At 41.4% G+C, this 69870-nt stretch overlaps 1 protein-coding gene across 3 annotated transcripts; it reads left to right on the top strand.

The window, feature by feature from the left end:
• Positions 1 to 35925: 35925 nt before the first annotated feature.
• On the top strand, positions 35926 to 69423 carry LOC103096779 (zinc finger protein 658B-like). Of its 3 annotated transcripts, none has more exons than XM_056821257.1 (4): positions 35926 to 36617; positions 40458 to 40580; positions 44129 to 44255; positions 66558 to 69423. In XM_056821257.1, the coding sequence occupies exons 1-4, from the start codon at positions 36435 to 36437 to the stop codon at positions 68333 to 68335; spliced, it is 2211 nt and encodes a 736-aa protein (XP_056677235.1). In that variant the 5' UTR covers positions 35926 to 36434; the 3' UTR covers positions 68336 to 69423. The 3 variants fall into 3 exon arrangements, with proteins under 3 accessions (XP_056677235.1, XP_056677234.1, XP_016288388.2); XM_056821256.1 differs by having other exon boundaries at positions 66555 to 69423; XM_016432902.2 differs by lacking the exons at positions 35926 to 36617; positions 40458 to 40580; positions 44129 to 44255 and adding an exon at positions 53461 to 57088.
• The last annotated feature ends 447 nt before the right edge of the window (positions 69424 to 69870 follow it).

Here is a 69870-nt window from a genome sequence, read left to right as displayed (position 1 = left end):
GGTGTATAGATGAGTGTGCACAAAGACACTTGTGCGTGAAGGAGATTTAAGTCGAAAAGTCAATGCACAGACACAGTCCCACTCTCTCAGCGTTGGAAGCCTGGGTCCAGTGGCACGAAAAATCGTTACACCTGGAGACTTCCTCAGCTGCTTTGGATGGCCGTGTTGTCCTTTGTGCTCCAACACGCCCTAAGCACTCCACAGTGCTTTGCTGCGTCGCCATCTCAGCCATTGAACCTTCTTATTGGTTTCTTCCGTCTGTTCAGCCGAAGCAGTCTTCACATGCTGGGTGAGCAAAGCCCTGGTTCACCAGGAGTCGACGTTGACCCGATGGCTACCCTCACAAGGTTTAGCCAGCCTGTTGAAGCCATTGCCCAGGGTGTGGCCGCTGCCGCATGCTAGCAGCTACTGGGAGCCACAAGTGAGAGCTGGGTGTCAGGTGAGGGTCAGAGGCTGGAGAGCTGCCCTAAGAGGGCATGACAAGCCCTCCATACCAGAGATACTACCCCTCCCTGAGCACCACATGATTATCTCCATAGATGAAGGAAATGCCTTTGACAAAAAAAGGACAGTGACAGTGACCTAATATTTGATAAACCCAAAGACCCTGGCTTTTGGAACAAAAACTCAGCATTTGACAAAAACTGCTGAGAAATTTGGAAAAAAGTATGGGGAAAATTAAGTTTAGATCAACATCTTACACCCTATATCAAGATAAATTCAAAATATGTAAATGACTTAAGTATTAAGAGTGAAATCAGAAATGTTAGGTTAACATAGATTAGTATACCTGTCATATCTGTGGGAAAGGAAGGAATTTAAGACTAAGCAAGAAATAGAGAACATTGCAAAATGTAAAATAAATGACTTTGATTATATCAAATTAAAAAGGGTTTGTACAAACCAAACTAATGCAACCAAAATTAGAAGGAAAACAACAAACTGGGAGAATATTTTTATAACAAAACTCTCTGGAAAAGATTTAATTTCCAAAATATATCAGGAAATAAAGTCAAATTGACAAAAAAATCAAGCCATTCTGCAAATGACAAATGGTCAAGGGATTTGAATAGGCAGTTTTCACATGATGAAATCAAAACTATCAATAAGTACATGAAAAGATGTTCTAAATCCCTCCTGATTAGAGACATGCAAATTAAAAGAACTCAGAGGTACCACTTCACACCTAACAGATTGGTCAATAGGACAACAAAGTAATATAATAGAGGGGATGCGGCAAAATTGGGACACTAAAACATTGTGGTATACGTTGGTGATGGAATGTTATTGTGCTGAAAGGAATAAAGAAATGGAGGGATTCCATGTGAACTTGAAAGACTTCCAGGAAGTGATGCAGAATGAAAGGAGCAGAACCAGAAGAATGTTGTACACAGAAACTGATAAATTGTAGCAAATCAATAGTAACTGACTTTGCTATTAGTAACAATGCAGTGACCCAGGACACTCCCGAGGGACTTGTGAGAAAGAATGCTATCCACATCCAGAGGAAGAACTGTGGGAGGAGAAATGCAGAAGAAAAACATATGATCAATCATGTAGTACAATGGGGATATGATTAGGGTTTGAAGGTTAAAATCTATGAATAACATACAAATAGTTTTTGAACAATGATACACGTATAACCCAGTGAAACTGCTTGTCGACTTTGGGAGGGGGAAGGAATGAGTGGGGGTGGGGAGAATTATGAATCATGGGAAAAAATTTTAAATTAAAAAAGGAAAAAAACCCTCGTTTCTCCCTTCTTCCCCCAAAAAAGAAAAGTGGAAAGGGATAGGGAGGTAGAGGTATGCCTCTTGGATGAGGGAATGTGATAGTTAAGGGAATCCGAATGGAGAAGAGGATGAGGAAGGGACAAGCAGAGAGTATCACTCACAGAACCATGGACTAGAATTGGAATTACTAGGAAATCTAGAACCCATGGAGATGAGAGAGGGCTGAGGCAGGAGTTTGGGTCTTTTTTTATGGTTATTTATGTTGGGAGAGGGGATAGGAATAGATCAGCTTCTCTCTGTACCATCTAGAGATGAGTTCACAAAGATATCCAAATCATTTCCAAGTTACTGATATAACTTCAAAGTCATAATGCCAAAGTCATGAAGCTCTTCTGTGTTCTACTGTAGGATTTAAGTTAAATGTCTAATACTTCAAGTATTATATTTATAAAATTTACTATCTGACAAAATGGAACTACATAACTAAGTTTTTCTACCTGCTCAAAAAGCCTGCCCCACCAAAGCCTCCACAGAAAGGAAAGAGAGATGGGCCTCCTCCCAATTTATATCCTATCTCCATTAGCTGTAAAGATAGGAAGTTAGTGGGGTTCTGGGAATAGTAGTTTTTCAGGGAATCATAGTTTTGCTGGGAATTGTAGTATTTAGGGTAACAGATTACAATTACACACTACTTGTCTGGAGCAGATTGATGGTTCTTGACTGAATTGCATCTGTAATTTAAAGATCAGAGGATCATAGACCTTGACCAGAGCTGGAGGCCATCATACCCCAACCGCTTGACAAGGTCACGGTCTGAGGAAGGAAGGTCAGCAAACAGACCACAGAATGAGGGCCCCCTGCTTATCCCCCTTTGGGACTTCTTTCCCCAAATTTTCCCCACTAGTGGACTTGTTATGATTATTATTCTCTCCCCAATACAGGAGAAATAACATGAGAGCAAATACTTATAGGATCAATAAATATATACTCTACTTTAAGCCCCCTAGGTTATTACCCCCAAAGGATTGCAATTACAGGATAAAAGCCCAAAGATTACTGCCCATGACCCCTCCTTTCTCAAGCACAAGACACGCTCCAAGGCCCTACAATAAATACTATAATGAATCTTGTCCTACAGTTACCATATTACCATACTCTAATGAATTTGTTAGAACAGAAGCCAAGCAACATTGCTAGGCATTTCAAAATAACACAAGAGGGGGCAACTGGGTGGCTCAGTGGATTGAGAGCCAGGCCTAGAGACAGGAGGTCCTAGGTTCAAATCTGGCCTCAGACACTTCCCAGCTGTGTGACCCTGGGCAAGTCACTTGACCCCCATTATTGCCTTTAAAAAAAAGTAACACAAGGAAAACAGAACTTGTAAATTGAGGAAAACCCCAAAATTGGTCTGCCTAAAGTCCTTACACCTAGATACAAATTTTTTTTGTTCATCTTCCAAGCAATTATGATAGATAGTGAAAGTTGACCAAAAGCAAAATGATCCTCTCAGCATGTCAAGGGGTACTAACCTACAAATGGCTTTATTCACATGAATCATATCTATCACAGAGTATTGTAGAAACCTAGTAAATGATCACAGAATTCTTTGTTGTAGTAACATCACAAGAGTGTGGTGTAGGTGATTTGATAATATCCAATCAAATTGTTGAATGTCACATACTTAGAGAATTGATTATGTGTGTGTACCAAAAACCTATATAATAAACGTACCATGGTACTATGGCAGAGCCCTGTGTGTGATGCCTGTGTACATCGGCTAAATGCATGGTATGTGTCATCTCATTTATCTGATCATAATGTCATACTTGGGCAGACAACCCTGGGTCCTCAGAGAGGCCGCTGGATGGACCTCTGGAACAACATCCCTGAAGTCTCTATGCTAGTGCAACTCCATTGCAAATTGTTGATGGGATTGCAAAATGAATGCTCAAAACAAGATATCACTGTAGCTGATGAACAAGACTGGGATATGGGGAAAATAGAAATACAAGCACCTATGGTCCAAGTATGCCAACAAAATGAGAATACTGAGCCTCGAGTCATGATCAAAGTGGATAATTAAATCTACCAAACACTCACTGATACCAGTGCAATGAGATCTGTCCTAAAAATATCTCCTGAAGACAACAAAATCATAAGTTATGTACAGATCATGGGGGAAACAGAGAAAAAAACAAAGGGTACCCAAATTAAAATAAAAATGGTAACTCTAGGGCCTCTAACAACAGAAGACACATTTTTGTTCATCACAGAATGCCTGTCTAACCTTACTAGGAGAGACTTTTTATGCAAAATTGAAGCAACCATACATTGTGATCAATCGGGGAAGATTTTTCTACATCTCCATCTACATCTACCCAAAAACTCTTTAAAACATTATCCATTGCTTTTCCTGGGGCAAGTGGATGATGCACAAGACCAGAATGCAGGTACAATAATTGAAATCTCAAGTGATGTACCAGAAGGGGTTTGGGCTAAGCATTCTACAGATGTAAGTATTCTAAAATCTGCAACACCAGTAAGAGTAGAAGTCAAAGAAGTAATGCCACCAAAGATACCACAATATAAATTAAGCAAAGAAGCTATAGAAGGAATTACCCCGATTATCCAGAGTCTATTAGAATAGAAAATTCTTATATCAATAATTTCAGAGTACAACCCAACAATTATGCCCATAAAGAAAACAAAATGTGACAGTGAAGGCAGAATACAATGGAGATTTGTTCAGGAGTTGAGGGCAGTAAATAATTTAATAAAAAAGTCCCATCTAGTGATACCAAGCCCATCTAGTATAATTGCAGACATCCCAAGCAACTTGAAACTCTATAATATTGTGGACCTGTGCAGTTCTTATTTTAGTATTCCAATCCCAAAAGAAAGCCAAAAAATCTTTGCATTCACATGGAACAGATCCCAGATAATTTGGCAAAGACTGCTACGAGGTTATTGCAATAGCGCAGTTTCACAAGCCAACCTGTGGGCTGTGAAGCCAAGGGTTCTCCTGACTGAGTGTGGTGACTTAGGCGAAATAATGATGAATGGGAGACAGCTTTCTATTCAACCCACAGCATAGGTTTCACAGGATAAGTCGCTCTGCCTTGACTGAGGCTTGGCTTTATATTATACCCTCATGATCACACATCTACTTGACACACAATTTCATTCTCAATATACATGTTTCCATAGGACTTAACAAGCGACATGAAGCCCAATGAGATAGTCAACAAAACATTGTTGCTAAGTGCAGGGTCAGAGGGTAGAATCAACATGACACAGATTTGCTAAAAATTTTTATACCTAGAAAAGAGAGTCCTATCTAAGTGGGTTTATAAGAATCCTTAAGTTTAATTTTGTAAGTGGGATCTCTTGGTAATATTCTGAGGGGACAGAGTGGGACATCTGTATTAACCCTGCAAGTATGTTGTTCTCATCTATTTTTCCTGGGGCTAAGTAAGAATAATAATCATAGAAAATACAATAATATGGGGATGTTAATAAGGAAAGTCACTTAGGAGGGTTTCTGTGGATGTTTCCATCCTTCCTGGAGGCTGCTTTGCAGTCCCCGGTTTCCACATGTGACTGTGTCAAATAGTGTTGTCTTTGATGGCTCCTAGCAGCACAACAGCCTTTTGCCAAATCCTGAAACAAGATCTAGAGACAATAACATTCAAAGAAAGCAAAATCATGCACTACATGGATGACATTCTGCTAGCATCACCAAGTGCAAAAGTTTCTTGTCAAGACAGTAAAAAACTCCTCATAGAGCTATATAAAAAGGTCATAAAGTATCTAAATCAAAGCCATAATGGGCCATGCCTGAAGTTGAATATCTAGGATTTATCTTGGAAAAGGGGATGAGAAAGATTTCCAAAAAGAGAGTAGATGACATCCAAAAGCTTAGCATGCCAAAGACTAAGAAACCACTGAGAGCCTTTTTAGGAGTGACAGGTTTCTGCATGCAATGGATCCTAGGCTATAGCCAAAAAACAAAATGCCTGACAGACATGAATAGAAATATACTCGCAGAACCTCTGCAACTGAAAAAGATCATCTCTTTTTTGGCACAGCTCAAGGAAACAATAATAACATCTCCAGCCCTAGGTATTCCAGACTACAACAAAGAATTCCATCTCTTTGTACACAAAGCAAGAGGTGTAGCTTCTGGAGTGTTAGTCCGAAATTTAGGACCCATTTTAGGCCAGTGGCAAATTAGAGCACACAGGTAGATATAGTAGAAAAAGGCATGATTCCCTTTCTGAGAGCAGTTGCAGCCACCACAACCATGGTTCAAAAATCAACCAATTTGGTATTGTGATCAAAGCTTAATGTCTACTCTTTACACGAACTAGAGACAATATTGAAGAAATGTCATCTGCCAGCATTCACACAGCAGAGACTTTCTCAATATGAGATTTTGTTACTAAGCAATGAAAATACCACACTAAAACATTGCAATCTTTTGAATCCAGCAACTTTAATTCCTGATTTGCCTTTTGAGGGGGAACCCATACATAATTACCAAGAAACAATATCTTTAGTAGAGAGAACCAGAAATTCTTTTAAAGACACCCTGCTTGAAAAGCCTGATATAGAAATGTTGATAGATGGTTCTAGCATGGTGTATCAAGGAGAAAGGTTCATCAGGGCAGCTGTAGTAACACAAACAGAGACATTATGGTATGCATCCCTACCAAAATATATGAGCACCCAAGGGGCAGAGTTGGTGGGTTTATTAAAAGCTTGTCAAATGAAAAACCCAGTGGAAATGAACTTTGGCTACTGCTTTAGCATCTTCTCAGAGGGCTCAGAGCAGTGAAGTAACTCTCAGCTGAGTGAAAAAGTCCACTGAGGCAAAAATCCTGATTTTTTACTTATGTAAATAGACAGTTTTCCTACAAAATTTCTCCCACCAGATTACAATTGTGGGGCAGTAATGATAGCTTGAAAGTTTGGTAAAAACAGTTGAAGGGTTCTGAACTCTGTCACTAAATTCTGTTTGCTGAAAAAAAAAAAGAGTTAAACATAACTTAAATCTCCACAAGTGTTTTTATTTAAGTTTATAAGAGACTCTGATAGAGAAGGCTAGAGATAATAACCAAGGCTCACTGCATAATCTGTTCTAATCTCATAATAATAATCATAATAATTTTGGTTCAGGGTAAAGAACCCTGGATTTGGAGGCAGAGAATTTGGGGTTAGCATCTGAGCTTTGCAGAGCTCTATAATCTTTACCCCTCTGAGCCTCTATTTCTTTATCTGTAAAATGAATGAGGCTAGACTAGATCACCTCTATGACCAAATTGATGAGATTTTATTATAACTTTTGTGAAGGGTTGGGCATTGGTGAAGATGATTCAAACAGAGATTTTGAAGGTTTTCTACTTTTGTCTTCTCCCCTTCCAATCTTTATTTTACGTGCTTCCCTGTGGTCATCCCTGGTTACTAGATTGGCCAATATTAGCAAACTGGACTCTTGTCAGCCTACAGCTTAAGCTTGTTCTTCCTTTTTTCCTCAGTAAGGACTCATTAATTAGATAAGGTGAGGTATTCTTCAACCAGCTCTGTCCCCCAATAGAATGAACTAAGATTTCATTCTTGGAAAAAAACAAACAAACAGCTGCAAGATACCTTTCATTGGAAAATCCAAGTTTACATGGAACAAGTCTGTCAACTAATTTGATACTTCAAGATGGGCTAGAAATAACCAAACACAAAAAGCAATTCTAGCTAAGTGGGTCTTGGAGGGAAGATGTCTTTACTGTAGTCTGTTGGCAAACCACCCCATTTTTTTTTAAACAGTACTTACCCAGGGTTCTCCCTAATTCCATTAAATAAAAACTTTCTCTAATTTTAAAATTAAATTTCCTGTATTTCCTGTTCAGCTTCCAAGTTCTACCCCTTCTCTCCTTTCCTCTTGGTCCCTTGGCACTTTCTGCAACAAGAGGGGCATTGGGCCTCCAGTCACATATCAGCTCCACTAATTGCCCTCTGTCTCCCTCTGTTGTTGTGGCACTTTCCAGTAGACAAAGGCATTTTCCTCACTTCCTACTTTAAATTAGTGTTCCCTTTATTTTCAGGCTTTGGCCCTGCCTCCTGCTAGAAGATGGAAGAACTTCAAGAAGTCTTCTACCAGAGGGAACCCATAAAGCATCCAAGACCCTTAGGAAGATGGAAGACAAACGCCAATCCTGTCCCAGGCCTCCTCGTGTCACAGGTTTTGCAGGATAAAAGTTAAGTCTGAGGCTAATCTCTTGGAGGGAAATGGCTAAAATCCTGGCTTTCTAAAAGGATCATAGATTTAGAGATGGAAGGAGCCTTAGAGGGCATCATATCCAACTCCCTCCTTCCCATGCAGAAACTGAGACTGTAGCTATCAGTTAAATGAAATGATCACTCAGCTAGGAAAGTCAAAGGCAGGCCATGAGCCCACGTCTTCCAGAATATAAATCCAAAACACTATCCACTATTCCACACTTCCCCTCATTATTATAACCATTTTTTTAGTTGTCTATTGTCTTCTTTGTTTATTATGTGTTCTGTATTAAGCCTAATGATTGCACCATCACTTTTCACTTAGAAAAATTTGCTCTGGAATTGTGCTGTGGAATTGGAATAAAGTGGTGCTTAATAAATGCTTTCATTGAGTTGAAATAAAATGCTGTAATAAAAATAAACATTTACACAAGGTTTATAAAACACTTTATAGACTTTATCTTATTTTAAGCTCACAGCAGCTCCATGATTTTGGTACTAAAGGTGGTATTATTATTATTATCCTATGAATAGCCTTTATAAACAGGGAAACAATCTCAGAGAAACTAAGTGACATCCTCATGGTCAAATGGTAAGTATCAGAGACAGGATTTAAACCCAGTTCTTCCTTATTCCAAATCCAGCACGCTATCCACTCTACCCTTTACAAAGAGGCATCAGATGTCATCTCCATCAGTCCAAATGATCTTTTATAAAAATGGTGCCATGAGTCAACAGACCCCAGTTTTGTTTTGTTTTTCTGTTTGTTACATTAAAATACCCAGTTAACTGCCTCTCTCCCACCATTCCTGGTTGTGTGACCCTGGGCAAGTCATTTAACCCTAATTGCCTAACCCTCTTCTTTCATGGAACCAAAATTCTGTATCAATTCTAAGACAGAAGGTAAGGATTAAAAAAAGAATAAGGAAAAGTATTTAAGGGCAGAGGCTAACTCATTTTTAAATTTTATTACTAGCAAAGGACTTAATATAGTAAGGGCTAAATAAATCCTTTTTTCTGTTCATCCTATATTTCTTTTTAAAGACCTCCTTAGTCTATCAGGTTCCTGTGCTTCAACTTTGGTCTTTTTCATAATTCCCTCTTCATTGGAATTGTTTCTGTTTGTATCTAATAGGTTAATTAAGGTGAACAAGATATTTATTATCTGACTGGGTCAATTGTATACCCATACTGGCAAAATTACCATTGAAGTATCAAACCACTTAACGTTTTCAAAATTGCTTTTTTTACAGAACCCCAAGGGACTTAGTTCATGTATTCCATTTTCTAATCTAATTACTTAAATGAAGTTCATAGGTTAAGTGAGCTTGATAGTTTATACGTGTCAGTCATAGGACTTGAACTTAAATCTTCTGAATATATGACCATCATTCACTGCAGTACACCATTCATTGTATTTCCATGTATTGTCAATCTATCCATTGACAAACATTTATGAAGCCCTTACTATGGACCGGGCTTTGTGGTACACAAATACAGAAACACACACCCATACACAAAAGACAATTACACCGTTCCAACCTCAAGAAGCTCACATTGTAACGAGGGAGACAACACGCAAACAACTATGATTTTACAAAATATGGGAAGTAATCTCAGAGGGAAAATACTACTAGTGTGGAGCCTGGGAAGGGCTGCTTGTAGAAGGTGGAATTTGAGGCGAGTCTTAAAAGAAGCCAAGGACATCCTCTCCATCTCTCAATCTTTTCCACTACAAAAAGAGATGTGACCCGCTAGTGGTACTACCAGATCAAAGGGCATGCACAGTTTTATAGCCCTTTAGGTATAGTTCCAAATTGCCCTTGTGAACCTTAAAAATTCTCAGACCCTACTTCATAAGGTTTGGTTAAGACCATTCCCCATTTAAACAATGAAGGGACTTAGATCAGAAATGTGAAGACACCCCTACTTAAGCCTGCTTTAGGGGAAGAAACTCCTTGCTGAACAATGAAAAATACTTAAACCCATACTTATAGTAAGGCAAAAGCTCTTAAGCTGTGCCTATTTTTAGATCTAATACAAAAGGGTGCTAAGTACCTATAAAGGTCAGGCAACTTGTGAATTTACAAGGAGCAAAGAGGTGAGAAACTTACTTAGAGGTTTTCTCAGGTGTGAATTACTCACAAGTTTAGCCTTCTTAGGTGTGAATTAAGAATGGTCAGTCCTTTGGAAAACATCTACTGTTATTGGTAGATGTGAGAACTTAGAGGAGGTGACAAAGGAGAAAATTCCCTTTAAAAGGAGAGGAGAAACTGAGAGCAGGGGGTCTTGCTGGAACTCCCTCTGAGAAGACAATCTCAGGGACAGAGTCTCAGAGGAACTCTCTCTGGAGATGGCAGCTGGCCAAAGCTGAGTTAGTGTCTCTCTGAACACTAGAATCCTTGCTTGGACAAATCTTGTGGTGAGTGGATAAAAAACTGACTGATCTCTCTCTTAGGACTTGGATCTGGGCTGGCCTATCCTTTTTCTCTATTTTTCCTTCTTTCTCTCTCTCTCCCTTTCTTTAATTCTTCATTTGTATTAATCAAAATCTCTATAAAACCCAGCTGATTTGGGTATATTTCATATTTGGGAATTTTCCCCTGGCGACCTCCTTATATTTGATTTAAAAAACAAGACACTGTCATGAAACCATATTTTCTGCGGTCACAACTTAAGCCAAACACTCTTTATCTGCCACAGTTTATGTCTTCCACTATTTTAATTATTACACCCTCCAGAATGGTTGGATCCCTTCACAACTCCTGAAACAATGCATTAGCATTTCAATTTTGAATTGGTTCTCTTCTTAACTGATCCAGCTCACACTGCTCCTCTCCTGTGGTTCTTGTGCTTCACGGTCTCCATTAAATACTTAAGCAAAATGATGTCTTTATTTGGCTGAGGCAGGGCAGGGCAGGGGAGTTGCCCTGGTGGGCATGTCTACAAAATTCTGATAATCCTCCCCCTCTTCCAACAAGTTTGGGCTGTTGTTAGGCTCTCTCTTATCCCCACTGGTTTTTTAGAGAGTATCACCCGGCTTTTTAAAGTCCACTAGTGTGCCCTTTACTCAGCCAATGACTAGTTACACTATCATTCCATCAAATTTTATAAAATTTCTTTACACGTAGCCTTATAAATAAGTACTAAAACATAAACACTTTTTTATATTTACTTTGAAATCTCAATACCTTTTCCATCTCTTACTTTCTCTTTGTATTTATAATTTCATCAAGTGAGCTTGTGGGGAGTCAGTTTATCTGGGGTCTCCTAATTAATCTCCTCCTCCCTCATGCCAGAGAAAATGATGGGCTTGTACTGTATAACTGATATTTATTATAGTTTGTTACTTTCGTATGTATGGTATCTATATGGCACTCTAAATGTTAAAGGGCTTTACATACGTGTCCACTTTTAACCCTCATCTTAGAGGGAAGGAGCTCGGATTGTTAAGGATCATGTTTTCATTTTATAGGAGACTTTTTTCACGTCATGTTTGCACTGAGTTAGGAATTTCTCCATGTCATTTACACACTTGATAAGTCTCCATTTGAATAGGCATCAATGTATATCTTGATTCTGTAATCGTTATCAGTTGGCTTGAAAGGTCTCAATAATGAATTTACAAAATGTGCATTATTGAATTTTTTAGTTTGCCTTATGTTCCATGTGCTTCGTGGTCTCCACTAAATGCTCAACATTCAGCTTCCAGATGCCCTCAGAGCTATTTCCTAGAAGATCCTGACAGTACTGGTCCCCACCATGTGTGAGGAACGAGCAGCCTCAATAATGTTTAAGGCTATATTGCCCAGAGGCAGAGAGAGAATCTGAAATAGTTCTTCAAGACTAAAATCCATATATTTTCTTTTTTTTTAAAACATTACCTTCTGTATTAGGATCGATATCACTTCCAAAGTAGAAGAGCAGTAAGGGCTAGACAATGGGGGTTAAGTGATTTTGCCCAGGGTCACAAAGCTAGGAAGTATCTAAGGTCAAATTTGAACCCCGGACTTTCCATCTACAGACCTGACTCAATCCACTGAGCCACCCAGCTGCCCCTAAATCCCTTCATTTTTAATTAATAATATTTCTCATTTTCCAGAAGCTTTTTCTATAGTCATGAGATTATATTATTCTATATGAACCCTCAAACTAAATTCAGTTCCCTAACTATAACAGAGAGTGGGTAGAATTTCTAGCAGTGAAGGCTAAATTAATTCAATTAACATTGATAAAGCTAGTATATTCTGTGCACCCAACCAGAGGTGTGAGTATTATTCTTCTTCTAATAGCTAAAAGCTCATGTCAAATAGGAGACAGAGAGAAAAGCAGAAGGATTTCAAATGATGCCATGTGAGAATTAACTGAAGGAATTGGAAGAAGAGACAATGAAAAGAAATAGAAAGATAGATGGATATAGATATGTATTCAAGTTTTTAAAAGGCTCTCTTTTGAAGAGGGAATTGACTTGTTCTACTTGGTCTCCAAGGGGAAACGTAGGAAAAATGTATGGAAGATGCAGGAAGACAAATTTGGAATTGATGTAGGGGGGAATATTTGGGTAATTAGAGATATCTGGAAATAGAATGATATTCGCGTATCCTTGTAGCCCCCCATACTTGCAACTCATGGATCTCATGGATTCAAGACACTCCAATTAGGGAAGGACTGAACCAAATCCCTGACTCAATGATGTCCTGTTTATAGCATCTATAGATAGCATACTTTGGAATCTAGACACTATCTCTAGTGAGCTAAGAATGAAGGCAGAAATTCGCCATCCATGGTGCCATTGTTTGGGTTTGTTTCTTCATGTGTTTGTTTGCCATTTGCCAGTGTTTTAGTCTTTAAACCACGTGACTCTTTATCCAAATTCCCAATGAGCAACAGCTGTATAGATAATGGCCATCTGCGCAGTGAGGTGCCTTCCCAGAATCTGGGAAATGCCCAGATGAAGTGCTTCACAAATGTTCACAGACAAGTCTGGAGATCAGGTCCCCATTTCTACATGATGGCAAACAGCCAATGACTTGGAGGAAATTCATTCGCCTTCCTCTTCATTTTATCCTTCCTTTAGCCATCCCTCTCCAGTCAGTCATAACGAGTTTAGGAACAGAAGCAACAAACGTCCTGCATTATTGCCCCCAATCACTATATCCTCAAAACACACAAAAAAGATGAGATTTAGAATATATAAGGAGGCCCGCTGCTCTATTTCAGAAATTGATCTATGGACTTGGTGCTTGTATGGCACTGACATTTGGCACAAGACCTGAAAGAGGAAATATTCTTCTTTTCATAAGTACCGGAAGAAAAATCCCCAATACCTGTTTTTATCTGAATGGTTAGCTCTTGTTTCTGTTTTTTATCCCAAAAAATCTCAGGATAAGCAATTTTTGCTTACGCGTCATCTTTTATTTTCCATGTGTTGGCAAATCTATCATAATACTCCATTTCTATAATAATCCATTTCAAAGAGCATTTGCTATCAAACTATGGGGAATTGTTAAGAGAGGCGTCATCTTTCAACTGTCCCAAAATCAAAGAACACAACTGAACACTGACCCAAGAAGCACAGGGTATGGCCATTTGTAGGAAAGGGGGCGGAATGATTTTTGGTGCCTCTGAGATTCCTTCTAATTCATAAGCTGTGAATATTCTCTCTTCTCTCAGCAGGTTTACAACCTGGCTCTCAGGATTTTGAGTTAATTGCAAAAATCCAATAATGAAATATTTAGAAGAAAATTATAAAAAGTCGGTCTAATAAGACTGTGTCTTGGTTTATGTCTCCCTGACACTGAAGTAAGATCAATGTATGAGACAGCAAGGTGGTTCAGTGAATAGAGCACTAGACTTAAAGTCAGGAAGACCTGAATTCAAATCCTATCTCAGACATTAGCTGTATGATCCTGGACTAGTCACTCAAGCTCTGTCCCAGTCTCCCCATCTGTAAAGTGGGATAAATTATAGCACCTTCCTCTTGGATTATTGTGAGAATAAAATGAGCTACTTGCAAAGTGCTTTCTAAACCTTAATATATTATATAAGCGCTTTGTTGTTTCCTTGTTTCAGTGGGTTCCAACTCTTTGTAAGCCCATTTGGAGTTTTCTTGGCAAAGATCCTGGAGAAGTTTGCAATTTCCTTCTTCAGCTTATTTTACAGATGAGGAAATTGAGGCAACAGGTGAAATGACTTTCCCAGGGTGACACAACCAGATTTGAACTCTGGAAGGTGAGTCTTCCTGACTCCAAGCCTGACGCTTTAGCCAATGTACCACCTAGATGCCCTAAGGTTCTACTTGCCCATCATCTGCCCTTCCTCCAGCCCAAAACAACTATATACTGTAACAGTTAAAATTTAGGAATATGGGGAGACTGAGGCAGGTAGAAATTAGTTCTCTCTGCAAGGAGTATTATATTTTTTAGAGGTTTATTGAAGATTAAGGATTCAAGAAAATACAGGATAAGAAACACGTGTCCAGGCCATAGGGAGGCCTAGACACACAACCTCACCTACATTACGGAAAGAGCCACGTTTGCCCCAAAACGGAAGTCCAAGAGCCCCAGAAAGACCTTTCCCACCAGCTTAAATCCTTCCTCGATCTCGGCCCACCTCAGAATTCCCGTGAGATTACAAAGCATTCTGGGGAAGTGGAGCAAAGGCCTGTGGGGACTGTAGTCCAGAGTTCAAATCTCAATTTTACAATACTTCAAAACTTCTTCCTATCCCATCTCTTTTTATGAAAAAAGAAATCACTTGTCCTATGGTCCATTTTGATGTCTTGGAACAACTAATCTTGGCTAGTAAGAATGATTAGCTTTTGTGTAGTGCTTTAGAATCTACAAAGCACCTTACACACAGTATATCATTTGACCCTCACAACGTTTCCACGTGGAAGGGGCTGGTTAGCCTCATTATTTTACACATGAGAAAACAGATGCTTGAAAGAAATGACTTGCCCAGCGTCGAGCAGTCAGGAAAAGGCTGCAGGCAGAATTTAAATCAAGGTCTTCCTACTCTATGGCAAGCACTCTCCCCACTCTGCCACCAGGCGAGGACGGATGTTAAGGCAACCTAAGAACCGGTATTTTAACAAAAGTTTTCTGGAAACATCTTAACCTAAAGCAATGCCACTAATCGTGAAGGCTTCCAGGCAAGGAACAAGATTTTTGGAATTAGGTGGACCTTTTCAGTTGTCTCAGATCATACTTACCCGCATGGCTTCCTGATATGCCTCCATGATGACATTAGGAGGATCCTAGAAAGCAAGCCTTCCAGGTTGATGAAACATTGAAAATATTCTACCCTGACCCACCATCAAAAACCCACTCAATTCCAAGAACGTACAGGTATCCACGGGCAGCTAGACGATATGGCGTATAGAGCAGTAGGTCTAGAGTCAGAAAGACCGGAGTTCCAATTTGGCCTCAGACGCTTATGCACTGTATGATCCTGGTTTAGTCATTTAACCATCTTTGCCTCAGCTTCCTCGTCTGTAAAATGGTCTAGAAAAGGAAATAGTAAACCATTCCAGTCTCTTTGGCAAGAAAATGCCAAACAGGGTCACAAAAAGCCAGACCCCACTGAATAACAACAACTGGTGGTTACTCCTAAAATGAAATAGGTTCTAGTTGGGGGCTCCATTTCAAAATAAAATAAAACCTCTGAGCCTACCACCTCAACTCTAGTACTATGGGTCCGGTGCTAAGTCAGCTTCCTACAGAGATGTTGCAGAAGACGATCTCCCTAGCAAAGGTCTAATCATCCTAAGATTCCCCCTAGCAAAAGTCTAATCAATTAAAACCTTCCTTCCTCCATCCTTGCGGCAGCCCTGGGTGGTAGGAACATCATTCTAACATATGCTGCAAGGTGGCATATTCACACACACACACACAAATGCGGCTCACGCCTGCAGGTATATACAATAACTCCTTCAAAGATTAAATAGCCTCTCAGATTAATAGTCAAACACAATCATGGACCCAGTTCCCAGAATGCTCATTAAAGATGTCTGCACAGAGGAAAATAAACAGGAATTCTTTGAATGATTCAGCCCAAATGCCAGGAATTATTTATATTGGGAAGGAAAGTCTTTGCTACTACTGTGCACTTAAGCAATTTATCTTATTCAAGGGAGTTTGGATTCAGAATTGAAGTCGATAGCAATTAGCTTGTGCTTTAATATACACTTTTATTTATTTTTTAAATCATAGGTATCAGTTTTCTAACACTGGTCAACACATCTCCCTATGTGTACAGCTCTATCCAGTTGTTAGAAAGCATTAAAAATTATCTTTATCACAAAATGATAAGACTGTTTTGCTTAGTCCCTTTCATTCATACATCTCAATGGAATTTGCCAATATAGTTAATTAAGTTGTACAGCATCTCTGTGATATAATAAAGAGGAGTGATTAGGAGGGTCTAAAAGTTTTGAAGAAAGTAACCTCAGCCACGTGATTATTCAGTACAATAGCATATAATAAAATGACTATCAGTAGCCTAAGTGAGTCAACCTGGAATATTATTTCAGTGGTCCCTGGGTTAATTGTCACTCCTATGACTATAGATTTTAGAACAGAGCAAGAAGTCTATGGGTTGAGTAAGACAAAGGAGCATAGTCTGGTTGAGAAGAGAGATGAACTTCAGTGGGGGTACTTAAATAAGGTATTATCCCTTTAAGTCACTGTCCTTTTCAAATGGAACAATTTAGAATTATAAAGGGAAGAGTTGTAAGAACACAAATGTTTTTAATGTGTTGATTACATACCTACCCTGCTGATGAGGTATTATTAAAGCAAAACAGAGGGTAACTATTCTGATGTAATATATGGAATGCAATTGAAGATATGTGCATGACTCTGATTCTACACTGGGAATCAGTTTGTTCTCAAATATTGAACTCTTAAGGTGGTTTGGAAACAATTTGATAACAGATTGAGAAACATCAAGAAGACATTAAGCTTAGAAATAATCAGAATTTGATAGAATTTGATAGAATCCTAGCACAATCCACAGATAGTAAAATTCAAAAAATGAGAAAAAATGTAAGTAAAAACATGAGAAATAATATAGGCTAAGTTATGATTAAATAAAGTCTGTTCATTTCACAGGGGAGATTTGGTAAATTGTTACCTCATAAGTGAAAGGAGATTTGTGAGGTACCAGGAAGCTCTGGTTTAAGCCAATAAGGATATAAGAACTTGAGACTGAAAAGCAGTTGCAGAAAAGAAATTAAAGAATAGGCAAAAACAACAACAACAACAACAACAACAACAACATAGTAAGGAATAAAAAACAGTTTTGTCAGAGCTATTTGGAGAGACTGGCAGCAGGAAAAGTTAGCTAACAAGAAGGCTTTGGCTACTAATTCTCAATTGGCTGATTAAAAACAGCAGTTTTTGTCATTACTCTTCAGTATCACTTAGAGCAATGGTCCCATTTAGTGACTCTCAAACACCTTGGGAGTTAACCATGGTCCAAGGTATTTCTGCTAAAAATTCCCTATTGGATCCGTAAGCAGTAAATAAATGCCCAATTAAGTGTTTTTATACAAATGCATATATGCATATGTGTATTTATTCCATGACAATAAATTTGCATTTTGAAGTCATATTATAAATATAATATATTATAAAGCTATAATCTAAAGTTTGTTTCATGATTCTGTGCAAAATTATTTCAGTGATTGTGCTATGATTCTATCAAATTCTGATTATTTCTAAGCTTAATGTCTTCTTGCTGTTTCTCAATCTGTTATCAAATTGTTTCCAAACCACCTCAAGAGTTCAGTATTTGAGAACAAACTGATTCCCAGTGTAGAATCAGAGTCATGCACATATTTTCAATTGCATTCCATATAATACATCAGAATATCTGCCTCATTACCCTCTGTTTTGCATTAATAATACCTCATCAGCAGGGTAGGTATATAATTAACACATTAAAAACATTTGTGTTCTTACAACTCAAATGTCAGGCTATTTGAAAGACTACACATTTTAAGTCATCTTGAAGCCATCATGGACCAACACAAATGTTCTGTGAAAATGAATCTTATATTGCCTCTCAATGTAGTATTAAGACTATTTTCTGATTCAAACTTATTCTCTTTCTATTAAATTTGCAAATAAACTGATTGCAACACTACTCATATGGGCAGCAGAGTTTCCACAAGAATATACCTGGTATGTATGGTTGTGGTAAAAGAGAATAAAGTCATGTCTTAAGAGACTCTTTCCTTACAAAGATTTGCTGGTTTTTAGTCATTCAATCATTTCTGACTCTTCATGATCCCATGAACTATTCAAGTCCCTGGGATTTTCTTCACAAAGATATTGGAGTGGTTTGCCATTTCCTTCTCCAGATTTATGTAGGCAGGGATTAAGTAATTTGTCCAAGATCACACAGCCACTAAGTGTCTGAGGTCACATTTAAATTCTGGCCTTTCTGACTCTAGGCCAAATGCTCTATCCACTATGCCACTTAGGTGCCTCTTTATAAGATTAATTTATATGTAAATATTTCTGATAAATATAGCAAATATGTAATCAAATTTTAAGTACATTTATCATTCAATACAATGCTTGTCATTAGTGAGTAGAAAAGTAAATATTTTATATGTTGTAACTAGCTATTCATGTATACCAATTTTATAACAACTGACCAAAAATAAAAAATAATTAATTTTGATCTCTCAGCAAGATATCTTGTAAAATTCTATTTTCTACCTCATATTTGTGAAAACAAGCCTTTGCACTTTTTATTGTCTTAAGTTAAAATACAGAAATCATTCAATGCAGAAATAGATTTAAGATTGTATATGCCTACTGTTGGAATAAATATTGCAAACCTTTTGTTGAAATGAAAAAGGCTATCATCAAATTAAGTGTGTTGATGATTATTATATGGAATTAAACATTTATCAAGTTGAAATTTATTTCTTTAAAGTATTACATATTCCACAAAATTTGTAAAATAAAGAAATCTAACATGGCATCTTGTAGATAACACTAACATGGAGTCTCGGATTACTTCTTTTAATTTTTTACAGAATCTCCCACAAAAATTTATAATCAGCTTTACAATTTTAGTTTTGGATTTCTTAGAGCTATAGGGAGAATTTATTATATATAATGGTATAATATAGCTTTTAATCTGGAGTTTGGGAAGATAAAAGTTATCACTGTAGTTATTGTAAGCATATAATGAATAAATGTGAATAATATTATGAGTAATGTAACAAATTACCCTGGGGTTGATAACAAATTTTCTTCAAATGGATTTCAAGGAACAAAAAATGTTGGGAACCTGACCTAGAGTTTAAGGGAGACGAAAATCTCTGAAGTCCCTGTTGCTCTTTTCTGTGCCCTCTGGCTTGAGAGGTGTGAATCTTAAAATTTCTCAGACTTGTGAATCTTAAAAACTGCTCAAACTCTACCTTAAAACATTTGGTTAAGGGGGCAGCTGGGTAGCTCAGTGGATTGAGAACCAGACCTAGAGACTGGAGGTCCTAGGTTCAAATCTGGCTTCAGACACTTCCCAGCTGTGTGACCCTGGGCAAGTCACTTGACCCCCATTGCCTAGCCCTTACCACTCTTCTGCCTTGGAGCCAATACATAGTATTGACTCCAAGATAGAAGGTAAGGGTTTAAAAAAAAAAAACATTTGGTTAAGACCATTCCCCATTTTAAACAATGAAGATATTTGATCAGGAATGTGAGAACTCTAACATTACTCTCCATACTTAAGCATACTTTAGGGGAGGTGACATAGGAGAAAATTCTCTTTAAAAGGAGGCCAGAAGGCCTCTGAAAGGAAATTTCAGCTATGGAGCTGAATTGAAGGCTGGTCTCTGTCTCGGTGGCTGAACAGGAATTCAGTTTTGGTAGCTGAGTTGGAGCTTGGACTAGTTGGAGTAGCTGGGTCTCTCTGAACACTAGAATCTTGCTTGGGACAAATCTTGTGGTGAGTGGATTAAAGACTGACTGATCTCTCTCTTAAGGCTTAGGCCTAGGTCCCTTTCCCATTATTTCCTCTTACTCTCTCTCTCCCTTTTTCTTAATTCCTTTATTTGTATTAATTAAAATCTCCATAAAAACCCAGCTGACTTGGGTATATTTAATATTTGGGAATTTTCCCATGGTGACCACTTTATTTTTAATATAAAAATCAAGACACTGTCTTGAAACCACATTTTTCGCGGTCACAGTTTAAGGCAACCACTCTTTTGTCTGTAACAGAGGTAGAAGCCAAAAAAAGGAAGACAGGTTTGCAGCTATTTTGTTATATAAGAAAAGATTTTTAAATTTAATTGGATGTCACAGAATACTGGTAAATGAAAATCTGGATATTCTTCATCTTGTTCAGAAAGTGAAATTATGTTCATTTTTCTGTAAGCTCCATTGGCTATTATTTGATTGAGCAATTTTGTTGTTCAGTCACATCCCTCTTTGTGACCCTATTTGGATTTTCTTTTTTACAAAGATACTGTAGTGGTTGCCATTTCCTTCTCCAGCTCATTTTACAGATGAGAAAATTGAGGTAAACAGGGTTAAGTGACTTGCCCAGGATCACATAGCTAGTGTCTGATGCCAGATTTGAATTTAAGAACATGAGTCCTCCTGACTTCAAGGTTGTCATTCTATCCTTTGCCACCTAGCTTTGATTGAACAATACATCATCTTATTAATTGAATAGCTGACTGGATTTGGCCCCTATTAAGCATCTCCTCATATGAATGTTTTTGTGACCTGATAGACTTGTGATTGGCATCTGCATAGTAGACCCTCTTGTCTTTTACTGGTCCTGCATATCTCAAAAAGTAGTGTTCTCCAAACATCCTGAATCCCCTCCTCAGCTCCTCCAGTCAGTTTAGATATCAGCAGGGGAAGCCTAATCATTCCTCTTCTAATTTCTGACATAATGCTAATTAAATTGCAGGTACTCAATCCATTTCTCATACAGCTGCCAACACTCATATTGCTAAAACACAAATCTGACTGCATAATTTTCCTACTCAAAAATCTTCAATGGTTCCCTGCTCCCTCTAGGAAAGAATAGGAAATCCTTAGCTAGGGATGGAGGAGGAGGGGAAAGAAAGGGAAATACGGATTTTTGTTGTTGTTCAATCCTTTTGGTTGTATCTGACTCTTCGTGATTCCATTCGGTGTTTTCTTGGCAGAGATCTGGGATCGTCTGCCATTTCCTTCTCTAGCTCGTTTTTCAGATGAGGAAATTGAGGCAAAGAAAGTTAAATGACTTACCCAGGCTCACACAGTTGCTTGAATAAGCATTTACATAATATCTACTATGTACTGGGCACTACGCTAAGCACTTTTATGAATATTAATTCTTTTGATCCTCACAACTGCACTGAGAAGTAGGTGCTATTCTTGTCTCCTTTTTAAAGTTGAAGAAACTGAACAGAGATTGCCCAGGGTCTCATAGCTAGTATTTCAATCTGATGTCTCCCTTATTCCAGGCCCAGCATTCTATCCACTATTTCCATTATTTTCCACAACTAACCTAAATGACTAGCGAGCCAAGTTGGCTGCTCCTTTCACATATCTCTGACCCGTTGCCCCATACTTGGAATGGACCCTATCTTCCCCTTCTCTCAGGGCTCCCCTTACATGCCACCTCCTACAAGAAGTCTTTCCTGATCTCCTTGTTGTTGGAACGCTGTCCCTCTTCAAATTACTTTGGATCCTTTTTTATATATTCTGTATTTAACTTACCTACGCTCTTCTTCTGTCCTTCCCAGTGGAATGTAAGCTCCTTGTGGATAGAGACTATTTTGGTTTTGGTTTTGTATCCCTAACACTAAACACACTGCCATATATACCAAGTACAGATGCTTATTAAATGTTTGTCCACTTGGATTTGTCAAATTCTCAATAGTTTGTGAATCATTATTAGCTAAACAGAACCAAAAGGAGAAACTAGGTGGCTCAGTGGATGAGAGCATCCTATGCTCAAATCTGATCTCAAACACTTTGTAGCTGTGCATCTCTGGGCAAGTGACTTAATCCCAGTTCAAGCCTAGCTTTTACTGCTCTTCTGCTTTGGAACCAATGTTTGGTGTCGATTCTAAGAGAGAATGTAAGGATTTTGTTTTTAATAAATAAATAAAAATAAATAGAACAAATAAAAAAGATGCTAGTGCATATAATGTGCCATATGTCTATCACCCTTTGCCACTCTTTCCCCAATGCAAAGTAGGTCCCAAAGTAATTCAAAGGGTTCAAGGCAGAAGGAAATTATGGAACTGGCTTTACTAGCTCTCTGTCAGAGCTGCCCGTGAGGCTGGATTTTCTTTTTTTTTTTACTGTTGTAGGTATTCCACATTTCTCTTGGCTGGAACCCCCACCCCATTCTCTCATCATCCCCCTGAAACTTGGAGAAATGTTTCCATAAAAATATTCCAATAGACTGGCACTAATTTCCCATTGCAATTCCACTGTCTATAATGTATTAGCATTATATCAAAATTATATTTTGAATTTTATGTATATAGAAATCTATATCAATTATGCCAAAAAAGAACCAAAAACCATCTATTCTCCCAAAATAACTATCGTGACCTAAAGCAAAGTTCCCCAAAGTCCTAACATGAACATTTCCCAATGTCCCTACATGAGAAGAATCTTTTCTCATGCCCGTCTTTGTGAGGCACTGGCTTGGTGAAGAGTGCCACTGTCATGGTAGACCACACTCTCTCTCCTTCTGCAGCAGAGTTCTCTAGGCATCTGGAGCCCTTCCCTAGTTCTCTGGGCACCATAAAATTTAGCAAGGGATGTCTAATCAATCCCCTCTTCTTCTTGACAAGGACTGCAGTTCTTTCGAACAGTCCACTGGTCCAGCAAGGAGATTCCAGGATGAGACTTCATCGTTTCTGCTTATTTTACAGCTTAGCTGCCTCCATGCAGAGGGAGACATCAGCCAGGAAGGAGGCAAGCTAGCTTCCTGATTCCTCACAGAATGACGCAGCCTCTCTAACATGCAACTCAACGATGATACTGGGCTACCAGAGAGCAAATATGATTGACTCTAGTTGCAGAGACAGGGACTAAAATCTCATTCTGACTCTAATATCCTTCCCTTTGATCAGAATTAGAGTGAAGTAGCTATCTCCCAAAGAGCTACAATTGGTCCCGGAGCTGGCCAAGCACCCTAATTTTTCCTCTTGGTTGCCCTTAAGGACTTAGGTGGGATTAGTCAAAATGCCAGGATGCTTAGTTACTAAGAGAAGTCACTTCTCTCTATGTTTATAACACTTCTATGTATTTTCATTGAATCTTAAAATATATAAAGCCTTGAAGAATCTATGCACTATTCTTTCTCCATAGAGATAGGGAAGCTTGGACCAGGCATCTTCCTTGTCTGAGACAAGCAGAAGTTACATCTAATTAGTAAAAAATACTACGCTGTTAGCACTTCCTTTCTCTCTTTTGAACCCTAATGGCTCACTTTACCCTCACTTTCTGTAGGCTAATCAGTCCACTTCATCCAGCCACTGAGGTTGCCATTTGTCCCAAGATCTGTATTCCAATGAAGGTTTATTGTTTTTCTCCTCCTCCATACAGAAGTATGACCTGGGGATCTGGGCCACAGAGGATGCCCAGGACCAGCATGAGACTTGTCCAAGGTCAGTAGAAACAGAGGGATCAGGGAAGAGTGACAGTTAGTCAGTTAATAAACATTTATTAAGGACCTACCATGTGTCTTCTTTCCTTAAAGAATTTCAAAGTATTTGAAAGGAAAAATACTGAAGTTGATGCTCAAATACTTTTGTCACATCATAAGAAGACAGGACTCGTTGGAAAAAACCCTGATGTTGGGAAAGATTGAAGGCAAAAGGAGAAGGGGGTGGAAGAGGACAAAATGGAGAGAAAGTATCATGGAAGCAAAGAACATAAGCTTGGCTGGACTTGGGGAGACAGTGCAGGATAGAAGAGTCTGGCATGCTATAGCTCAGAGGGTCATGAAGAGTCAGACACAACAGAATAACAACCATGTGCCAGCCATTGTGGTAAGCACTGGGGATACAATTTGTTTTCCCCACAGTTACATGATTCTTATTGTTTCCCTTCCTTCCTTCCTTCCTTCCTCTTCTCCCCTCCCAGAGCTAACAAGCAATGCCACTGGGTTATCCATATATTAGGAGGTACACATTTTTTAAAGATAGTCCCTGCCCTCAAAGCTCTTACAAGCTAATGGCGGAGGGGGGGCACACTGGAGGAGTCCAAAGGAATGCAACTACATGGGAAGTGAGTTGGCTGGCTTCAGTGCTCTCCTGGAATGCAGGTTCTAGGAGGAATTCTCTGCTCTGCCCTCCAATCAGATCAGATGACACAAAAATCATCACTTCTCCATTTTCCCACAGTAAACCAACCCAGTCATACCCAGGTTCCATCATTTTTTGCCCTCCCTTTCCACTGAATTCTGCCCAACAAATTCTCATTCTTCTTGAGTACTTCCTTTCATGTTCCTTCTAGTCCTTCCCAGTGCTTCAATGAACAGGTGATTTTTCCTGAAGACAGTACATCTCTTGGCAGCCTACCAAGGGATAGCTACACCTTTTCTCTCCTCCCCAACACCTAGGACCAGTAATAGGATTTCGGGTTCTCTTTGTTCTCCACTGGTACTTTTAGACCCCTGCTCTGCGGTCGTCACTCTTCTCCTTCCAGAAAGTTCATTCCATCCTACTCAAATGCTCAGTACTACCATGTGGGACTCTCCAGCCACTTCTCTTCTTGCCAATAAGTCTTTTCCCTGGATTTTTGTCTTCTTCCCCACCGCAATCCCTGATCCTTTAAAATACTGTAATCCCAAATCTTCAACATCTTCAACCCCATGACCTCTGCCTCCACTTTACCTCAGATAACCACAGAAGTGATTTGTATAGTTAGAAATTCTTGAACTAAAACTACATTACCCAACATCCCTTTCTGTTTTACCAAGAATCCTTTTCCCTTTTCCTGTATCCTCACATTTGAGTGATGGTATTTAAGTTTGCTGTGACTCCTCCCACACTCCCTTTTACTTGCGACAAGGCTGAGTTCAGGTAGTTCTTTTACTTTAGCTATTATTAATAAAACTATTAAAATATAATGCTGTTATTGAACATTAATTTTAATCTTTACAGATTATAACTCAAACCCTCCTCACCCCACCATAACCCCCGCCTCACTGAGTTTGACCCTGGTGCCAGCATTATTTGTTATGGTTTAAATTTTGGAGCTAGAAAGGACCTTAGCATTCATCTAGTTCAATTCCCTCACATTATGGATGAGCAAACTGAGGCTGACCAAGGTTAAGTAACATACGCAGAGTTACTGGCAGACCTTGGACTAGAAAGAAGTCGACGTTTAATGTCTCCTCTGGTGCTCGTTACATTTGCTCGCCTGGTCCCTCTAGACATCCTCAATACAGAGCACGAAAAATATGGAAAAAGAAAGAGCCCAAGTCCCATAGGTGGAGGAAAAACCAGGGCAGTGTTGTGACCAGGTGATCGAAGACTTACTATATGTGCTAATTGTTTTACGGAAGGGCTCATTTCAAGGCTGGTGGTTACCGGCCTTGTCCATGTGTGACGGGGGTGCCAAGAAACCTTGTGTCTGCCTCCCTCCTTAGGCCTTACTACAGGGCTGCTGGCATCACTCCAGGCCTGAAGAGCCGGCAGTGTGTAAGGGCTTCTGCTCGTCTGGCAACACACTGGGGTCCTGCGAAATGAGCTCTCTGACCATGCTTGGCTGGGCCCAAGGCAGGGAAAACAATGGTTGGGGATGGGGGAACAAAGGAGAAGAAGAGGCAGAAGAGAATAAACAAGCATTGAAGAAGGCCAGGATGGGAGGGACGTAAGAGTAGCAAAAAACATTTAGGGGCCAAGGAAGAAAGGTCCATGGGCACAGAAGAACCATCTAGGAAATAATGAGGCTAAAACAAAGAAAACAGATTGGGAAGGGAACAAAACTTGTACACTTTGTAAAAGAGGCAATGTGTAAAAAGAACAAGGGGAGGGAAGAGATTTTTTCTTAAAGGCAGTCAAGCAAACTTCCCCAGTAATGTGGCCTGGAAAAACTGTCCCACCTCAAAACCTGAAATAAACTTGGACACCCCACCTTCAGAGAAGAAGGAGTTATTTTTTAAAATTCAGGCTTTTGCTTTGATGCTATTTCAAAAGTCTAAGATATAATTTAGCTTGGGGGGGGAAAACATGGAAGAAAAAGAAGTGAAAATACAAGTTATAAAAGCAAAAGTAAAGTCCTACCATTAAGTTTTGCATAGAGGCCTGTAGGGCCCTCATCAATCACAGCTCTGGATTGTTGTTTCAGTGAAAATATTTTTGAATTATTTTGAATGGTATAATTTTCAGATTCAGATTTTAAAAGAAGTACATACAGACCTGAAAAGAGAGAGAGAGTGATTTCTCCATCCAACCCAGGGCTAGTATAGGAGGGATGCCTAAAGGGAATGTCTCTTCGCATTTTACTCTTCTCAAATGTGCTCTGTAGTTGGGGTTTTTTGTTCTGATAGCTTTGCCTGTTAGCGTACTATCAGACATAACATCAGATCTCAGCTTCAGTCATGAAATCTGTTTTCTGAAACTGAACTCAGCCATAAAAATGTGTTTTATGCTCCAAGTTGACAGATAACATCTCAGGCCAGCAGTTAATTCTATAACACTTTCAGGACAAAAACCTTTTAACTGATTCTTTTCTGATCTGAAAGTCCAAATAAACAGAAGGTCATACATAGGAAATGATCCATACTGTGTTTCAAGAGATGGAGATTCTTACACGTTTCAATCTGGGAAGGCTATAGAGAAGATGACATTTTTTAAGGTGAGTTTTGAAGCGAGAATATGTCTAAATGGAAGAGGGAGGGAAGGAAAACTATTCTAAAAACTCCCCATTCTCTTTTGGGGGCATCAAGAACTAGATAGAAAATTAATTTCTTCTTCATTCCCCCAAAGTTTCTCTAAGATACTCCCTGACTAAGACAATTTGCCATTCCACATTGGTCTGACTTTGAATGCACTGTATTAAGTAACTTCTATTTGCAAGGTACTACATGAGATTCTGGAAGAAATGGATCAAAAAAAAAAAAGAAGAAACAATTCTTATTTACACCGAAGGAACAACAAATACTTAAAGGTAAACAAAGAGCATACAGAAAGGAAATACAAGATAATTTCATTGTGAGGGGTACATATGCTAAAAGCTAGGGAGAATACCAAAAGGCTCATGGGTAGGTGGAAACTGGTCTCAGTTTTGAAGGAAGCAAGGAATTTTTAAGACACAGAGTTAACCACTGAAGAACGGGGGACAGCCAATACAAAAGCATGGAGGTGGGAAATGGGGCTTCATGAGGAACAGCAAGTCGTTCATTTTTAGCTGGGCTGGGAAGCCCATGAAGGAGTTCAATAGGGCTGGAAAGAGTCTGGATCTAAATGCCTTACTACATTTGGATCTTATCCCAGAAGGTAGAGGGAGCCTCTGAAGCCTTGGGAGCAGACTAATGAAAAGCAGAGAAGTTGAAAGACAATATCGTCATCATCAACATCCACCATGGAGGGAAGGTCTCTGGTGAACAGAGCACTTTGCTTCGCACTGGCAAGAGAGAGATAAGGCAGAGCCTCTGCTCTCAAGGGCCCTACAAGGTCATTAAGGAGACAAGCCATCACTAAAATGCTCAACAACTTCAGAAGGTAGCGCATGCTACGATCCAAGAGCAGGACCGACAATAAGAGCCACGTGGCAGAGGCTGGGGTTTTTATTTATGTGGCCCAGAGGATCATTCTAGGATGGAAGTTAAATGTGGTTCCTGGATAAAAGGAGAAGAGGGGGGCAGCTGGGTGGCTTAGTGGATTGAGAGCCAAGTCCTGGGTTCAGATGTGACCTGAGACACTTCCTAGCTGTGTGACCCTGGGCAAGTCACTTAACTCTATTTGCCTGTTTCCTCATCTGGAAAAATAAACTAGAGAAGGAAATTGCAAACCACTCCAATATCTTTGCCAAGAAAACCGCAAATGAAGTCACAAAGAGTTGGACCCAACTGAACAGCAACATGATATTTTAGATGATTAGCACGGCTGTTTTTATATTAGACATCTTAGTGGGGAAATATGCCCATTCTATGCTATATTAATCCATCTGTGGTTCCCTGATGTTGAAGTTGCCTTCACTGAGTTCAATAAGGACCTCTCTTTATCTTCTCATCTTCTTTAAGTCTTGTCCACCGTTTCCCATAAATCCAAGAAAACATTAGACTCCAGGAGTTAAAATGCAATTTTGCAAGCTCAAACTTGGTGCGCTCACACTCAGCATAGCGCCTGGCACATGGGTACTTAATAAATATTTATTGACTCTCACCTCTCCCTACATCGAAATGCTACATGGTGCCATGGCAAAACACTATTCCCAGCATCGCCCTTTATTAAAAAACGAGCCACAGAAATGAACTGAAAATCATGAACATTTTGAAACATACCGAATCCTTCATGGCTGCTGTTCATTTACAACCTGATTTTCAGACACACTTCTCGAGTCAAAAGTGCTTCCTGCTCCACAATTCCTGTAGGGACGCAGGTGGCCGAGGTCTAAGCACACATCGACTGTACATTAAAATGTGTTTCTTACTTAACTGAAACGTTTCCGAAATCTCCAGTTTACGTCTAGATTATTTTAATCCGCTAAATGTCATACTAAGCCATCTGTTGGCCTTGATGGGTTACACACACCAGCCTCACTCATAAAGTATCAAGAGGTGTTTTTAGAAAGAAATCTGTGTTTTCCAATGAAAAGGGTGCTTTTAGCCTATCACATCAAACATGGGAGCCAACTGAAGGGGGAATGACTTTTTCTCCTTCCCTCCTCCCCTGTAGCCGTGCCATCAATTCAACTTTTCACAAGAAACAAGGTCCTTTTTATCCGGGGCAAAGCTGACCTCCAACCGCTTCGGGAATGTCATGGACGCTGGCTCCGACGTGGACAGCGCTGACAAGCTGTGTTGTGTATCCTCAGAGAGATCCCTGCCTTATTGGCATCTACCAATTTATTTCCGTTTATTCCGCCATGTTGTAAGGTCCTACTGGGGCAAAGCCCTGGGCTAGAAACTGGGGGTACAAAGACTAACATGGAAAAAGCATCTGCCCTCAAGAAGCTTCACATTCCACTTCAGAGTTCTACCCAACACAGACAAACCGGTCGCTGACAGAGAAGAGTGGCTATCAATAAGTGGAGGGGCTTCTACAAAGGGACGGTACTAACTATACCGTCCAAGGTAATCTTGGATTTCAATTCCATTGAGAAATATTCAACTATTTTCAAGGCACTGAAGTAAGAAGTGAGAAGGCACACACACACACAGGGCACCAGAGCTACCACATAAGAAGAGGAGTCAACTCAGTTCCAGACATGTTCCAATGGAATAACCATTTTTGCAGTAATTTATAATAGTTAATAGAATTATAAAGTGCTATTCTTATTAATGAGTCATCTTTCACATGCTGTTTTTTTTCAGTAGTGAAAGTTTGATTGTTGATTGTAAAGCTGATGCTGAAATTGTGTTCATGTAAATAAATAGAAGAGATTACAATATAAGCATAGATAGGTAGAGATAGAAACTGTATTAGCTTAAACTTAGCAAGAATAAGTAGTGTTATCATTAGGATTGATATTTCTTTGTAATTGTTGTGTTAAAACATTTGTTTTACTGGCTTTGTTGTAATCCCCCAAACTAGCCTTACCCAAAATTTCCCTGCAAAACTCTTAGAACAGATAAGCTTAGCATAGCATAGCAATAGAGTAAATAGGGGAAGTTTATTATTTTGGGGGGAGTAGTTAGAAATTATAATGAGTAATTGTAAGTATAACAGGTACATGTAAATGATGTTGGAAAGGTCATAACATCAAAAGAGGATGAATGCAGAAAGGAAATTGGTACTGAGGAACCATTTTGGAATGTTGGAAGGAGGGAAGAGTGGCAGTTGGTGGAGAAAAGGGGCTTGTGGGAGATAGAGCTTTGGAGGTGGTCTTTTGCCCTGGGGACTCGAGAGATAGAGGAGGGAAGAACCTGAGCTCAGGACCCCAAATCTGTGGGACCAGCGCCTTGCCTCAATTTCTCCTTGCCCTGGAAGACAGAAAGAGCCCTGACATCACTGGATCATTGAAGAAAGAAGCTAAAACAACAACTGCTGCAGGGGGCACACAACCTCCAAACCTCCCGGGGATCACCCCAAAGACTTGTCCCAGCCCGTTGCCTTCCCAAGAAGGACACTAGTAACCTGTTTAGAGTAGGTTAGTAAAGTGATTAGAAAGAAGGGAAATAAATTCTGAAGTCTGAGCCATTTGGCTCGACTGAAGAAAGAAGAGACAAACTGCTTGAATAGTCCTTTAGAGTTTCCTGATCCCTCTGACCTAATCCCTCCCTTGTATCCAGAACAAATAAACTTTTATAAAGAAAACACAATCAGATCTAAGTTGTCATAGAAGCTAAAGAAGAGAGTTAAAAGGAGAGGAAAAGGGAACTGGGGTAGGCTGTCTATTCAGTTTTGGGGGTCTCAGGCACCAGCCAAGTTCTTAGGACAAGTCTACTGTGTCAAGGAAGTTTGCCCCCCCCCCCCCCCCCCCGGAGCTTTACCTGTCTATTCTTGACATACCACAGTTGGGCCAGGGTGGCATCTGTGTGCATTCGGTAAGTCAATAAGTCAAGGTTGTGGGCTGCTGGGGAGAGAACCGGGGAGAATTGAGAGGGAGAAATGAGAAGAGTCAGAGCAGGCAAGTGAGGGGGAAAGGAATGAGGAAGACGCATGCAGGCTAGGCACCAGGTGGTCAGGTTACTTAGATGAGTAGTTGTCTACTCTTTCCAATAAATTTTATGCAATATATATCTGGGTAGAAATATTATTTTAATTATTACACTACACAATAAACTTATAGAAGCCTACTTACTGAGACACCAACCCTGTCCATCCCTGTCATAACATCTTCTCAGGGATACCCCTTTTATGTTTTAGGAGTGAGGGAGAGGGAGAACTTTTCAGACTTTCTCTCAGCCTAGGCCATTTCTCTCCTCTCATCCTCAACTCTCCTCTCCATGCTTCACCTCCCCCATCCTACTCTGTTATAATCATAACAAGACAGCCAGAAGGACCGGATGGCCTGAGAGCAGACTAGGGGAGATTCAGGGACTGTCTGTGCTTCTCTCTCCCCTTGCTAGGTGCCTCCTCCCGCACACCAGCTCTCCCTTCTTCTCAGTGAGGGCAGCATCCAGATTTCTTCCAACTCTAAGAGGCCATGTTTCTGCAGTTTCTGCTACCTCCCACTATTCTTCAATAAAAGTTTGGGAACATGTGCAGCATCCTCTCTCTCAATACCATCAGAGGAGCACACAAGATGGAGCCCATGTTTTTGAACTCCTTGTCTCTGAGTCTTTATTTCTTTGTCTCTCTTCCTTTCCTCCTTACTCATTACCCTTTAGTTTCCAATCTCCTTCTCCGATGTCCACCCATGAAAATAATTTGTAACCGCAGGCAATTACATAATGGCACCCAAATGGTCTTAAAGCTACTGGAAAGACATATTTGGTTAGAGATTGGAGATAGAACAGTGGACCTGCACATTGGCCAGTGAAGTAAGTGGCTGTTCCACACTGGATTACAGGTCAAAAACCTGTTGTCTCATACTGTTAAGTCTTTAAAGCTAGGAATTAAAATCTCAGAATCTTAGCTCCAGGCATTACTTAGAGTTATCTTTAAATGTTGTCCCAACTTTCCAGAACAAGGATTATTTACTAAACAAAAATGGCATTTAATAGGGCAGACTATGAAACAAAGTGAGAAAAAAAGGACACAGAATATTACAAGCAATTTGGATCATATGGAATCTAGTCAGAATACTGCACAGACTGTGGAGAGTTGAGGTGTTTCTCAGCTTCTGGCCCCACCTTTCACTAATTCTACTAACCCTTATCTCATTATTTCTCTTTCAACTTTCATGGCTTTAACTGACTACTCTATCAATTTATTCCCAACCCTCTCACTGGAGGCTGCTGCAGAAGCTGAGAGTGACTCTGACCCTCCTCCACCTTAGGAGGATTCTCTCAATCCTCCCTCTTGTAATAAAAGATGTAACTGAAGGGAAACTACTACTTATTGAGATAGTGAAGTAAACTGACTGGAAACCTGTTTCTTCAGCAATGACTGCTGTTCTCTGGCTGTTGACTAGAGAGAGAGCTAAATGCAGGAACCTAAACCTGCTTATTGGTAATGGAGGTAGAACAGAGAAATGCTGGGGGATGCCACCACACAGGGATGCTGGTACACAGAGGACTTCTCTGGGGAATGCCCTGTAGTTTACTCTGGGGTTTGCTTGCTGATTCTTAAATATGTTTCCTAACCTCCTTCCTCCCTCACTCCCTCCCTTAACTAACCTCTCCCTTTTACCTCTCTCACCTCCAAAATCTTCTTGAAGCCTTTGCTTCTTCCCTCCCTCCTCAGTGAACTATAAAGATACTCTAGTTGCTTTCTCATTCAAGGGGTTTATTGGGATAGGAGGATGGGAAACTGAGGTAACAGGGATGAGGATTTCCCTAATCTAAAGGAGATAAAATTGAGGGTTTGGGGAGTCACAAGTGTGACTCTCAGACAGTTAGGAAGATGGAGGACAGCTCTTTGAATCTTCTTTCTTCTTCACCAAGAAAATCTCTTCTTCAGTGTCAACTTCAACTGTTCAGAATCAGAGAAACCCCCCAAACCAAATTGGCTTCACAAAGGTCTTTCAGTCAGGTTCAAACCTCCGGGAAGAGAGAGTGTGACTTCCAGTCAGAGACACAGAGACCAAAAACCCCCTGGTCAGCTTCAACTGCTCAGAGCCAGAGAGACAGAGACCAAGTTCAAAAGCCCAGTTTCTCCTCTCAGTGTGGCCAGCAAAAACCCCCAACTTCCACCTGGGAACATTCCATTGCAATCTTCCCTTGATTGACAGTTGGGTCTTCAGCCTTGAATCTTGGTCCACAAGTCCTGCAAAATCTCTTTCTTCACATCTCTATCACACTCTTCCACCACTCCTCCTAAACTTCAACCCCTACCTCCATGAAAACCTAAATGTAGGATTACAATCATCCTAAATCTAGAGAAGAAAGCAGATAAAACAGAATCTCCAACAGAAATTAGAGATAATTTTCAGAATGCAGAAGTAAACTTAGAACAGCACAAAAATGTTGCATTCTTGACTCTTAAAGAGCTCAAAAATAATGTAATCCAGTATGGTAATGAAGCTCCCTTCATCATGGAGCTGATGGACAAGATCAGCAAGCAATCTCTAAAGTCAGATCATTGATATCAATTGGATTTGTGCCCATTGCCAAATATTTCTTAACCTGGACACTGGTATTTCAAAAGTTATACAAGGAACAAGCTAGGGAAAATGAGGAAAACCATATGCCCATTATCTATGAATTAATTGGCACAAGTAAATTTAGAAGTCTTAATAGGCGATTGTTATATTCAGTACACACTTTTAATCAAATTGGGCTAGCTGCTAAAAAAGCATGGCAAATTGTAACTAAAAAGCATACTGCTACAGATTTCTTTGAGGAGACAATTCCTCAAAAAGAGGCTATAAAAACATGCCAAGACATAAAACCTTTATACCACAAGAATCTGATGGCAGATGGATTTAAAATGACAACACATTTGCTTTGCCTACCACAAAGCTGGACATTTTAAATAATCGTGACTGGGTTTCAGATCCTAGTTCGGTGTGACCCAGATCAAGGCACTTCATTTTGGAGGGCCTCAGTTTACTCATTTGTAAAATGGAGAGAATCAAACTAGAGGACCTAAATCTGTGATTTTATGATTCTGTGACCTCTGACCCAAACTTTCCTGACCCAGAATCCACCTGAGATCCATCCTGGTCCCTCCCCCCAACTCAGATCAGAGGGCACAAAGGAGTAACTCCTGACTCATGTAAACCTTAAAATTTCTTAGACTTATAAATGTTGGAAATTTCACCATTGGGAAATTTCATACTTGAATTTTTGAATTCTTGAAAAACTTGAAAAATTCCCTATTGATAGTGGGTCTTGGCTATTGGAATGTGAACCCCATTGGCATGAGAGTTTCCTCCTCCTCCCTTCTTAAGATTACTTTAGGACAGAAACCTTTTGCTGAACAATGGAAAGGACTTTGACCTATGCTTAAGCATAGAACAGGAATTTCTTTGAGTCATGATTGATTTTAGAATTGATACAATGGAGATACTTGGAATCAATCTCCACCCTACTCAGTCCTAACAGGATTGAGGAAGGGCTGCAGCATAGATCAAAATTTAATTATTCCAATCTCTACCCTACTCAGGTTAACAGGATTTAGGAAGGGCTGTAGCAAAGGATCAAAGATTTAATTATTTGAAAATATGACCTTCAACAGACATGTGCAAAGCCAGAGACCTCTGGGCGGTCCTGGGTTAAGCTAGAGCCTCCATTGGCACAGGGAAATTGATGGACAGTGATTGGTAGATGTGAGAACTGAGGGGAGGGAACTTGGATGGTTTCCTTAAAGATAGAGGGCTCTGAAGACTCAGGGGTGGTGGTTGAGGAGTTTGTCTGAGTGGTTGGAGTGTGCTCTGAGAAGCTTGCTCTGAAGGAAGCTGAAGGTGGGGGCCTCTGAGACTGTTTCTCCATTTTGGTCATGTGAGTAATAGGGACTGATCTCTTTTCTTTGCCCCAGCTATCTAAGGGCTTGGGCCTTTTGGCCCAGCCTAAACAGAAGGGGTATTTAAGCCCTATTCCCTTCTCTCCCCTTTCTCTCTCCCTCTATCTCTCTATCTCTAATTCCTTTCTTCCTCCTGTTTGTAATTAAACTCCATAAAAGGTTGACTGCTGACTTGAGTTTTCATTTAGGAATTACATAGCTGAATTCCTTGGCGACCTTAAATTAATATATATCAGTCTTTTTAAAGTGATTTCCTTGTCACACTCAAAGTGGTCAGAGAGCCCCTACTTGAAATGTCCTTCCTATTTCTGGATCCTCCTCATAACAATTCCAAGCAGTGACGTTCAGCAAAGGCTCCAGATTCACAGCCGGAATCTCACAGGCACTCTGGGCATTAACAGCTGATAGAGCGGTTTCAAGGAGCCCAGAGATCTGCCCTTCACTCCTGGAAGGAAAGAGCCGGTCCTCTAAAGGGAGATGAACGAGGACAAAGATCCAAACACTTCCGCTTTCCACAGGGTGCCTCTGAAGAGGACAGGAAATGGCGATTTTCCTCCTTCTGTCCCACCCAGAGGAGTTCACTTCTCTCTCCTTTCCCCGCACTCTAAGAAGAGGAGGAACGAAACTCTCTTCAGAGCCATTATAACAGGCTTGAGGTAGACTAGGACACAGTGAAAAACACACGTCGGTTAGGGTATGGCTCGCCAACTGACCAGCTTCAGCACGCTCTGGGGCTCTCTGACGTTGCCCGTCCATTCTCCTGAGTCAGAGATTCTGCTTCACTCTCCGAGTAATCATCCCGCGGGGGCTCCGGGTACCAAGAGCTCCCGAGCTTGTCGCCGCGGCCGCAGCTGCTCTCCGCCGGGCGCTGCTCCGACCCGCAGCCTGGTCCAGGCGCGGCCTCTCCGCTGCGGCCCCTGCGGGGAGGTCCTGGCGGGCCCCGCGCCACGTTCCGTCGGACGCCCTGAGCGCAGTCTGTCTGTGGAACTGGACTCCGGGAACTGCCCGGGCGACGTCAGCCCTTCTCTGTCGCTGCCGGCGGCCCGAGGCACGGCCGGCTCTCCTTCTTCTCCTTCTCCTTCCTGCCGGGCCTAACTCCGGCTGCAGCTCAGGCTCGGAGAACCTGTCTCTCTCAGCATCCAAAACTGAGGCCGCCTCCGCCTCCGCCTCCGCCCCCGCCTTCCCCAGCCCCGCCTCCGCCTCTTAGTCAGTCCCTGACCCCTCCCCTCCCCTCCTCTCCGGCAGGACTCCCAGTGCCGAGTCGGAGAAGGGAGGCGGAGGGAGATGGGGAGGGGGGAGGGGAATACAAGGGGGGAAAGGAAAACGCCGAGAGGGGGAGGGGCGAAGGCGGGAGCCCGAGAAAAGGGAAAGAGGGGAAAAAGGTCAGCCAACGACTGGGAGGAAGGAGTCTGCGGGAAAGGAGGAGAGAACGCAGGGAAGCCGGGAGGATGCCGGGAAGAAGGAAACCGCGTGATGGCCGGGGACAGGCTCCAGGAAGTCTCACTGGGCAGAGGGGGGCTTCCTTGACGGGCTACGGAGGCAGGGAGCCCGACACCGGAAAAGGCCGGGATCTGGCTGGACCGGACCAGGAACCCCACTCGGGCCTCCTTCCGGCGTCTTCCTGACTGGCTTTGGGAAGCAGCGCCAGAGAAAGTCCCCATTGGAGCACGAGTGCCCACCTGGAGATCGATCTGCTACCCAGAATGCCCCGCGCGGTGCCCTCGGGCCCCCCTCCTGCCTGGCACAAAGCGGGAATGCAGAGACCCCGAGGAAAGCGCAGCGCCCCGAGCTGTGTTAGGAGACAGAAGAGCGGGGAACTGGGGACGCCGGAGGCCCCGGCAGCCTTTTCCGTCTTCCCTAAAGCCAGGAGACCGGAGCGCCCTAAAGTGAGCAGGCGAGGACGGACACCAGAAGCCCTCTGACCCACAAGGGAGGGGCGCGGCGGGGACGGGCCCACCGAGGATGCCGAGGGATGAAGGGGAGGACAGGAAGAGGGGCGTGAAGAGAGGCTCCGGAGGAGGGGAAAGGAGAGAGGGTCAGCCCAGGGGCAGGGCCTTCTAGCCGTGAAGAGGCAGCCCAGAGGCCTCTGGTAACCCGGAAGTTAATATAGTACTAAGTCCCTCTCCTCCTCCTCCATTTAAAACCTTGTCCAGCCTCGTGTGTGCTTACACGTGGCCGTGTAATTTCCTCTGGCTCCGCCCTCAAGCCTCCGTGATTATGAAATGGTGGCGGTGGACTATGGGAAAGGGGGCCCGAGTGGGAGGGGCCAGAGGGAAAGGATCCTGGGAGATGGCAAGAGGCAGAGAGCAGGACCGAGTTCGAATCCTCCCTTTTCGAGTCCCTGTAGGGCTGACACCTCCTGCCTGTGCCTCCTGGAGCCCAATTCCTGGATCCCCCAAAAGCCGGGAGCCCCTCCCCTCCCCCACGTCCTGGGAATCTAGAGCTGGGCGGGGCTGGCTGGGGCCTGAGTGGACTGGGGCGCTTAGTACTGGATGCAGTTTTACCGCGCCCTGTCAGAACCCAGGAGTCCTGTCTCCCAGTCTCTGGCCCCAGACCCCTGAGTTCCTGCTTCCCTGCCCGTTGGGCAGCCTCAGCTTCAGTCACCCCAAGCAGGCTCTATTCAGGCTAAACAGGCAATACTGACCAGAGAGAGGGCCTAGAGTGAAGAGGAGTTCAGGAGGGCTTCCTGGAGGAGGTGACATTGTCATTTGAACTCTAGGAAAGCTGAGGAGGGTAGTGGTCAGAGCTGGGGAGGGAGAGCCTGTGAGCCGCCAATGGGGGACAGCCAGAGAAGAGGTTCCTGGCCAGGAGCAGGAGGTGCTGTTCCTGGACTATCCCAGGAGGCTGATGTGTCCCAGGGCAGAGGGGTTGGCAGGGAGGAGGGGGATGGGGCCATCAGGCCTGGGAGTGCCAAAGAGCATCATAGGGGATTTGATGGGGGGAGGCTGGGCTGGAGTTAAGTCACCTGAGGGGCTCAATGGAGGCTGGCAGGAAGGGGGAAGAGAACCCAGGAGGCCTGCAGAGCCCCAGGAAGGCCCTGTAGTCAGGGATGGGGGGCTGATGGATGAGGAGGGCCTTCCCCACAGGGAGGATTATTTTCTGGGAAGGGGAGCCCCACTTGGGCCGATAGAGTTCCAGGCCTACTTGGGAAGGACCTGGGTTCCAGTCTGGCCTCAGACCCTTCCTGTGCCTTTGGGAGCTCCCTCTTTTGTCTTTGAACCTGGAGCCTAGCCTTGCCCCCTAGAGGGTCTCCCCCTGAGGGCTGGCTGGGCCCCCCTGGAGCACTGGAAGGGACCCCCATTGACTCTGCCAATGTCCAGCCCAAGGGGCCCTCCAGCAGGTACTTGAGAACTTCTGGAATGGGAGAGCTCCTAGGGGGTCCTCCTGCAGTCCCTTCCCCTCCCCCTGAGTACAGGGCTTTGGCTTTGGGCCACATCCAGGCCCTTTTCCTATTTGTCCCCTCCCCTGCCTCTCCTGTTTTTCTTCCTTCCCCCCCACCCTCACTGACCCCACTTCACCTGCCTGATTCTCCTGAGATGGTTCAAACCCCACCCCCCAACCCCCAGATAGTTTCCCTTTGTGGGCCTCACATTCCCTTAGCCTCCCCACCCTTCCATAGGGCCCTACTATCCCCCAGAAGCTCTCTGCTGCCTCCACCTCCCTCAGGCTGTATCTAGGGAGACTAGGGGAGGGGATGGGTAGGGTCCCTAGGATGGTGGGGGAGGGAAGAAGGGGCTGGATGCAGGAAGAGGGGATTCTCTCTCCTGCCCAGCTTAGTTGGGGTTAGCCCAGGAGGAATCCCAGCCCTGGGGTGGAATCTAGAGGTTGGAGAGGGGCCTAGGGGGAGAGAGGGGCCATTCTAGGTGCCCAGGGATTCCTGACCCCCAGCTCCTGCTTAGAGATTCCTCTGTGCTATCCTCAGACCAGGCCCTCTGTGAGGATCCTTGAGCTCTGCCTTCCTTCCTGTCCCCAGGTCCCTCCAGGAGCCAAAGCCCTTTCCTGGCTCTCTTCTTTGACCCCCTGTTCCTTGGTCCCCATGAGGTTCCAGGCCTTGGGTTCTCTGCCTCCAGTTCCCTTTAGGGATTCCCAGCCTCAGCTATGCCAGCACCTCTTCATCCTGTCGCCCCAGACTCAGCCTACCCCTGGGAACACTTGAGACTCTCAAGGGTCCCCAACTTCCTTGCCAGGAGCTCTGTTGGACTGTGTGCATTCCCAGCCCCTCCCTTGGCTCTCCTTCCCCATGCTTCCTTGCTCCCCTTCTGGAAGAGCCCTCAGGCCTCTTAGCTGCCAGGAGGTGTTTGGGCTTTGCCTGGGGCTCCCATGTGAGATCCCAAGACCCTTCTGCCTCTTGGGAGTCTGGGAGAATGGGAGGGGCCTCATCTACTCCTTTAGACCCTCTTCTCTTTCCAAGCTGCATCCCCACCCCCTCTGCTAGTAGCAGGCTCTCCCCTAAGGGCAGGCCTGGGCCTTGGTGGCAACTGGGGCCCCTCACCTTGTTGAGATCCCTATGGGCAGCCTTGAGCTTGGGAAGGGGAGGGAAAAACCTCTCCATTCTAGGTTGCTTCTCCTTCCCCAGCTCAGGGAACAGAGGCTCAGGGCCTGGCCCCAGGAGGGATGGGGTTTAGCCAGATCCAGAACTGGGAGGGAGATAAGGGCAGATTTCTTCTCAGGTCCCTCCAAGAGCAATTGGCCCAGAGAAGGGAGCCCAATATCACAGAGGAAGATGGGCTTTTCTACACTGGGGGAAAGAAGGAAGAGAGTGCCCCAGGAGAGGAGCTCCAAGCCACCTCCTGCTGCTTAGAAGGGAAGTGAAGTCAGACATTCCTTAGGCCAGTGGAGGCCTGTTGGGAACAAATTTGGCTAGAACTCCATTCAGGTACCCAGAAAGTGGAGAGAAATAGTTGAGGGGGCAAGACACTGAATGGGGAGATGTAAAAAGGAATTCTTTATTCTTTTTTAAATTTAACAGCCGACCTGGAGGTCCCCTTACCATAGAGATGTGTAGGGATTAACCAGCTCACAGTTATAGGAAGTAGAAACCATAGATAGGAATTGAAAACCATAGAGACAGGAAGGAAGAACCATCAAGACAGGAAGTGAGGTAGAAAAAGGATATAAAAGAGGGCCAGCCTCAGTTGGTTGGTTGGTTGGTTGGTCCGTCTGTTAATTGGGAGGGAAGTTTGCTACTTTGTATTGGGTTGGTGTTTAGTTGCTGGAATACAACAGTAGGCCTTGGCTTAATCAAAGGTCTATTTGGCTTTAGCCTTTAGAGGGGTTTTGGGGTTTTCTTTTGGGCTTTTAGGTTTTTTTTCTTTCTTGAACTTTTTAGAAGCTGGCTGGTCTTCATTGACAGGCCTAATTGGTGTTGGATTAAACACTGATTAGTTGGTTTTGATTGGGCTAGATTGGGTTGGAACTTTGTAAGGTAGTTGTTATTAGCAGTAATTATAGGTAAATATAAGTAGTTATAGGATAACTAGTGTAGACATTAGGACATTTTCTTTCTCTACCTCTTCCCATATTTCTCTCCTTTACAATATTCATTTTACTATATTCTTTTAATATCTCTATTTTAATTAAATTAAATAGTTAATTGTTAAAAGCTGCTAGAAGTTTTTCCTCTGAATTAAAGAAGTCATTTACAACCCTACTATATTCTCATTAAAACTTAAATGATTAAAAGCTACTTTCTTATTTTGTCAAAACTTATAATTTAACCCTTATAGACACAAGGCGTGGAAAAGATTCAGGAGCTTCACCAGATGGACTCATTGGGGCTACTTTGCTGCTTCTATAGGGAGCCTGAAGTCCCAGGGATGGCCTTGGAGAGGGACAGACTCCCAGGCCAGGTAAGTGCTTTCCAGCCCCAGATGGGAGCCCCATCAGCCAAGGAGGCCTAGGAGAGTATTCCCTGCAGGGACACTGACACAAGATTGGCTGGGAAACTGTTTCCTCCTTCCAGGTGGGCCATTTCTGTCCCCCCATCCAAGGAAGGAGGCACAGCCCTTCCTATCTCAGCTTTTTGATTGATTCCTTGGCCCTTGGTCAGCTCATACCCCAAGAGCTCTCCCCAGATGCTGCCTTCCATATTGAATTGCTCTCGGATCTGGTCTGGAGTAGAGCCTGAGGGTGTCCCCTGGTCTGTGCCCTCCTCAGGCAAGACATTGTCCCCTGGAGCTGCTCACTGGCTTCTGCCTCAAAAGTCCTTGAGCCTTCCCAGGTCTCTCCAACTCCTTCCTCTCTCCTTCTTCTTAGCCCAAGTCAGCCAGTTTTGAGGAAAACCTTGCTGTGTGCCAGGCACTGCTTAACACAAAGGAAGGGAGAGGCCATCTGTCACCTTCCAGGCTCCACCCAGTCTGACCAAGGAGACCGTCCAAGAGTCGTGTCCAAACAAATCCTTTGCAGGCAGGATGGAGGCAGGCATTGTGGGAGGGAAGGCTCTCAGGGTTCTGGGGAGATCATTGGTTCCTGAAGGAAGGATTCAGCTGGGACTCAAAGGAAGCTCTGAGACCAGAGGCAGGAGGGAGAACATTTCCCTTCAGGGACACAGACAGCTCCTAGAAAGACCCAGAATCATATAATGGAAGATCTTGGCCAAGGATTAGCCAGAAGGCCAGTGTCCCCGGGTCAGAGGAGGAGGAAGAAGGTGTGAGAGGAGAGGAAGTGGCTGAAACGTCAGTATATGCCAGTGGAGGCCTCCATTCTCCCACCAGAGTGATTTTCCTACAGCTCAGTTCTGATCGTGTCACTCCCCTACTCCATAAACCCCAGTGGCTCCCTATTCCCTCTACGATCAAATACAAAACATTCTGTTTGTTGTTCAAACCCCTCTTTCCTATCTTCTCATTCATTACTCCCCAGTCTGTATTCTTGGATCTAGGGAACCTGGTCTACTGGATTCCTTCAGCTGCAGACTTAAAAACGATCCTTTACTCTCTGTCTTAGAGTTGATAGTAAGCATGTGTGGTGGAGGCAGAAGATGGCTAAGAAGTAGGCAATATTGGGTAAGTGGCTTACCAGGGTTATATAGGTAGGAAGTGTCAGAGGTCATATGTGAACCCAGGACCTTCTGTCTCTAGTTCTACTTCTCTATTCACAGATTCACCTAACTGCCCCAAAATGAAAAAGTTTTATTTTTTTTTTATTTTAAACACTTACCTTCCATCTCAGGATCAGTTCTAAGATAGATGAGTGATGAGATCTAGGCAGTCAGAGTTAAGTGATTTACCCAGAATCACACAGCTAGGAAGTGACTGAAGTCACATTTGAACCTAGATCTTCCTGACTCCAAATCTGGCACTCTATCCACCATCTGATCTGGCTGCATCTAGTTTCAGGAATTTTCAGTGTCTTTGCCTAACATCTGGAATATTTTCCCTCCACGTTTCAGATCACTGATCAATTTAAACTTCCTGAAAGTCCCAACTAAAGACTAAAACTTAATACAGGAAACCTTCCCTATTCTTTCCATTTTTTCCCATTTCTCCTAGACAGAGCTTGATTTCTGTCCATGTGTCTGTATACTGTCTCCTTCCCCCACTGGACTGTGTGCTCCAAGAGGGCAAGGACTGTGTTTTACGTAAAACTCTTGGGGAATCCCCAGAAGGGCAGAAACAGGTACTGAATGTAGAGGGAATGGAAATGACAGTTTCTGGTTCTTGAGATACCCTGTTGTGTCCCGTCTTCTCTGTATCTACCTCCTCTTCTCCCCTGTGTCCTGCAGTCCAACACAAGAAGCAGATGGGACACCACAGGAATCTTCCCATGATCCTCTCTGTCTTCAGCTTCACCATTAGCCCTCCCTGGTTTCCTCCTTTTTCCTTATCTGTAGTTTTACAAAGAAGCATCTTTCTGCTCTCTCTGATGTGCTTCTGCTGCTACTGTTGTTTTCAGGTATTCACTCCTGCATTTCTGCTGCTTGGGATATTCAAGAAGCAAATGATCTCTTCCCTTTGGGGTCTCTTCCTAAAAATATTACAGACTCCTCTTGATTTTTGAACATCAACTGTTCTGTCCAGGATTGTGAAACTCACATTTGTAGGTGTTGGGAGTGACTTTTAACCAAAGGATAAACTCAAGCAGCTCTCCAAGAATGACAAGCAGGAGAATGCTTTCTGTCAATAAAAGGGCTCAGGGGTTGCCTCTGTTAATGCTCCAAACCCTAAGCAGAAGGTTAGATCTCTCTGATAGGTTTGGGGCAGCACAGAACAAAGAGCAGACAGGGTAAGTGATGGCTATCACAGGATGGAGGGTCACCAGTGATTATAGAGCTGGGATAATCAGGGACACTGTGATTGACTGGAATAATCAGTAATAAGGGGCCAGGAGAGCCCCAGCCCTCCTTCTCTCCTCAGACAAAGAAGAGATGCTTGTGTGAGTCCAATGCAAGGTCAGGGCCCGACTTTGGGCAGCAACCTATACATGTCAGAGATGGTTCAAGGGAGTAGAAAGACCAGACCTGACTCCCTGGGGCTCGCCTGAATCTTCCAAGGCTAACTAATGCCTTGAAATGAGGCTAGAACAGTGATAAGGTGCCCCAGAGCTGCATTCTGCACTTCCCCCATTATAGGCTGGCTGAGTGTGGAGCTGAGTCAGGAGGCAGAGAAGCAGGACTTGGGCAGTTTCCAGACAAAAGCAGTTACTGGTCAAGAGGATGAATAAGTAAATGATCTGAGATCAGCTCAGCCTTCTCTGAGGATGGGTCACCTGGGCTGCATCCTGAGTGAACAACTTCTCTCCTTTCTCCTGCCTTCCACAGTATTATAAGTAAAAATGGATCTAGGGGCTCATTAGCAGTTTGATGAGCATTTATTAGTAAAGAGAGTTTGAGAGAGAAAGTTCTCAGCCTTTCTAGATCTCCTCGATTCAGCTTGCTCAGCTGGGCTTGCTAGAGATCAAGAGATCAGGAAAGCTCAGAGAGCCAGTCAGTTTCGGGGGAGGTACAAAAGCCCCCTCTCCCTCCCTCTCCTGCTTTTTATATTTCCTCCAGCTCCCCCCTCAGTGACTCTGGCTCTGGCACGTTAGTGACTCTCACACTGATGCTGACTGTCCTGGGACACAGCATCAGGGCCACAGACACGTGACTGACACATCCCAGTGTGGGGGGTGGGGAGTGGGGTGGACCTGGGATCCAGGCTGCATTGGAGGCCCCCAAGAGATTTCCCTTCACACACTAGAAACTCCTTGGCTTCTTTCTGGAGCCTTCTACAACTGCTCTTCTCAAGCCTCCATTGGGCTCTCACAGACTTGGCTTCTAGTGCTAGCTTTGACACTGACAAAGGGCAGGACCTTTGGGTCCCTCCTCTGTGGGTCAGTTTCCTCCTGTAACTGATCACAGGTGGGCTCTTCATTGTGATGTGATTTTCAGCCCTCTGTGCTCTGACTTGGGCTGTTTTAGGAGACTGTGACGTTCAAGGATGTGGCTGTGGACTTCACTCGAGAGGAGTGGCGCCTCTTGTCCCCTTCCCAGAAGGAGCTGTACAAGGAGGTGATGCTGGAGAATGCCCAGAACCTGCTCTCTGTGGGTAAGGAGCCTCTCCCTTTTGCCCAGGTTTGCCATCCAAGAAAGTATCGCTCTCAGCAGCAGCAGCAGGTTGGGAGCAGTTTTCAGTCATGAGGAAGGGAGGAGGGCTGGTATGCTGAGTCCCAGAGCCAGGGCCCTCCTGCTGCCTGATTCTCCTATAAAAGGACTTTGCATTTTGTAATGGGACCTTGGGGGCTCCCTTTGGTCTGAGATCAAATGCATGTTGGAGAATCTTAGACATGGAAATAATCTCAGAGATGATTCCTTCTCACCTCTTCCTGGCCTGGAATCGGGTCTCCCAAACACATTTGGGAAAACTGTTCAGGAGGGTTTTCCTCCCACCCTCTTTCCCTCTTGTGATATGGAAATCACTTTAAAAGACTGATATATATTAATTTAAGGTCGCCAAGGAATTCAGCTAAGTAATTCCTAAATGAAAACTCAAGTCAGCAGTCAACCTTTTATGGAGTTTTTAATTACAAACAGGAGGAAGAAAGGTATTAGAGAGAGAGAGAGAGAGAGAGAGAGAGAGAGAGAGAGAGAGAGAGAGAGAGAGAGAGAGAGAGAGAGAGAGAGAGAGAGAGAGAGAGAGAGAGAGAGAGAGAGAGAGAGAGAGAGAGAGAGAGAGAGAGAAAGAGAGAGAGAGAGAGAAAGGGGAGAGAAGGGAATAGGGCTTAATACCCCCTCTGCTTAGGCTGGGCCAAAGGCCCAAGCCCTTAGATAGCTGAGGCAAAGAAAAGAGATCAGTCCCTATCACTCATGTGACCAAAATGGAGAAACAAGTCTCAAGGGCCTCCACCTCCAGCCTCCTTCAGAGCAAGCCCACTCAGATCTCTCCAGGAGCTCTCCCTCCAGGACCTCTCTCCTCTCAGACTCCTCCAGAGCAAAACCTCCCAAAGCAAAACCTCCTCCCTCTCTCCTCAGACCCCGCTATCTTTAAGGAAACCATCTAACTCCCCTCCCCTCAGTTCTCACATCTACCAATCACTGTCGATGTCTCCCCTGTGCCAATGGTGGCTCTAGCCTAACCCAGGACCGCCCAGAGGTCTGTTTCCTTTGCACATGTCTGTTGAAGGTCATATTCTCAAATAATTAAATCTTGATCTTTGCTGCAGCCCTTCCTAAATCCTGTTACTCTGAGTAGGGTGGAGATTATAAGTTCCAAGACCTGGTTCTGTCATTCCAAGTATCCCTATTGTATCAATTCTAAAATCAATCATGACTCAAAGAACTTCCTGTTCTATGCTTAAGCATAGGTCAAAGCCCTTTCCATTGTTCAGCAAAAGGTTTCTGTCCTAAAGTAGTCTTAAGTAGGGAGGAGAAGGATCCTACCATGCCGAGGAGTTTCATATTCCAATAAAGTTCTTACTATCAGTAGGAGATATTTTCAAGTATGAAATTTCCCAATGGGGAAATTTCCAACATTCATAAGTCTAAGAAATTTTAAGGTTTACAATCCCCCCTGATGATCATGGGAGACCAGTCTCCCCATTGATCAAACAACATAATCAATTTTGTAATTATGAATTCAATTCTAACTATAGATATACACAATATTCAATTTTTTTAAGAGAATTAGAATAGTGAGAGAGGAAATATAAAAGAAAAGAAAGCAAAACCAATGTTTTGCTAGGAGCATTGACAGAAAGCCAAATTAGGGGCAGTCCCTTTTGGCATAAATGTGTACAATTACAATAAATGTTCAATCAAAAGTTCAGTCCTATCAATCATATCCAAAGTTCATTCTTGATCTTCTTAATGAAGTGTAGGTTTTCGGCATCTTTCTGCAACAGTTCATTCTCTGGATATAAAAGTTTCAAGCTTATTTCTTGAAGATCTTTTCTCGAACAAAATCAAATCTTGAATTTTTACAAAAGTTCAATCTTAAACAAAATTCAAAATTCTTGGATTTTTATAAAAATACAATCTTAAACAAAAAAAATTCAAAAATGCTTAGATCTTAAATTAAAATACAATCCCCCCTGAAGTAAGTATTAAAAAATATCAAGTTTAGCTCAGAATGCAATATTCAGTTATGGGGGTGTATGTGTCAATTATCAAAAGAATAGAAAAATAATCAAAAACATAAGAAAAATTCAAAATAGGCCTTGTATAGGTCCAATTTAAAGTAATTTCTATCCCACAAGTATGTAGGACAGAATGCAGTAATATTTCACTTAGCCATTTGTATCCAAGACTACAGGAAGTTGCCATAATATAAGAAGAAAAGAATTAGAATTCTATTTTGATGGGGAAATGTTATTCCCTCGTCTGATTTTTTTTTTGTCATTCTCAGGGATATAGTGAGCCAGCATGATAGTCAAGCTTTGTACTTGTTTGAGTACTTTGTAAAGAGTGTAGATACAAGGAAGTCCTACAACTTAAACATAAGTTAAGCGTCGCAACCTCGAGTCTCACTTTAATATTTCTTGTGTGCTCTATCGGCACTATTCAGGTTTAGTCTGTGCTCCTTGTTTTTATCCCTTTTCCTGGAATCAGACACAAACATTAATCACACTCCTATAATATTTTATCAATAAATGGCAGGTTCCCATAGTTTAAAGCTTTTAGGTATATATTGATATTATAGCAAGAGTATATATATTAACTTATATTACTGCAGGAAAAAATAATATTAATATTATGTGTACTTTCAGTACAAAAAATGAGAAAAAAATCAAATATTCTGATAAAAAAGAAAAGAAAAGAAATAATAAAATTAAGGAAAAAAATCAGTAATTCAATGTGTTCTTGAAAAAACAGCATCCATTTGTCTATGGATTATTATCTCCAATTCATATGATAAGATAGAGTCACAATTCATATGATAGGATAGAGTCAATCAGTCTCAGCAGAGGATGCTTTCTTCACATGTGAGCAGTGAATCCAAGAGTTTCTTTCTCCAATCTTTATAGATGTTGGAGTAGTTAATAATATTTGGAATGGTCCTTCCCATGAAGGTTGAGTTGCTCCAGTTTGCTTGAAATTCTTGATATAAACTTTATCTCCTGGGTTCAGGTCATGCAGAGAAAAGTCTAATGGTCCAGCTTGTACTGCAGCTCTGGATTCATGAAGTTCACGTAGTTTGTGCTGTAACTCCTGTATATAGGAAGCAATAGTAATATCTCCCCCTAATAGCAATGTATAAGCCAGGGAGAAAGGCTTAGCCTGTATAGGTGGATGTCCAAAAAGCATCTCAAATGGTGAAATATGTAAATCTCCTCTAGGCCTGCTTCTGTAAACCTCAAAATTTCTTAGACTTGTGAATGTTGGAAATTTCACCATTGGAATGTGAACCCCATTGGCAAGGGAGGTTCCTCCTCCTCCTTTCTTAAGATTACTTTAGGACAAAAACCTTTTGCTGAACAATGGAAAGGGCTTTGGCCTATACTTAAGCATAGAACAGGAAGTTCTTTGAGTCATGATTGATTTTAGAATTGATACAATAGAGATACTTGGAATGACAGAACCAGGTCTTGGAAATTACAATCTCCACCCTACTCAGTCCTAACAGGATTTAGGAAGGGCTGCAGCATAGATCAAAATTTAATTATTCCAATTTCCACCCTACTCAGGGTAACAGGATTTAGGAAGGGCTGTAGCAAAGGATCAAGATTTAATTATTTGAGAATATGACCTTCAACAGACATGTGCAAAGCCACAGACCTCTGGGCGGTCCTGGGTTAAGCTAGAGCTACCATTGGCACAGGGAAGACATGGACAGTGATTGGTAGATGTGAGAACTGAGGGGAGGGAACTTGGATGTTTTCCTTAAAGATAGGAGGGTCTGAGGACCAGGGGGTTGGTTGGAGAGGTTGGTTGGAGAGGTTGGTTGGAGAGGTTGTGCTCTGAGAAGCTTGCTCTGAAGGAAGCTGGAGGTGAAGGCCCTTGAGACTGTTTCTCTATTTTGGTCATGTGAGTGATAGGGACTGATCTCTTTTCTTTGCCTCAGCTATCTAAGGGCTTGGGCCTTTTGGCCCAGCCTAAACAGAAGGGGTATTTAAGCCCTATTCCCTTCTCTCCCCTTTCTCTCTCTCTCTCTCTCTAATACCTTTCTTCCTCCTGTTTGTAATTAAACTCCATAAAAGGTTGACTGCTGACTTGAGTTTTCATTTAGGAATTACATAGCTGAATTCCTTGGCGACCTTAAATTAATATATATATATTATATATATATATATATATATAAATTAATATATATATATAGAAACTTTTAAAGTGATTTCCTTGTCACACTTTTAAGATAAAATAGGGCCAGAGGGAGAATTTCAGGCCATTTTAAATGGGTCTCAGTGCATAATTTGCCAATCATAGTCTTAAGTTCTTTATTCATCCTCTCCACTTGGCCTGAGCTCTGGGGGTGATATGGAACATGGAATTTTGGAGTTATCCCCAAGGAAGAATATATTTGGTTTAAGACAGAATCGGACTCCTCTATTGGAGTCAATACATGCCGGCAGGCCAAAATGAGGAATAATTTCCTTTAAAAGTATCTTTGCAACAAAATCTGCTGTGCCTCATGTTGTAGGAAATGCTTCCGGCCATCTGGTTAGTTGATCTACAATTACTAGACAAAATTTATAACGTCCAGCCTTTGGCATCATTATGAAATCTATCTGTAGATGTTCAAAAGGTGTGTAAGCCAGAGGATGTCCCCCAAAGGCTTTTCCACGATATGCATGTTGGTTATATGCCTGGCAAATGGAGCAGGCTGAACATACTTTAGAGGCTAGTTATACCAGGGGCTATCCATACTCTCCTGACAGAGTCCACGATGCCCTGGGTGCCAAAATGACCATTTTTATGAATAGATTGGCAAATTTGGTTATAGAAACTTCTAGGGAGCAGGGGTTTTCCTTCATATGACACCCATACTCCATTAATCTGTTTTGCTTTAAATTTTTGTTTCCATTTTTCCACTTCCTTTTCATTATAGGAACATGATCAATTTAAACTATCAGTGGTTGTTAATGTTAAAATCAATCCAGGTCCTTCTATGGCTGCTAGTTTTGCAGCTGCATCTGCTCGGTCATTTCCTCTAGAGACAGGGTCAGAGCCACCTGTATGGGCAGAGCAATGAACTACAGCTAGGGCTTTCGGCAGTTTGAGAGCAGAAAAAACTTCATTAATAATTTCTGCATTAGCTATGGATTTTCCAGCTGAGGTTAAAAATCCTCTCTGGAGCCATAGCATCCCGACTGAGTGACAAATGCCAAAAGCATATCTAGAATCCGTATAAATTGTTGCCTTTTTATCCTTGGCAATTATACAAGCTTGTTTTAGAGCTATGAGTTCTGCTCCTTGAGTGCTAATGTTAGAAGGTAGTGAAGCTGACCATTCAGTGGCAAATTCTGAGACTATGGTAGCTCCAGTATAACGTATGCCATTCCTCATTAAAGAGGAACCATCGGTAAATAAAATCAGATCTGCATTGTCTAAGGGAGTGTCCAAAAGATTATCTCGAGACTTTTCTGCCATGGACACTAATGTTTCACAGTTATGTAATGGTTCTCCAGAAGTAGGTAAATCTGGAAGCAAAGTGGCAGGGTTAAGAGTTGAACAGCATTTCAAGGTAATATTTTCACTATTTAATAAGGTTATTTCATACCTTGTAATTCTGTGATCCGAGAATGTCTGTGTTCTATGTTTTATCAATAATGCTTCTATCTCATGTGGGCACATTATTGTTAATGGACATCCCAATACTAAATCAACGGTTTTTGTTACTAGTAAGGCTGTAGCAGCTACTCCTCTAAGGCATGGTGGTGCTCCTGCTGCTACTGGGTCTAGTTGGGCAGAATAATAAGCAATTGGGTGCTGAGAAGGTCCCAAAGTCTGAGTTAACATGCCAGAGGCTACTCCTCTTCGCTCATGCACATATAAACTAAATGGCTTGTTGTAATCTGGGATGCCTAGAGCAGGGGCAGACAGGATAGCCTTTTTTAGATCTGATAGAGCTGATAAGTGTTCAGGCTCTAATTTGAGGGGTTCAGGAACCGAATCCTTTGTTAATGCTATAAGGGGTTTAGTAATTTCCCCATAGCAAGGAATCCATTGTCTGCAAAACCCTGTTGCTCCTAAAATTGCTCTCAGCTGTTTCTTAGTGGTAGGAGCACTCAGTTTTTGAATATTCTCAATTCGTTTTAGAGAAATATAACGAGCACCCGCAGTCAAGATGAATCCCAAATATTCTACTTTTTGGAGACACCACTGAACTTTATCCTTAGAGATTTTATGTACTCTTTTGTGCAATTCCAAAAGCAGGTGTTTGCTATCTTCTTGACATGTTTTTGCATCTGTTGAAGCCAAGAGTCGATCATCTACATATTTGATTAATTTGCTATTTTTAAATGTTATATTGTCTGTGTCTTGGCTCAAAATTTGCTCAAATAAGTTTGGACTTTCGACATAACCCTGTGGCAGTCGACACCAGGTATATTGTGAGCCCTTCCAGGTGAAAGCAAAAATATGCCTGGAGTTCTCATGTATAGGTATGGAAAAGAAAGCTGAACACAAGTCTACTACTGTAAAGTATGTAGCTGTGCTAGGAATAGATGAAATAATAGTATGTATGTTAGATACTACGGAGTGTCTCTTTATAACGTGATTATTCACTGCCCTTAGATCCTATACAAATCTATAGAGGTACTTGCCATCGGGCCCTCTTTTTGGTTTTTTAACTGGCAGGATGGGCATGTTGTATTCAGATTTGCAAGGGATTATTATCCCCTGTTCTATTAATGAGTTAATAACTGGTGTAATACCCTCAATTGCCTCCTTTGAGAGGGGATACGGAAGGATAGAAGGAGGTGGGCTAGATTTAGTTTTTATCTGCACAGGAACCACCGACTTAAGTAAACCTACATCGGAAGAAGATGTGGCCCAAAGAGACTCCGGTATATCTTTAGGTATTGCAAAGATGGGATGCTCTTTTTTCTCCTGACTCTCTGAGAGAATTACAGGGAATAAATTTAAAGATTCCTCTGGTACTTCTAATGATAATGAACCATCTGGGGAGCAGGTTATTGAGGCTCTGAGTTTCCATAGAAGGTCCCTCCCCAGCAAATTTAAAGGGGAGTCAGGCATCAAAAGGAAGGAGTGTTGTACCTCTAGGGGTCCTACAGACACCATTCTAGGAGGTAGTCTTTTAACTCTTTGGGTTATTCCTGATACTCCCATTACATTCTCTGAGCCAACAGAATAACATTGTAAATCAGGTGTTCTCTTTAATATAGACCAGGAAGCTCCAGTGTCTAATAGACAATCATAATAGGTGTTACCCACCTTTAAGGTAACATGGGGTTCATTAGTATGGGGAGGGCAATGGATAGGGACAAAGGGTAGTAGGACATCAGGGTCCAGGAAATCAAAGGTTGTATCCTCTGATTCCTGTGCTTCAGCACCCCCCCCTCCCCGGACACCATCATTGTGTTTGGGATATTCCTTGGGCACCCCCCTGAGGGACACCTCTCTGAGGGTCATTAGTACCTCGAGTATTTTTTGGACGAGCGCCATTTCTCATATATTGTTGTTGTTCATTATCATTATAATTTTCTTCATTTGGAGCATTGTCATTATTTTCCCAATTCCTATTTCTATAATTCTGGTTTCTAAAGTTCTTATTTCTATATTCATTATAGTTATTTTCATAGTCATTATTATAGTTTCTAGAATTCTGGTTTCTATGACCATTATCATCATTTCTATAGTTATTATTTCTAAAGCTATTATTAAACTGTGTATTCCTTCCAATCATCTTAAGAAAGGTTCTACATTCCATCATTTTGTGGCCCTTCTTCTCACAGAAGTGCAAGTAATGGATTGATAATTGGATTTCTGGAGAGGGGCAATTGTCGTTGGTTCATTATCCTGCCCACTTTCTAATTTAGTTATCCTATCTATTAAATATCTCATTTTTTTCTTCATTTCCTCCATGTCATCATTATTTTCTTCCTCCTTTTCTTTGTTTCCCTTTAAAACATATATAGCTGTTTTTCGCAATTCTTCAAGGTCCATATCTGACCATCTTGGGCATTGTGTTTTAAAATAATTCTTAATTGCTTTGCAAGAGTTATTTACAAAGATCCTTCTAACTTGTCTTAAGCTACTCTCTTTAGTTAGGTCCCAATCTAAGTATCTGTCCCCAAACTCGATTATTCTATCCATGAATCTGGAGGGTGTTTCTTCCTCCTTTTGCTTAATTTTTTCAAGTTCCATCCACTTATCTGTACTGTCTGCACATCCCTTCATTTCCGGGAGGATGGGCTCTCTACAAAGGTATAGTTGTAGATAATCCTCAGGATTGTTATAGTCCCATTCAGGATCCTGAGATGGCCAATGTGCTGCATTATGCTCCTGGGTTTTGTTGACATGAGCAATTATTTTATTTTTTTCAAGTTTAGTTAAAAAAGCCTGTAGCAAGTTCTCAACGTCCTTGTAAGACGGATTATACTGAAAAAAATATGTCTCCCGTCTTTTTTGTTACTAGAAAAGGATCTTGTTCATATGTGGGGATATTTCGTGTAAATTCATTTATTTCTTGGGGAGTAAATGGTATCCTATGTCTTAAAGTCACCACATCCCCATTCCGTCCTATTTCCGGTACTTCTCTTAGAGGAAACAGGCCTCTAGTTGAATTTTGTACCTGTGGGTCAGTTTGACAAGGACAGGTTTCTCTAGGAGGAGAAGATCTCCTTTGCATTGGAATTTGGTTTTCTGTAGGAGAGGGAACATGAGAAACTGGATTGCAGGGGAAGGGTTTTGGGGATTAAATTCAGTCAAGATTTGCACTACACGAGAGAAGCAGTCTGTTAACTGAGCTATAGGGAAGGTGTTTTCCATCTCTATTTCAGGGAAGGAAATTTCCTCATTCAAAGGTTCAGAAACAGGTCTGTTTCTGGTAGAGTGGGTGTTTGCCAATTGATCCTGTAAGAAACATTTTCGATCTTCTAATTGGGCTTGCATTTTATCCTTAATTTTTTCTATTTTATCCTCAATATTTTTTATTTTAGCATCTCTAAATATAGTATTGAGGAGTACAAAAATGACAGTACCTATTAATATAGAAATTTGGAGGTATCCTGCATTCCTCAATGCCCCTAATTCTTCAACTGCCATATAAATGTCCAAGAATGTAGTACTCATTTATATATATATATATATATATATATATATATATATATATATATTGTAATTATTTCTCTAACAGTCTTCACAAAACACATGGGGAGCAGGGCAAAGCAACAAACTTTCCACAGGGTTTTTTTTCTTTTTTTTTTCTAATCTAGGAAGTTATTCCTTAAGGGAAAGGATATTTAGAAACAGCTCTTCCAGCCAGGACTTTAGGGTCCTGTTGCTGAGATTTAAAACAGCTGTTTTCTATCTAACTATCAGAGTCACACAGCTGGGAAGTATCTGAGGTCCAATTTGAACCTAGGACCTTCTGTCTCTAGGCCTGGCTCTCAATCCACTGAGCTACCCAGCTGTCCCTTAAGATTAAAGGGAAGAAAAAGAAAAACTGCTGATTCCAATTTAACCTAAGGAGAAAAGAGAAGAGAGAAAAAGTTTTTTATACTCACGTGTTCTAGCAGCTGTGTCTTTAAGCCAAGTTTGCTGTTAAAAGGGACTAAGTGGTGAGAAGGTAGAGTAAAAAGGCAAGGAAATTCAGAAGTTTATTGAGAGAATTCTTTAGACTCCCGTGTGGTCAGCCACAATGTGATATGGAAATCACTTTAAAAGACTGATATATATTAATTTAAGGTCGCCAAGGAATTCAGCTATGTAATTCCTAAATGAAAACTCAAGTCAGCAGTCAACCTTTTATGGAGTTTTTAATTACAAACAAGAGGAAGAAAGGTATTAGAGATAGAGATAGAGAGAGAGAAAGAGAGAGAGAGAGAGAGAAAGAGAAAGAGAAAGGGGAGAGAAGGGAATAGGGCTTAATACCCCCTCTGCTTAGGCTGGGCCAAAGGCCCAAGCCCTTAGATAGCTGAGGCAAAGAAAAGAGATCAGTCCCTATCACTCATGTGACCAAAATGGAGAAACAGTCTCAAGGGCCTCCACCTCCAGCCTCCTTCAGAGCAAGCCCTCCTCTCAGATTTCTCCAGGAGCTCTCCCTCCAGGACCTCTCTCCTCTCAGACTCCTCCAGAGCAAAACCTCTCAGAGCAAAACCTCCCAGAGCAAAACCTCCTCCCTCTCTCCTCAGACCCCGCTATCTTTAAGGAAACCATCTAACTCCCCTCCCCTCAGTTCTCACATCTACCAATCACTGTCGATGTCTCCCCTGTGCCAATGGTGGCTCTAGCCTAACCCAGGACCGCCCAGAGGTCTGTTTCCTTTGCACATGTCTGTTGAAGGTCATATTCTCAAATAATTAAATCTTGATCTTTGCTGCAGCCCTTCCTAAATCCTGTTACTCTAAGTAGGGTGGAGATTGTAAGTTCCAAGATCTGGTTCTGTCATTCCAAGTATCTCTATTGTATCAATTCTAAAATCAATCATGACTCAAAGAACTTCCTGTTCTATGCTTAAGCATAGGTCAAAGCCCTTGTCATTGTTTAGCAAAAGGTTTCTGTCCTAAAGTAGTCTTAAGTAGGGAGGAGAAGGATTCTCCCATGCTGAGGAGTTTCATATTCCAATAAAGTTCTTACTATCAGTAGGAGATATTTTCAAGTATGAAATTTCCCAATGGGGAAATTTCCAACATTCATAAGTCTAAGAAATTTTAAGGTTTACACTCTATTGGGCTTCTTTTTCTCTTTAACTAGCATAAACTCATAGCTCATAGGTTCTTGGTTTCCCCTGGAGAGATCTTTTGACTTTAGTCTTACGTCCTATTTCCCTAAGCCTCCAGCAGAGGCAGTGAGGAAGGGAGGGGCAGGATTAAGTGTTTATAAGCAGACCTCTTGTTCCAGGGCTTTGCTGAGAATTTTCTCTGTAGTATTATGGCACTTCTACCTCATTTTCATCTTCCTAATTCAGTGACACAATTATCCCCATTTTACAAATGAGGAAATAGATTTGATTAAGTGACTTATTCTCAGGCACCCACATAGGAGTTGTTTGTGGCAAAATAGAAACGGAGGCCTTCCTGCCTCTAATCCCAGACCCCTGCCACCTCCCCTTCTAGCTGCCTCTCATTTCTATATAATGGAAAACTATGGACTGAGTCCAGCCTTCTCTGAAGAAAATGCCCAGAACCTAAGATTCTTGTTCCAAATCACTTCCTCAAACTTCTTCCCCCTCCTCTCCCTATGCTGGGGTCAAGACTCTCCTCCAGGAGTCCATGTAAACCTCCCTCAGTTCAACCTTGACTTCCTCTGTGATTGTCAAGCTAAATGGACTGGCTGAGAGACAGCCTTGGGCTCAATGAGGATTGCTGAGTTCCCTAGTAGAGGAGGCAGAGACTGCCTGGCAGAACAGTCCCCAAGGCTCAGAGAGGTGTCATCGAGGGAGAAGGCAGGGTGGTGGGACAAAAGCCTATCCCTCAAAGTCCCAGTTTCTGGGGCTTCAGACTGACCAAGAACACTGATCCTGGAACCCAGTGTGAGAGTTTATGAGTTTCTGCCAGAATGGACCAGAACAGGATGGGAAGGGGTGCTGTTGCTCATTAGCGGTCCCCCAGCAGGGTAACAAGCACATCCTACCCTGGCTCCTGCATTACAGACACTGAGGGGTTTTATGATTCTAACAGAGGATGGGGGGAGGAGAAGGGAAGGAGAGAATGTGAAGCAGGGAGAGTGATGACCAATGGTTCGAGAAAATCTAACTCTCCCTCCCCCCATTCCTAAAACATACAAGAGGGGTCTCCCTGTGAATATGTTATGACAGAGATGGACCAAGGCCTTGGCCCAGTCAGGAGGCTTCTATGGGATTAAGAATAGACTTCCCCAGGGCTTTGCTACTGCCTAGGACCCAAGAAGCCTCCTCTGAACACACAGTCCTATCAGGACAGCCTGAATGGCTATTGCTCTGGATTTTGCTTCTACCAAAGCTGAATAGACAGCCTCTCCCAGCTCCTTCTTCCTCTTCTTTTAACCTTCTTTCTTATCTACTATAGACAATCTGAATCTGACTTAGATTTGCAGAAATGGGTGGTTTATTTAATCAGGAAAACAAGGGAGGGTTAGAACAGTGGGATTAGGAAACCTGAGTATTTTATGTCTTGTCTGCTCAACTGAGACAAATGGCCCAGGCTTCTGTATCTCTTTCTTTCTTTCTCTAATATCTCTACTAGCCTACACTAAAACAGATCACTAGTGTCCTTCTTGGGAAGGCACAGGTCTTCAGGGTGATCCCTGTGAGGGTTAGGGGTTGAACACCCCCCCCCCCCCAGCATCCCCTGATGTTCCTTTGATGATTCAGCAATGTCAGGGATCTTTCTGTCTTTCAGTGCAAGGGGAAATGGAGGCAAATCTCAGGTATCTCAGTTTTGGGGTCCTGAGCTCAGGTTCTTCGATCCCGTCTCTCCCAAGTCCGGAGAGTCAAAGAGCCCCTCCAAAGTTCTATCTCCTACAAGCCTCCTTGCTCCTTCCAACTGCCACTCTTGTCCCTGCTTCCAACATTCCAAATGGTTCCTCTGACCCAGGTTCCCTCCTACAGCGATGAGGGCAGACTCCCATGGGAACCCCATGGACAGAGCCTCTGAGTGGAATTCCTGGACTCCCCAGCATTTCCCTAAAGAGAACTCAGTGACAAGCTTCTCTCCATCCTCCTCCCTGACTATTCCCCATGCCCAGGGCTTCCAGCTTCCCCAGAAGACATGCTCTCTTATTTGGAGCAGAGGGATGCCCTGTGGATACTAGAGCAAGAAGGCCTGTGGAGCTGCTGCGCAGGTGAGAGAGGGGAAAAGAGATGTGGGAGAGCAAGCGTGACCAGAGGGTTCTGTGTGCTTTGGTGAAGCCAGGGCTATATTTGGACACAGGAAGACATGACTTGGAATTCTTTTTTGGAGGTTTTAGCAGGGACTCCCTGAGCAAGTCACTGAACCCTTAAGCCTCAGTTTCCCCATCTGTAAGATGAGACTTTTAGACTCCATTTCTTTTAAGCTCTCTTCATGAGATCAGTCTGTGATCTTCCAAGAAGTCAGTGTTTGAGATTGAAGGGCTTGGAAGTCTGCAGGAGCCAGAAGGGCTGAGCATATCCCCCCTGAGCTCCTCAGTACTCAGAAATACGTATGAGTGCTTGCTCTTTGCCGGGTCCTTTGCTAAGTGATAGGGCACATAAAGGGCTGCAGTGGACATCCCCTTCCCTCATGGAGCTCACCCTCTGCTGGAATGGACAGCAGCATGCCATCAGTTCTATAGAAGCTCTCTAGATCCCAACTCCAGGGCAGCCAATCATAAGAGGGAAGATCTGAAGAGAAGGAGCACTAGAGAGGCCTAATGGGGAGAGGTAGCCTGGGACTTCAGGAGAGCCAGACTGAAGATTCTGAGGGAAAGCATAGAGAAAACAAGGGAAAGGCAGTGGCACAACTCACTGCAAATGGCCATCTTTAATACTTTATCCCTGAACCTGAGGACAGATGTTGAACAGTATTTCCGGGAGAGGAAGAAATCAAGTGAGAGTGTTTGGATCATTGGAGAGAAATGATTTATTGGCTCCCAGAGCAAAAGAGTCATTAGCTCCTAAATGGGGGAAGTGCTAAAAATGAAAGAACAATGGGGACCCTACAGGGAAGAATAGATGGGCTTAGATGAGGGATGGGATGTGCTTCTTTGCCCATGGAAAGAGATTTTCTTTAGCTAGGAGAAAAACGAGCTTTTTCCTCTGATCCTGAGGCCATAGAGGAAAAGGAGGCAGTGGATCTGGGTGAGATGTAGAGGATAAGAGAGCTCTGCAGAAAAGGTCCGGCTTTTGTTCAGTAGAATATGAGGCCAAATTCTTACCTAAGAGGGTGTGACAGGAGGTGGGATGAAGCCATGAGGGAGAGCTGAAGACCAGGGAAATATTTGGAAGGCTACTGTGGTAGGTGGCAAAGGGAATCCATGAGGGCGATGTCACAGGATTGCCTTGCTATGGTGAGGACCCAGCTGAGGGCAGGGAGCCTCAATGTAGAGTGGAGCTAAGCAACTAGTTTTCTGATTTTCCTTCTCTCCATTGACCTGCAACCCATGAGCAGTAGTGAAGACTGCTGCCTTCTTTGAAAGTAATCCATGGCTAAGCTTTCCCTAAATCATCAGCCCAGGCCATTTCCTGGTTTCCGAGGCTCAGGCTTTGTCCTGTTCTTGCACAGTCAGGTGACAGCACCTCACTTTAGGGAGATGACAGCCTAGAGAGAAACCTCTGGGATCTTCAGGAGTGGGTCTGCTCTAGTTCCAATGGAATTATTCACTGCTGAGAAATAAGGGCAAGAGAGGGACAGAAACATGGCTGAGGCCAGAGCATGCATTTGCCTTCCAGGAGAGAGACAAGAATGCAAGGATACTGGTAGATGTTGGGCCTGACATAAGCCATGGGCCCAGTCAGTTAACATGTATTAAATAATAAATATGTTCTAGGAACTGTGCTAACCCTTTAGAAAACAAAGAAAGGGATATAGCAGTCTGGGCTGCCCTGGAGCTCTCAATCTAGAACGCAAACATTGAGGTGGTTTAGAAAAAAGCAACAGATCCTGAATCTCATTCTGGGATAATCCAGGGAGAAATGAGTGTTGGGGAATGGATATGTATGTGATTCAACAGAGAAATCAGGAACTAGAAGAGAGAAGAGAATGACAGTTTAAGGAGAAAAGCAATCAAAGGAGGAAATAATCCAAATTCTAATAATAAAAATAAAAATCACTATTTGTGTATGGACCCCATTATGTGTCATACATATTATAAATATCTCATTAGATCCTCATAGGAACCCTAGGAATCACTTGATATTGTTATGCCCATGTTATAGTTGAGGGGCCTGAGACCAGTAGAGCTCCTATAATTTGCCCAGACGTAAAAGGCCTAGCAAGTTTCTGAGGTCCAATGAGAATGCACTAACACCTGTATTGGGATTTTTAAGAATATCATGAAAACACCAATATTTATATAAAGTGGGAAATAGAGATTTGTACGAGCTTTATTGCCCATTTCGTACAAAAGGTTCATGGACTCAACTAAATAAGTCTTATTTTTAGACATGGGAAGTGCAATGGTTTTTTAAAATTGTATTTAGTAGATGGATTTTATTTTAGTGAAAAGAGGTATTTAAAGAAAAATAATGGCTGCTCTCAAGGAGTAGGGAACAGAAAAAAATCTTTTATGCCTTAGATAAATGCAAAAAGGTGCTGAATTTCTTCATATGATCTCAGATAAGTTGAAAGCAATCACTGTTACAAGGGAATCACTTTAAAAGACTGATATATATTAATTTAAGGTCGCCAAGGAATCAGCTATGTAATTCCTAAATGAAAAACTCAAGTCAGCCGTCAGCCTTTTTTGGAGTTTAATTACAATAGGAGCAAGAAAGGAATTAGAGATATATATAGAGAGAGAAAGGGGAGAGAAGGGAATAGGGCTTAAATACCCCTTCTGTTTAGGCTGGGCCAAAAGGCCCAAGCCCTTAGATAGCTGGGGCAAAGAAAAGAGATCAGTCCCTTTCACTCACGTGTCCAAAATGGAGAAACAGTCTCAGAGGCCCCCACCTTCAGCTTCCTTCAGAGCAAGCTTCCTCCGAGCCCAGGAACCACACCGACCAAAACTCAATCCTCTCCTGTCTCCAGACCCTCCTATCTTTAAGGACACCATCCAAGTTGCCTCCCCTCAGTCCTCACATCTACCAATCACTCTTCATCAATTTCCCTGTCAATGGAGGCTCTCGCTTAACCCAGGACCGCCCAGAGGTTTCTGGCTTTTGCACATGTCTTTTGAAGGTCATATTTTTCAAATGATTAAATCTATACTCCTTTGCTACAGCCCTTTCTAAATCCTGTTAACTTGAGTATGGTAGAGATTGGAATAATTAAATTTTGATCTAGGCTGCAGCCCTTACTCAATCCTATTAGGACTGAATAGGGTGGAGATTGATTCCAAGTATCTCCATTGTATCAATTCTAAATCAATCAAGACTCAAAGAAATTCCTGTTCTATGCTTAAGCATAGGTCAAAGTCCTTTCCATTGTTCAGCAAAGGGTTTCTGTCCTAAAGTAATCTTAAGAAGGGAAGAGAAGGAACCTCCCATGCCAATGGAGTTCCCATTCCAATAGACTATCAGTAAGAAATTTTCCAAGTATGAAATATCCCAATGGTGAAATTTTCAACAATTATAAGTCTAAGGAAATTTGAGGTTTACAATCCCCCCTGATGATCATTGGGAGACTAGTCTCCCCATTGATCATTTAACATAATCATTTTGTAGTTCTAAATTCACTTCTAACTAAAGATATACACAATATTCAATTTTCTAGGAGAAATTAGAATAGTGAGAGAGGAAATAGAAAAGAAAAGAAAGCAAAACCAATGTTTGCTAGGCGCATTGACAGAAAGCCAAATTAGGGGCAGTCCCTTTTGGCATAAATGTTACAATAAATGTTCAATCAAAAGTTCAGTCCAATCAATCACATCCAAAGTTCATTCTTGATCTTCTTGATGAAGTGTAGGTTTTGGCATCTTTCTGCAACAGTTCATTCTCTGGATATAAAAGTTTCAAGCTTCTTTCTTGAAGATCTTTTCTCGAACAAAATCAAAATCTTTGAATTTTTTATAAAAGTAAAATCTTAAACAAAAGTCTTGGATTTTTATAAAAATAAAATCTCAAACAAAAAAAATTCAAAAATTCTTAGATTTTAAATTAAAATACAATCCCCCCTGAAGTAAGTATTTAAAAAAAAAATATCAAGTTTAGCTCAGAATGCAATGTTCAGTTATGGGGGTGTATGTGTCAATTATCAAAAGAATAGAAAAATAATCAAAAACATAAGAAAAATTCAAAATAGGCTTTGTATAGGTCCAGTTTAAAGTAATTTCTATCCCACAAGTATGTAGGACAGAATACAGTAATATTTCACTTAGCCATTTGTAGCCAAGACTACAGGAAGTTGCCATAATATAAGAAGGAAAGAATTAGAATTCTATTTTGATGGGGAAATGTCATTCCCTTGTCTGATTTTTTTTTTTCAGAGATATAGGGAGCCAGCATGATAGTCAAGCTTTGTACTTGTTTGAGTACTTTGTAAAGAGTGTAGATACAAGGAAGTCCTACAACTTAAACATAAGTTAAGCGTCGCAACCTTGAGTCTCACTTTAATATTTCATGTGTGCTCTATTGGCACTATTCAGGTTTAGTCTGTGCTCCTTGTTTTTATCCCTTTTCCTGGAATCAGACACAAACATTAATCACAGTCCTATAATATTTTATCAATAAATGGCAGGTTCCGATAGTTTAAAGCTTTTAGGCATATATTGATATTATAGCAAGAGTATATATATTAACTTGTATTACTGCAGGGAAAAAAATAATATTAATATTAATTATGTGTACCTTCAGTACAAAAAAATGAGAAAAAAATCAAATATTCTGATCAAAAAATAAAAAGAAATAAGAAAAAATAAGGAAAAAAATCAGTAATTCAATATATTCTTGAAAAAAAAACATCCATTTGTCTATGGATTATTATCTCCAATTCATATGATAAGATAGAGTCACAATTCATATGATAGGATAGAGTCAATCAGTCTCAGCAGAAGATGCTTTCTTCACATGTGAGCAGTGAATCCAAGAGTCTCTTTCTCCAATCTTTATAGATGTTGGAGTAGTTAATAATATTTGGAATGGTCCTTCCCATGAAGGTTCAGTTGCTCCAGTTCGCTTGAAATTCTTGATATAAACTTTATCTCCTGGGTTCAGGTCATGCAGAGAAAAGTCTAATGGTCCAGCTTGTACTGCAGCTCCGGATTCATGAAGTTCACGTAGTTTGTGCTGTAACTCCTGTATATAGGAAGCAATAGTAATATCTCCCCCTAATAGCGATGTATAAGCCGGGGAGAAAGGCTTAGCCTGTATAGGCGGATGTCCAAAAAGCATCTCAAATGGTGAAATATGTAAGTCTCCTCTAGGCCTGCTTCTAAGATAAAATAGGGCCAGAGGGAGAATTTCAGGCCATTTTAAATGGGTCTCAGTGCATAATTTGCCAATCATAGTCTTAAGTTCTTTATTCATCTTTCCTACTATTTGGAGAGGAGAAAAAAAACTGAAAAAGGTTAATTAATATCAACAAAATCAATACAATCTAAGAAGAATCATCTTAATTATACTGGGAAGTTCCCTGGGCACCCTCCTGAAGGGCACTTCTCTGAGGATCATTAGCACCTCGAGTAATTTTTGGACGAGCGCCATTTCTCATATATTGTTGAGTATTATCATTAAAATTTTCTTCAATTTGAGCATTGTCATTAAATTCCCAATTCCTATTTCTATAATTCTGGTTTCTAAAGTTCTTATTTCTATATTCATTATAGTTATTTCCATAGTCATTATTATAATTTCTAGAATTCTGGTTTCTATAACCATTATCATAATTTCTATAGTTATTATTTCTAAAACCATTATTAAACTGTGTATTCCTTCCAAACATCTTAAGAAAGGTTTTACATTCCATCATTTTGTGGCCCTTCTTCTCACAGAAGTGGCAAGTAATGGATTGATAATTGGATTTCTGGAGAGGGGCAATTGTCGTTGGTTCATTATCATGCCCACTTTCTAATTTAGTTATCCTATCTATTACACATCTCATTTTTTTCTTCATTTCCTCCATGTCATCATTATTCTCTTTCTCCTTTTCTTCGTTTCCCTTAAAAACATATATAGCTGTTTTTCGCAATTCTTCAAGGTCCATATCTGACCATCTTGGGCATTGTGTTTTAAAATAATTTTTAATTACTTTGCAAGAATTGTTTACAAAGATTCTTCTAACTTGTCTTAAACTATTCTCTTTATTTAAGTCCCAATCTAAGTATCTGTCCCCAAACTCGATAATTCTGTCCATAAATCTGGAGGGTGTTTCGTTTTCCTTTTGCTTAATTTTTTCCAGTTCCATCCACTTATCTGTACTGTCCGCACATTCCTTCATGGCCGTGAGGATGGCCTCTCTACAACGGTATAGTTGTAGATAGTCCTCAGGATTATTATAGTCCCATTCGGGATCCTGAGATGGCCAATGTGCTGCATTACGCCCCCGGGTTTTGTTGACATGAGCAATTATTTTATTTTTTTCACATTCACTTAAAAAAGCCTGTAGTAAGCTCTCAACGTCCTTGTAAGACGGATTATATTGAAAAAATACGTCTCCCATCTTTTTTGTTACTAGAAAAGGATCTTGTTCATATGTGGGGATATTTCGTGTAAATTCATTTATTTCTTGGGGAGTAAACGGTATCCTATGTCTTAAAGTCACCACATCCCCATTTCGTCCTATTTCAGGTACTTCTCTTAGAGGAAACAGGCCTCTAGTTGAATTTTGCACCTGTGGGTCAGTTTGACAAGGACAGGTTTCTCTAGGAGGACAAGATCTCCCTTGCATTGGAATTTGGTTTTCTGTAGGAGAAGGAACATGAGAAGCTGGGATTGCAGGGGAAGGGTTTTGGGGATTAAATTCAGACAAGATTTGCACTACACGAGAGAAGCAGTCTGTTAACTGGGCTATAGGGAAGGTGTTTTCCATCTCTATTTCAGGGAAGGAAATTTCCTCATTCAAAGGTTCAGAAACAGGTCTGTTTCTGGTAGAGTGGGTGTTTGCCCATTGATCCTGTAAGAAACATTTTAGATCTTCTAATTGGGCTTGCATTTTATCCTCAATTTTTCCTATTTTATCTTCCATATCTCCCATTTTATCCTCAATATTTCCTATTTTATTTTCAATATTTCCTATTTTATCCTCAAGTTTTTCTATTTTATTCTCAATATTTCCTATTTTATCCTCAATTTTTTCTATTGTATCCTCAATTTTTTCTATTGTATCCTCAATTTTTTCTATTTTATCCTCAATATTTTCTATTTTATCCTCAATATTTTCTATTTTATCCTCATTTTTTTCTATTTTATCCTCAACATTTTCTATTTTATCCTCAATATTTTCTATTTTATCCTCATTTTGTTTTATTTTATCCTCATTTTGTTTTATTTTATCCTCATTTTGTTTTATTTTATCCTCATTTTGTTTTATTTTATCCTCAATATTTTTTATTTTTTCATCTCTAAATATAGTATTGAGGAGTACAAAAATGACAGTACCTATTAATATAAAAATTTGGAGGTATCCTTCATTCCTCAATGCCCCTACTTCTTCAGCTGCCATATAATTGTCAAAGAATGTAGTACTCATTTTTATATGTATATTTTGTAATTTCACAAAACACGTGGGGAGCAGGGCAAAGCAACAAACTTTCCACAGGGTTTTTTTTTTTTTTTAATCCAGGAAGTTGTTCCTTAAGGGAAAGGATATTTAGAAACAGTTCTTCCAGCCAGGACTTTAGAGTCCTGTTGCTGAGATTTAAAAACAGCTGTTTTCTGTCTATCAGAGTCACACAGCTGGGAAGTATCTGAGGTCCAATTTGAACCCAGGACCTTCTGCCTCTAGGGCTGGCTCTCAATCCGCTGAGCTACCCAGCTGTCCCTTAAGATTAAAGGGAAGAAAAAGAAAAAACTGCTGATTCCAATTTAACTTAAGGAGAAAAGAGAAAAAGTTTTTTATACTCACGTGTTCTAGCAGCTGTGTCTTTAAGCCAAGTTTTTTTTTTTTTTTTAAAAAGGACTAAGTGGTGAAACAGTATAGTAAAAAGGCAAGGAAAAAGTTTTATTGAGAGGATTCTTTAGACTCCCGTGTGGTCAGCCACAATGTTACAAGGGAATCACTTTAAAAGACTGATATATATTAATTTAAGGTCGCCAAGGAATCAGCTATGTAATTCCTAAATGAAAAACTCAAGTCAGCCGTCAGCCTTTTTTGGAGTTTAATTACAATAGGAGCAAGAAAGGAATTAGAGATATATATAGAGAGAGAAAGGGGAGAGAAGGGAATAGGGCTTAAATACCCCTTCTGTTTAGGCTGGGCCAAAAGGCCCAAGCCCTTAGATAGCTGGGGCAAAGAAAAGAGATCAGTCCCTTTCACTCACGTGTCCAAAATGGAGAAACAGTCTCAGAGGCCCCCACCTTCAGCTTCCTTCAGAGCAAGCTTCCTCCGAGCCCAGGAACCACACCGACCAAAACTCAATCCTCTCCTGTCTCCAGACCCTCCTATCTTTAAGGACACCATCCAAGTTGCCTCCCCTCAGTCCTCACATCTACCAATCACTCTTCATCAATTTCCCTGTCAATGGAGGCTCTCGCTTAACCCAGGACCGCCCAGAGGTTTCTGGCTTTTGCACATGTCTTTTGAAGGTCATATTTTTCAAATGATTAAATCTATACTCCTTTGCTACAGCCCTTTCTAAATCCTGTTAACTTGAGTATGGTAGAGATTGGAATAATTAAATTTTGATCTAGGCTGCAGCCCTTACTCAATCCTATTAGGACTGAATAGGGTGGAGATTGATTCCAAGTATCTCCATTGTATCAATTCTAAATCAATCAAGACTCAAAGAAATTCCTGTTCTATGCTTAAGCATAGGTCAAAGTCCTTTCCATTGTTCAGCAAAGGGTTTCTGTCCTAAAGTAATCTTAAGAAGGGAAGAGAAGGAACCTCCCATGCCAATGGAGTTCCCATTCCAATAGACTATCAGTAAGAAATTTTCCAAGTATGAAATATCCCAATGGTGAAATTTTCAACAATTATAAGTCTAAGGAAATTTGAGGTTTACATCACAAAGGGAAATACATAATGCTTAAAGAGAAACTAGATGAAATAATAGAAATAGTAATCTACATGCACCTAGTGGCGTCATTGTCATGAAGAGAGGATTGAATGTATAGACAATGAAAATTAAAGCAAAAAGATTGAAAGTGAATAGTCTAGTACTGTGGACAGAGCACATCTAGTCACAAGATTTGGTCTCAGCTGCCAAGATTTTGGGTCAAGTCACTCATCCATCCTTTCTGTGGTCATGGTCTCAGTTAGGAATGTAATAAAGCTATCCTGTCCAACATCCCAGATTTGTTATGAAGAGCCAATGAGATCACATAGGAGGCTCTTTATTATTTAAATTGTTTTTTTTAATTTTTGATGTAATGGCATTTTTAAAGGATAAATTGTGTCCATTTAAATTGGAAGAGTTTTCTTCTAACCCGAGGAAATAGGATACAAAACAGTTTATGTTCTGCCAGTTAAGGAGATAAAGTTATATATGTCTATATGTCACTCTGTATGTATATTTTACTGTTTGTTTCTTTGAGAAGGAGAAATCAGACCTGAAATGAATGAGAATCCAACAAAGATTAGCCCTGATGTGGAAGAAATGGAGCTACAAAGATTCATGAGTGATGGTCCCAATAACTTTGCTTCCAGAGAATTATGTGTTACACCTAAAAATTCATCTCACATTGAACATCAAAGAATTCACACTGAGGAAAATTCTAGTGAAAATAATGAGTATGGGAATACTTTTATGCACAAGTCCAGTCTTGCTAAACATCAGAGAATCCACACTAAAGAGAAACCTTATGAATGCAAGGAATGTGAAAAGACATTCAGTCGGAGCTTCAGTCTTGCTGCACATCAGAGAATCCACACTGGTCAGAAACCTTATAAATGCAAGCAGTGTGGAAAGGCATTTAGACAGAGCTCCAGTCTTGCTACACATCAAAGAGTTCACACTGGGGAGAAACCTTATGAATGCAAGCAGTGCGGAAAGACTTTCAGTCGGAACTCCACTCTTGTTGTACACCATAGAATCCACACTGGGGAGAAACCTTATGAATGCAAGCGGTGTGGAAAGACATTCAGTCGGAGCTCTAGACTTGCTGCACATCAGAGAATCCACACAGGGGAGAAACCTTATGAATGCAAGCAGTGTGGACAGACATTTAGACAGATCTCCAGTCTTGCTGCACATCAGAGAATTCACACTGGGGAGAAATCTTATGAATGCAAACAATGTGGAAGGACATTTAGTCGGAGCTCTGCTCTTGTTGTACACCAGAGAATACACACTGGGGAGAAACCTTATGAGTGCAAGGAATGTGAAAAAACATTTAGACAGAGCTCCAGTCTTGCTGCACATCAGAGAATCCACACAGGGGAGAAACCTTATAAATGCAAGTGGTGTGGAAAGACATTTAGACAGAGCTCCAGTCTTGCTTCACATCAGAGAATCCACACTGGTGAAAAATCTTATGAATGCAAACAATGTGGAAAGATGTTCAGTCAGAGTTCCACTCTTGCTGTTCATCAGAGAATCCACACTGGGGAGAAACCTTATAAATGTAATCAGTGTGGAATGACATTCAGGGAGAGCTACAGTCTTGCTGTACATCTGAGAATCCACACTGGGGAGAAACCTTATGAATGCAAGCAATGTGGAAAGACATTCAGCCATAGCTCCAGTCTTGCTGTACACCAGAGAATTCATACTGGGGAGAAACCTTTTGAATGCAGTCAGTGTGGAAAGACATTTTGTCGGAGCTCCCATCTTCCTGTACATCAGAGAATCCACACTGGGGAGAAACTTTATGAGTGTAATCATTGTCAAAAGACATTCAGTCGGAGCTCTAGTCTTGCTGAACATCAGAGAATCCACACAGGGGAGAAACCTTATGAATGCAACCAATGTGGAAAAACATTCAAAAGTAACTCCCATCTTTCTGTACATCAGAGAACGCATACTGGTGAGAAACCTTATGAATGCAAGCAGTGTGGAAAGACATTTAGACAGAGCTCCACTCTTGCTGCACATCAGAGAATTCACACTGGTCAGAAACCTTATGAATGCAAGCAGTGTGGAAAGACATTTAGACAGAACTCCACTCTTGCTGTACACCAGAGAATACACACTGGGGAGAAACCTTATGAATGCAAGCAGTGTGGAAAGACATTTAGACAGAACTCCACTCTTGCTGAACATCAGAGAATCCACACTGGTAAGAACTCTTATGAATGCAAGCATTGTGGAAAGATATTCAGTTGGAGCTCCCATCTTGCTATACATCAGAGAAGCCACACTGGGAAGGAACCTTAAGAATACAAGCTATGTAGGAAAATGTTCACATGCAGCTCCTATATTGCTACTGTGTAAAGGAAATTTACCCTCCCCTCCTTTCTTGGGCAGCATACCTGGTGTGAGCCTGAGCTTGACTGAGAGGTGAGAATTGTATGGTAGAAACCATTAAGAGATGGTGGAACAGAAGCAAGAAAGAGGTAGCAATAGAGGAGAGAGTTTATAAGATAGTGGTAGGATGGTGTCTACTGGATTGCCTCCCTGAGTGGTCCAGTCAGAAATAGAAAAATATGTTTTGGTCCTAAGATGATATTTGTGAGAGTGAGTGGGTAGAGAAGAGGTTTAATAAACTGAGGCAAAAGCAGTTTCCAGGCTCTTCCAGTTTTGTTGCTGGTTGGACTTCCCTATGAGCATGGCGAGGGCACCCTAATGGAGCAGTGAGGAAAGTTTCCTATTTTTCTATCTTTTCCCCCTATTACCTAAGATTAAATGATATTAATTGAGTGTCAATGTCATAATTTTCCCTCTTCTACTATACATCACAGAATCCAAAGATATTTACATTGAGCTCTCACCTTGCTGAAAATCACACACCTAAGATTAGGTTTAAATGAGAATATGATTTAGACCTAAAATATGATCCCATGATCAAATTAATGGAGCATAGAATAGTTTATCTTTCAGATCAGTTTATTGATAAGGGAAGAATTTTTTACCAAATAAGAAATCAATAAGATTAGGAGGTGTAAAATAGTTAATTTTTATTATATTAAATTCAGAACTTTGTACAAAAAAACTAATGTAACCAAGATTAAACATGAAAACAAGAAGTTATTTGTTTTACAACAGTATGTCTAATTAAATACTTCAGTTTTTAAAAATTCTAACCCTATTCTCAAATACCATAATTCATCATTTCATGGTATCTAGATCTAAAGAGATGTGAATTTAGGAAGGAAGTGACATCTTTGCTATATAGAAATCATTCATAATTAGCATCATTTCTTATATAAAAGTTTTCCCAAAAATTCATATAAAGGAAAAATTAAAAGGTAACAAATGCCATTGTTGATTTCAAATATGTAATAAAATTATTGACATTCCAGTGACTTTTATTGCATTGAATGCATTATCAAAAATTGTTACATAGAAAATCACCATACATCTATCAGCTTGACACTCTGGACTGATTGACCCCAGAGACCAGTGTAATATAACTTATATAGTTATTTATTTGTACAATAAACCTATCACTTACATATCAAATATTAAGCCCATTTTGCAATAAGGTTTGTGCTACATATGTGACAGAAATTTATCATATCATTATAGAACCAAAAGCTAAATAGGTTTGTTGGGAGAAAACCAGACTCCCAATAAAGCCAGATCCTGGTCAAATCAAGAGCAGAGAACCAGAGCTCTTGGGAGATAACCTTTTTTATGCCAAGAAATTGATAGTACAGTGACAGAAAATAGTCACAATGAAAATAGAATTGATGCAAAGTCGTTTGTATGGGCATCTTAATGACACAAGTGCTAATTAATCTGGTAAGTGT

Source organism: Monodelphis domestica, chromosome 3, assembly GCF_027887165.1.
Source record: "Monodelphis domestica isolate mMonDom1 chromosome 3, mMonDom1.pri, whole genome shotgun sequence".
Lineage (NCBI taxonomy): Eukaryota > Metazoa > Chordata > Mammalia > Didelphimorphia > Didelphidae > Monodelphis > Monodelphis domestica.
This window is presented reverse-complemented; position numbering and strand designations above follow the sequence as displayed.

Bases quoted from the DNA above. Each gene is read 5' to 3' on its own strand.
- LOC103096779 (XM_056821256.1), top strand. From the start codon at position 36,435: ATGCCCCGCGCGGTGCCCTCGGGCCCCCCTCCTGCCTGGCACAAAGCG. The intron at 36,618-40,457 runs GTGAGCAGGCGA...TAACCCTTATAG, and splicing joins GGAGACCGGAGCGCCCTAAA to ACACAAGGCGTGGAAAAGAT. The intron at 44,256-66,554 runs GTAAGGAGCCTC...TGTTTCTTTGAG, and splicing joins CCAGAACCTGCTCTCTGTGG to AAGGAGAAATCAGACCTGAA.